General features: G+C 48.3%; 1 protein-coding gene and 1 pseudogene across 2 annotated transcripts; both read right to left on the bottom strand.

Annotated features, from left to right (window-relative positions):
- Positions 1-629: 629 nt before the first annotated feature.
- On the bottom strand, positions 630-31,518 carry LOC113938464 (translation initiation factor IF-2-like). Its single transcript, XM_027623860.2, has 3 exons — positions 31,450-31,518; positions 1,907-2,790; positions 630-1,566 (listed from the first exon to the last, which is right to left on the bottom strand). Exons 1-3 carry the CDS (start codon positions 31,516-31,518, stop codon positions 1,212-1,214), a joined length of 1,308 nt encoding a protein of 435 aa, XP_027479661.1. The 3' UTR covers positions 630-1,211.
- Positions 31,519-45,920: 14,402 nt separating this feature from the next.
- Positions 45,921-48,198, bottom strand: LOC113937731 (annotated as a pseudogene). The gene is made up of 2 exons (XR_004820243.1): positions 47,261-48,198; positions 45,921-47,228 (listed from the first exon to the last, which is right to left on the bottom strand). The product of XR_004820243.1 is annotated as a ras GTPase-activating protein-binding protein 2-like (transcript).
- Positions 48,199-60,948: the final 12,750 nt, after the last annotated feature.

The raw sequence follows: 60,948 nt of genomic DNA, 5'->3' as shown, positions 1-60,948 counted from the left end.
TGGCTTAGGACAGTGCCTGGCATTTGATAAAAATATGTTCCCAGATGAGGTGCAATATACTCAGAAATAGCAGAGTCTTCTTTGCTTTGCCGTATCAGTGAGGTTCTCAGGGATAGCTGTGAGGTTTTCTGGAGCCACGGGGAGGGAGGAGTGGAAAAAAGAAACCCTTGCTCTTAGGTTTACGGTTGTCTATGCAGGCTTCCAGAAACTACATGGTTCTCTGTTTCCTTTGAACCTTTAGCAAAGGCTTGCTAACCTTTTAGCCTTTTCTCAACCCAGCTTCAAGGTTTGGTCCAAGGTGCATTAAGGAGGGAAAGAGCTCTCTTGAGCCACTTGGTAGGGCCTTGGGGACTGGAGTACTCAGCAAGAAGGTGGAAGTGACTGGGAGGTGGGAGGGGGACATTTTTAAAGGAGGAAGGTGCTTGCTCTACCAGGTGCCAGATAATTTCCCATTTTCCTAACATATTCACATAGTTCCCTACCACTTTCTATTTTGGGTGTTGACACCATGTTCTTTCTCAGCCTTAGCTAATCGCCAAGAACCTTGGTTTTTGTTCTCTCAAAACCGCCAGTAACTTCAAAAGCCACCCACAGCACGCACAAATAAAGCCAGAGGCTTAAGATACTTTGGAACAAATAAAATTCTTAGGTGAAAAGGTGACTTAGAGAGTCAATAAATATTTAGCAGTTACAACAACAACAACAAAATGTGATTTTGAATAGCAAGAAGTAGAGGCTCAAGGTGAGAGAAGGGTGTGTAGATTTGCTTGTAGTTCAGTTTAGTTTGAGGATTTTGAAAAGAGGACACACAGGGAACAAAGTCATTGTCTCTGAGAGTGGGGAGTCACCTGTCCATTTCAAATGCAGGTTGTTAACTTGGGGGGGCTATAGACTGATTCCCAATATATATTTATTCCTTTCATGCAAGTAATTTATAAAGCTTTTAACCATCAAAGGGGGCTCTTCAGTGAATAGCTTGTGCCAAATGGATATTTAAAAATTTTAAAGGAAACTTCTCTTTATATGCTCAAGTAAATGGGATCTGTCTTTAGCCCTTTTTCCATGCCTCAGATTCTTCTATTTGGGATTTTGATCCTGCTTAAAGCCAGAGGTGGAGAGAGCCCCTTCCAGGGTTCTACCCTGGCTCTGCTGCAGATAGTTGTGCAGATGTTGGTTTCTCCCTGTCCTCAGTTGTCTGCAGTGAGAAATCATCAGACCCACCGTCCTAGGATGTGGTGCAGATTCTGGGTGGTCCCCACATAACACCGCCAACGTCGCTGATAATTGGACATCGGGTAACCCTCCCTGACATTAGCTTTAATCTCTTCTAGCTGGAGCGTGAAATTTTCTCGCGTGTAAGCTCTGGTGGCCTCTGTCTCTGCAGGGACACAGTTCACGTTCATCTTCCCTCCTTGCGGGAAAAGCTCCCTGCTCTTGGGGCACATGGTCCTGGGCTGTGCAATCAGCCCACCACGGCTTCCCTGCGGGCTCTCCAGTTGATGAGCTGAGCGACCACCCGAGGCCAGTAAGTTTCCTAAGACGGTCTTCTTAAATAGACGAGCCTGTCTTTAAAAGGAAAAAAAAAGGGGGGGGGGAGCCAGCGAGCCTGAGAAGTCATCAGCAGCCTTTCTTCCCACACTTGTGGTATCACAACAATGATTCACCTCAACACAGGGCGGCAGCTTCCCTAATTAGCCTGGAGACGCTCGGACCCACACGGTTATAAACACACACACAAACACAAACACACACACACACACACAAACTTTTACTTTTATTCAAATGCACACTTCCCACCCACTGCGCCTACTCCCTTCGGCCCCCGGCCCGCGGGCCGCCTGCTGTGCTAGGCGGATCCGGAGCGCCCCCGGCCCCGCACCGTCGGACCGCGAAGCCCCCTGGTGACCTGGAAGGTTGAGGTTCGAGTCGGGCCGAATCTCTCTCCTCGAAGGCGCGCAGGGGCGCCGGGGCGTGGACGCCTTGTCCTTCAGGCCCGTCGGGGTCGCTGGTGGACCCCGGCCTCGCCAAGGTAGAGGTGGGCTGCCCAGGAGCCCCGACAGCGCGTCTGAGCTGGCTGGCCGGCCGAAGCGGGGCGGCGGGAGCAGCTTCAGGGTGGCGAGTGGTCCTGGCCGGGCGCACGGGGACAGCGAAGGCCCGTCGGTGTCTTCCCCCACCAGCTGTCGGCCGCGACTCGGCCCGCGGGCCGGCAGGGCGGCGACTGCGGCGGCGGCGGCGGCGGCAGGAGCGGCGAGCCGCGGGGGAGGTGCGCGCCGCGGCCGCAGGCGAGCGGAGCGGAGCGGCGCGGCGTCCGCCCCCGCCGAGCCGAGAGGAGCCGAGCGGAGCCGGCGCGCCAGTATCTGGGAGCGCGCGCCGAAGCAGGCTGAGGGCCGTCCCCGCGAGGGTCGCGCCCGTGCCCCGCTCCCCGGCCCCGGCCCCGGACTGTGGCGAGGCCAACGGCCACCTGCTGCGTCGCGCCGCGGGCCTCAGCGTTCCGGCGGGGGCGGCCGAGCGGTTTCGGGCGGGGGCCGCCGGGCGCGCGCGTCCACGGCAGAAGCCTTCCCCGCACCCAGTGGACGGTGTCCCTCCTGCGCTTCGCCGAGCCGGGGCCACGCTCCTGCGCCAGGTACCGCGGTGGTTCGAAGCGGGTTGGCAGCGCGGGGAGACCCGGGCGGGGGCGGCGCGGACCGAGTCGCGACTCGACGTCGTGCCATGTGGGACGGCCAGGGCAGCGCCGGCCCGGCCAGGTGCCCCTCGGACCAGGGGTTGGGGGCGCGATCCCCGCGGCCGCCTCTTGGGGCAGCGCGGGCGTGGGCGGAGGTGAGGCAGACGCCCTCACCCAGGTGCCCAAAGTTTCCTCTTGCTCACTTTGCTGGACTTAACTTTGAATTGTGAGGTGAAGCCTAGCAATTTCAAGCTTTAAGAAAACACAAGAACAGGGAAGACGGTCTTCCCGGGTTTGGATTGTTAGTGTACGAAGTATTTGTGCCTCCTGTCTCTAAAGGCCATTGCAGGAGAAATCAGTGGACAAATTCACTGTCTTTTTTATGCATTAGTTAATGGTTTATTTGTAAATAGGTTTTAGGCTTCGATTACAAGCCAGCAGTAAGCAATTTGGGGTTTGATCTAAGAAATATTCAAATTGGGGGGTGTGATTTTTTAGTTGACATGCAATGTTATATTAGTTGCCAGTGTACAACATAGTGATTCGACAGTTCTATACGTTATGCAATGCAACGCTCACCAGTGTTCTAATTGTTAATCAACAAAGTAGATCTTGAACAGATGCTTCATATCAGGTAGGGCTTTAATGTGAGGTTAACAAGTGATCAGAGCATAGGAAGTTACTCAAATGAGCTAACATTTATTTGGCTTTTGAAATGCCAGGAAAAAGGAATGCCACCGTTTGTATTGGGCTTGTGTAGGTACAGGCTGACAGTTGGCATCGTGTCACTGCTGAACACTTAATTTTGAGCCAGGAAATTTATCAAATGGGAGACAAGCAGCTGTGTAATCCTTTCAGAGCCCACCCCATACCTTCTCAAGCTGGTATCTTAAAAAATCCTACTCCCTTATTCAAGCCGGCAAGCTTCCTTCATTTACATAACACTCGCTCAGGACCATGGACTAAATCTATTTAGACCTCTGGTATTCAACCTGGAACTCAGCCACCCCCCCACCCCCACCCCTGGAATTATGGTGCATGGTGGTCACTCCTAAGAGCCCTTTGAGGTTGTAAAATGGTGAGGGGAAACATCTGGAGACGGCCCCGCAGTGGTATCTGGGATCCCTGTCTTTGGGGGCTGGTGAAGGGTTGAGGTGGCTGGTTTCCTGGCTTTGCCCCAGTGCCTTGCTGGGCCATGTTGGAGCCTGAGGCAAAAGGGAAAATCACCAATATGAATCCTGTCTTTATTTAAAATTGTGATATTTAGTACAACGTGGATTTTGTGCTCATTTTGCTGTTTTTAAAACACTGCGTTAAATGTTCGTCTCACGGGGTTTTTCGGTATCTCCTGAAATATTGTGCCTGAGGTACATGCCTCACTTCCCTCACTCTAGTTCTAGACTTGCCTGTGAGACCAGTTTCTTAACTTCTGTAAGCATCAGTTTCCTCATTTACAAAATAAAAAAAGTGGATCCTCCATGGATGTTGCCCAGCTAATGCGCAGCATCCGGCTGTTGCACAGGGCTAGGCATGTGGGGACTGTAAGACGATGGCTGTCCTATTTCTATTGCCCCTCAGCCTGGTCATCTTGAGCTAGCCACCGAATCCTGCTGAGTCTCGGTTTGCCATTCCGCAAAATGGGAGTAATAATAGCCAGCTCACAGGGATACTGGCGGGGTTAAAGGAGAGAATGTGTGTGAAGGCAGTGGCCCTCCTGGAGGGTGAGTTTTCTGTGATGGTTTGGGGGGCCTGGATTTGCCTTGCAAGCTTGCAACCACTTGCTTTACCTCTGGTGGTTAGCCTTATGCCTTGTCATACACAGACACTCTTAAATTCTGCTTGTTTTGCATGAAGACCCTTCAGAAGCAGTTGAACCAAAGTAGAGATGTTTCCTATTGAGGGTTTATTTTGGAGTGGTGAAGTTCACCAGCCGCAAGTCATAGTATGCAAAACGTTTTATAAGTGAACTTAATTTTGCTACTTCAAACAAAATGACTTTGGTTCCCTTTTGGTATATTTAGTCCTCACTCATGATTGTGATTTTCTGGAGCCCAAGTCAAGTAGTATTATCTCAGTCACTATCCAGCTTAAAGCAGCTTGGTCCCTTGAGAGTCAGTGTCTCAGTCTCTCTGGGTTACCCTTGGAGGCCCCTTCTCCCCACAGGTAGTCTCTGGGCACCAGGAGAAGGTTGTAGTCACATCAAGGTGTGCAGGAGAGTGGCCTCTTGCTGGCCGTCTGGTCCTCTTGCTGTCCTCTGGTGAGTTTCCCCTCATCACGACTGAGCCTCCTTTCCCTGTTTCCACTGAGTGTGGTCCAGCTGGGTTTCAGTGGGGTAAGCCACAGCTGGGACCTGGCTCCTGCATCTGGCCTTGAGCTCTGCACTCTCTGGGTCTCTTCTAGGTCTCTCCTGGGCACCTGAGAACCTGCCCAGTTTGGGTGGCACTATGCTAGGCTTCCATTTCCGCTGTACCAAGCAGTCCCCAGTGTTCCCAGGAGGAAGCAGGATGAAAACTTCCCATGCTTTCTGTGTCCCCCTAACCTACAAGGGGTTTTTTTCCCTTACCACCCCTTCTCCTCCAGGCAAGGTACACAGGGATGAGGGACTCAGTCTCTCCAGGTTCCTCTTTTCTTAGTACCAGCAGAGTTTTGGGGTTTTTTTAAAGATTTTATTTTCAACTAATCTCTGCATGCAATGTGGGGCTCAAACTTACCACCCTGAGATCAAGAATTACATGCTCCACCACTGACGGAGCCAGCCAGGTGCCCCAAGAGCTTTTTTTTTTTTTTTAACTTGTGGGGCAGGTCTTCCTTAGGTCATACCTTCTGTCCTCTGTACATTATGACTTAGAATAAAGCTTTGGGATCAACCCTTCTAGGCTCTCCTCTTGATATGCAAAGGGAATTCAAACATCTTTTTCTATGATTTCCCCCCACCCTGCCCCCCGCCTCCCACCCCGGGAAAAATCAGATGCATCCTGGTGGTGTGGGAAGGAATTAGGGAGGAACAAACTGGGAAAATAGGGAAGAAGTTCCCTTCCTCTCCCCCTCTCCATCTTTCTGGCAGGCTGACCTGGGTTACGTGCCCTGGACTTCTTAATATGTGAAAGCTGTAGGACCTGCTGGAGATGCCAGTCTGGGAGGAAATGGGAAAAGGGCAACTTTGAAGCTTTGGTGGTGGATGGGAGAAGAGACTAGTTTTCTGCTTACACATTACTGAGTCCAGCCCAGTAAACCAACTTCATGTGGATTAATGTCTTTCAGACTATCACCCCTATTTATGCTGCTGTTTCTTCATCATCAAAATGATCCACTGTGTACTCGGCATTTACTAAAAGCATAGGAGAAATACAGAAAAATCCAAGTCACAATTAGTTGCTTCTTCAGGGTTCCTAGGAATTATTTGGAGAATAATATTAGCCTTTAGGAAGCCTAAAGCTGTAAAGCTAAGCTCTAGGTTTTGTTCACATTCAGTGGAAGATGAAGTTGTCGGGGAAGGCTTCTTGGAGGAGGTGACTTTAAGTAACATTAAGACTTAGCCACACATGGGGTGCCTGGGTGGCTCAGTCAGTTAACCGTCTGCCTTCGGCTCAGGTCATGATCTCGGAGTCCCCAGATCGAGCTCCACATCGGGCTCTGTGCTCAGCGGGGAGTCCACTTCTCCCTTTGCCCCTCACCCCACTCGTGCTCTCTCAAATAAATAAAATCTTAAAAAAAAAAAAAAGACTTAGCCACATGGATGTGAGATGAAAGAGAACTTTCCATGAGAAGGAGTTCTCGAGTGCCTAGAGACAGAAAGCCTGCCCAGGGGTGGCCTTTCAGGACCCACTTGTGGCTTGACCCTTCCTGGTGTCATGCTTCTCCGTTTCGTTGTCTAGGTACCTGTAAACACTGGCACAGTTACTGTCATCTGTAGGTAGGACAACAGGAAAGGGCAGCATTCTAAGTTCCTTGTGCTTTCCCTACACAATGGAAATCAGAGGAGTTTCCTTCTAACCCTGTTTTCTTAGATAGATACTTGTATCTGGAAAATAATTTTAAACTTTTAGATCAGGTCAGTGGTCCTTGAGACCCATTTGTAATTCTCAGGAATTACCTGAGAATTCTTTGTATTGCTTTAATGTGCTATCACCTGGAATTCTGAGCTCAGCGGGTCATGAACCAGAAGATGCCATGGGAATTTAGTGGCTAACTGACAAGACACAGAGACAGGTGCAACCAGGTAGCCAGGGGTCCCTCCTCAGACCCTGACTCCATGTAGACCCTTGCACTGTTCCTGTGCACATTCCTGGGAGGAAGCACTCTCAAATATTTTTCTTATCGTTAAAGTGTATGTGAAAAGAAATTACAAAAGATCCTTTTGAAAGGTGAGGAGTGGAAAGTTATTTGCTTGCTCAGGGCCTCTTCCTGGCCCCCATGGGGTGTGGCTGATTTGTAAAGGTATGAAGTTTGAGAACTTCCAGAATGCTTGGCCTCACCTCTGAGGCCCACACACCAGTTTCTCCATGGTTTCTGCCCCCCAGATTCTCATGTCTGTGGGAGGCAATAGAAGCATTAACTGTGGTGTGTGAGTTTCCCAAGAAACTGCTTGCAGAACAGCCATTGTGAATGAGGGATATGAAAATGTCAGGGGGGTTTTGCTTTCTTAAAGCAGGTGGTCCGGATAAGGGGGGGGCAGTCAGGGCTCTGGTCTCAGCTGTGCCACGTAGAGTCCCTGCAATTTCGGGCACCCCATAGTATGGGGTGGGGGGTGATACACACACACACACACACACACACACACACACAAGCATCACTTTGAGGTACTGTATCAGCAGAAGAAACGCTTTATAAATTATTTATGACTATTATTCTTCCATTGTCTTTTTTAAGAAGGTACAAGGGCACTTATTATAATTCCCAGTTAGGATCCCCTAATAAGTACCCTGAAGCAATAAAGGGTCCTTCTGCATCTGAGATCTGATGGCATTTAAGGAAAATGAGCAGATCTGCTGCAGAGTGCTCCTGAGCAGAGCTAGTGGTGGATAGCATGTGGGAAGCACACAGTGAGGACTAAGGGGAAAGGATGGGGAAGGGAGCACGGGTAGGAGAGGGTGCGAGTAGGTGGGAGACCCTCAGCACCCGGGTCCTGGGGTATACCATGTTCACGTGTTCTGTGTCTCTGTGCAGCCTTAGCTTTCCCTGCTGACATGTGGTTACAAGGAGCAGAGTTCAGGTCCTAACAGAGGAGTCACAAATGGGAGGTGCCCTGGGCCAATCTCTCTCTCTCTGTCTCTCTGTCTCTCTCTCTCACACACACACATTCTCGTGGAGAGACGTAGGGACAATTGTGCCCTGCCACATCTGTGGCTCCCCAGTGAGCCTGATGAATAGCCATGAGTTAGAGGATCAGAATGGGTGTCACCAACGGGTAACCAAATTGCAACCAATATTAGGTTCCTCTTATGTATTTAGTCTCATGTATATGAATATATCATGAATATTTAGTACCTTTACAGCATTTAGTGTATCATGAATATTTACTGCCCAGCTGCCTTAGGTATATTTAGTGTCTCATGAATATTAGGTATCTCTTGTCCTTCCACACCTTTCTCTCTATGTTTAACACACACGTGCTCTCCTTACTGACTTTCATCTATACTAAACATATCTTACAAGTCATCCATCCCTTTGCTGTCTTTTCTTTAGAATTGAATATTCTCAAACAGTATACATTACACTAACTTAGGCTCTTAAAATCAGGGTCCAGGTTGACGATATCTTTGCGAGGCCATTGTCCCATCGAGACGGGTGAGTCTGAGGTGCATGGGGACGTCTGGGACCAGGTGTGGGTCTGTATAGGCTCATACAGCTTGCTCATACCCACTCCAGGTGTGCAAACCGATGCTGAACTGCGTACTCAGGGCTGGTTTCTGCTCTTGGCTCCTCAGGAGAGAAGTGCCCATGGCAGGGTGCCCATCAGTGAGGCTGTACATGCTGCTTTGAGCCTTGGGCAGATTAGCTCTTTTTGGTTGGTTGCAGCTGTGTGGCCAGGCACAACATCTGCACCCAACAGGTGCAGGGACAGGAGCACTGAGCATGGGGTCACTCTTGTCCCAGGGCCTAGGCTCAGAGCTGGGCATCTTGACTTCTCCTTACTGGTCTGCAGCTGATGTGGGCCATGCAGTGAGCTGCTCTGAAGCTCCATCCCCTGTCTGCACCTGCTGTCCCTCCCTGTGTTTAATACCACACTCCTCATCCCGAGGTTCATTCCCTCATCTCGCTTTAATTCCTTAATTACTCGTCTTTTCTTCCTCCCCTCCCCCCAAGAAGTGGTAGCGAGAACTTTTTCGTGGGTCCTTTCTGCGTGGAGGATTTATGACTTGGACGCCACAAGTGCTAACTCTGCTGATGGACGCGAGGAGGAGAAGGACGGGGTTTGTTGGTGGGTCAGACCCGCGCACTTGATGTCCGAATCACTCGGTCAGGCCGCTTCACCTGGTGGTTCACTCTGTGAACTGGGAGTACCTCCACAGGATTAGAAGTGGTCACGTATATTTGGATGGTTGCTGGGTGTCAGCCGCATGCTCCGTTGGAAGTCAGATCTTTGAATCACCATGTAGTAGGATTTCCAGTGTGCTGCCTGGGTCAAACAGGCTCTTAAAGTACAAACACAAAACATTTTGCAGATTTGAGTCATTGTTTTCTGAGGCTCGGCCAGTGTCATCTTGTTTCCCTCACAGCCTTCGTGAGCAAAGATGGTTCTTTCAGTTGAGGTGTTCAGGTAGGCGAGGCTTCCTCGGTACCGTGTTTAGAACTGAAATCACTGGGTGTGTTTAGTGGGTCCTGGGGCATCCCAGGGGCATCTCTAGGTGGTGAGGGAACCACTGCAGACAGGACTTGGCCAGGCCGGCAAGCAGGGAAGGCCCAGAAGGCAGCGAACTCGGCGCGGAGCAGGTGGGCCAGCCGTCTGGAGTGCCGACCGGACTTGTGATTTGGCTCCTCACAGTCAGGCTGCTTTTTGGCTGCTCCCTCAGGTGGCACGAGGCCAGGTGCTGCCCAATGCGCTGTCTCCAGCACCCAGTGAACCGGGGGCGGAACGGGAGTGGGCATCTTGATAGGTTTGGGTGCGTAGCCCTGCAAACTTCTGTCTGTGCTATACTGAATATATGTGTCTGTGTGTGTGTGTGCACAAAAGTATATATGTAATATAAAGATGTAAGGTCGGTGTTTTGTGCTGCCTTTTCAGAATTAGTGGTATGTGTTGAGTCTCCTTCTCACATCATTAAATGTTCTTCCTTCACGTCATCGGTGCGGCTGTGAGGAACTGCCATCGTATGGGGAGGCCCAGCCAGCTTGTCCAAGTCCTCTCTATTGGGTGGATGTTTACTTAGGTTATTTTCGACCTTTTGCCTCTTAGTAACAGCACGACGGTGAACATCCTTGTCCACGCTCTTCTGCACACTTGTGTGGTTGGTTCTTCCAAGTACTAGCTCATAAGTAAATTTCCTGTGTATGTACCTGTCTCCTCCTTTGATATGCCCTGCCTGGAATAATCTTTTTTCACACTAAAGGTTTGTTTGTTTATCTATCTATCTATCTATTTATTTATTTTTGGATGAGATTTCTTGCCTCTTGGTCGACAGTGTCTTCAACATCTGTATTATTCAGGATTTGCTCTAGTTAGTTTAGGCAGAAGAAGATTTAATGCAGGAAATTCAGGGCTGACAGAATTGTTGGAAGCTTGGCCCTTGGCCGGACAAGCAAGAGTGACCCCTAGAGCCACACTGCAGAGCTGGCCAGCTGGGAGCTGCTCTCTCCCATCCCAGACCCGTTCCACAGAGGGTCCCTCCTTCTGCTCAGTGGACATCCATGAAACTGGGGAAGAGGCTCTGGGACTTCCACCACCCGCCCCCACCACGGGAAAGCCTGATGCCTCCATGTTAGCAGAGATGCACAGGAAACTCCTCCACATGGGGAGCCTGGCAGGGAGCGAGGCTAGGAAGTGTGGCCTTTGGTTTTCTAGACTCCAGGAGGCAGTACACAAGCCTGGCCATGTGAATGGCATCTCAGCCTTTACTTATTTTTCTAATGTTGCACTTTTAATGTTGTATTTGATGCAGGCAGAGGTAAGATTCACAGAATGTAGCCACAGGTACGGTAGGCCTGGTCCCTGTCTCACAGAACCAGTCATTCTGCCCTCAGAGAAGGCCCAGGATCTTTCACAGACAAGGTTTTCGTTTCAGTCCCCGTGGACATGAGCCCCAGCCCCCTTCCTGCTCTCTCTCAGAAACCAGATTAGAAGCTTCCCTAGCCTGAGCTTTGTTCAAAATAGGTGGCAAAACAGTGTGAAGCCACATACAAATAGTTCCTGCACACTTGCCTCATCTGTAGACCATGTAGTTGAGAATCGGTTCCCCAGAGACCTGCCTCGGTAGGAAGGGTATGGGCTGTCTGGTTTTTTCTCTCAGCGCTGGAGACCCTTTGCTCTCTCTGCTCCTTTCTTGGCGGTATCACGTTCATACTGAACAGCCCTCAGTTATTAGGCATGGGGAGGAAGCATGAGTTAACATGCTGCTAAGTTAAGAGCCAGATTTTTTTTTTCCCATGAGCCATAATTGATTAGCAGTCAGTTGTTGAACTATATTTCTCCTTGCCTCTTCAAACAGGCTTTTTTGCATAATTACTACAAATTCAGGTGTTTGTATAGTGCCAGGGTCACCCTCTGAGTGGATTACTGTATTTTCAGTTGTTAAGAAAAGCATCGTTGAGGCACGGTTCCAGGAAAGAATGTGTCTTTAGCAACTCCGAGCCCATTAGTGGGCCAGGGTGTTCTGGTGACTGATGGTGCACACCTTTCTGGCCCTAAACGGGCCCTCTCCCACTTAGAGTTAACTGTTACCCCTTCAGAGGGGGACTATTTAAAGCAACCTGGTGGCCCTTAACTCGAAGCTCCAAGGTGGATGCTGGGGGTGAGGAGAGAAGAGCCCACCCTGTAACTCAAGGTAGAGTGTGACAGACCTTGGGACTGGTCAGTGGAGGGCCCAGCAGATCAGGTTTTAGAAACCCATCCAAGAAATCCTTATCTTTTCAAAAGGGGAAAGTAATAGTGATTCACCTCGGCTTTCTACAGCATCTTCCTTCTAGGAATTAAAAATGGGACTTAACTTATATAAAATGCTGTTTCTCTTTCTTTAATTTCAGGGGGTGTACCCTGATTGTATATTATGAAGTAAACTGGAATAATAATTCTACCAGCAACAGATGTTTTTCTTTCAGTCCTTCCAGCCGTATAGAATGAGATTCTGAGGTGTGTGTGTGCGCACGTGTGTGTAGCATATAAACACTGGATGATCCAGGCTGCCTGTCCCTCCACTCCGCCACTGATCTTGTGCTTTAAAGTAATAAAGTGTGAGTATGGGTGCGATTAGAAGAGTCTCTTTCCCTCCCAGAGAGTTAGTGATGTCAGAGCTAGTCACTAGATCTGTTGAAGGCAGGGCGCCATTTGGGTGCCTCACCTTCTCTGACGGAAGCCTTACAGTCACCCTGTGCCTCTCTTTGTAAATAAGGAAACTAGGGCCCCCAGAAGTGAAGTAACATGGCCAAGGTCCCTCAGCTAGTGATTGAAAGAGCTGTGAACCCAGCTTCACTGCTCACCCCGTTTCTCTCAGGAGATGATTTTCCCCTGAAGACAACCCAGGCACTTACCCTCTGCTTGCACAATGCTGTGTGGTTGTTGGCTCTATTGCTGTGAGCTAGATCGAACACCAGTTAGTGAACACACCCAGGTGCTGTCATGGTTGCTTCACCCCTCACTATTCTTAGCCCCATTTTACAGAGGAGCAAACTGAAGCACAGAGAGGTGATGGGACTTACCTAAATCACCAGTACCCAGTGGAGTGGGGATTTGAATCCAGTGTCCTTTGTTGCCTTATTTTTAATCTGTCTTGAACTGTTAACTTGGCAACAGCTGGGAAGTGTCTTTATAACTCCCCCAGGGTTTTACTTATTGAGTGAACACGCTTGTCAAATTATTCCCTTGGGTGTGCACAAGGCCTGGGGCATGGGAGGGGCTCCGTATTCCCTGGTCAGCTTCCCCCTGAGCCCACCTCCCTGACTTCCCACCCACAACTGGAGTTGGCCTGGAGACCCTTCTTTCCTCCTGCCTCTCCTGGCCAGCCTACAGCAGCTTTTGCAGGAGAAGAGGGGAGGGGAAGGTCATGGCTGGGGGCTGGGCTGACCACACCCTGGCAGGTCCCTGGCTATTTGGGTCACCTTGAGGACAGCCTTGGGCTCATTTTCCTCCTGTGCACACTGGGAGGTTGAGATACATGCCTCCCAGGGTTGTTGGGAGAAGCAAAGGCAATAGTTCATGTGGAAATGGCAGATATGCTGTAACCAGTGGATAAGAGTGAGTTAGAAATGACATTTTATTATAATTAAGCCCTTTTTATTAATACATTTCTAGTTAGAATAAGGCCTTGTGACTGGGGGCTCTGGGCCCAAGGGCTGACTCTCCTTTTCTCCAGCCGTGTGGTCTCTCAGTGCTGCCATTCCCCATCTGGAACATGGGGATGGGACTAGTACCCACTTCAGAGGGTTGTTGTGTAGACTGGCTGGAGTGCTACTGTCGGTAATGTGCCTGGCCCAGGGTGTGCACATACTTAGCCCCTTGCTCATCTGAAGGAGTAGAAGCTAAATGGCTGCCATTGATGTGGAGAACAAAGGCCAAAGAAATACAGAAAAAAAATTAAACTTCCTTACTACTTACAGCCCATTGACAAGTCCTTGAAACAAGCAGAGTGACCTCCTCCAGGAACTCAACTGCCTGGATGTTAGTAGTTTGCTAGAGGCAAAAGGCAACCTTAGCTTGACGTTAGCCTGACCTTCAGGATCCTGTAAGTCTACTTTAACATGTGAAAATCCCTTTGGAAAATTTCTTTAACTTGACCCCCCCCCCCACCCCCAAGACAATCATCCTCCAAACATATGGCCCATGATACGCACTGAAGGGTTTTATGACTAAGGGCGTACTGGACAGTAATAAATGACCTTTTCCTAACAACAGCTAGCTCCTCAAGGTCGCTTCCAAATTCCTTAGAGACTTAACACTATCCCTAACCCCCTCCCAACTTGAAAGTATACACAACCCCAGTGCAGCTCTGTCCGTCCACAGGTCCTATTCCTGTGCTTTAATAAAACCACCGTTTTTGCACTGAAGATGTCTCAAGAATTCTCTCTCTGAACTCTGACATTTCACATCATTACCATCTGTGAGAATAAAACCTGAAGCGCTACAGTGAGGGGGAATGGATTGGAGCCACCATGGGCTGAGCACATACTATATTGCAGGCACTGTTAGGCACTTAAGGAATATATTATCCCACTACTTCTGGGAATAACCTTTAAAAGTAGAAATGATTATTCCTGTTTTGAGGTGAGGAAACTAAAGCTCAGGGAGGTGAAAGTGATATGCTTGTCCCCATCTGAGGAGACCTAGGGGGCTGTGACCTGAGGCTTTCTGGCTCCATGGGGCTATCCTAAGTGAACTGTTCACCATGTACCAGCATGATTAGCTGCAGGAACAAATACTTCCCAAACATCATCTGTTCTAGTTTCTCCCCTGTTCCCAAATAAACATTTCTGTTGTGATATCATGTTGAGATTCTACCAGTTCTCTGCTCTTCCAGTGAACATAGAGTCTTTTGTACAAAGTTACAGTTTAAGCCCCTTACTGCCAACCAAACTGGAATTCCCATCTGAACTCACATCAGTGAGCAAGGTCCAGAATGGCCTGTCATGGTGTTTGGTTTCATAAAGGCTGTAGGTTCTCCCCTAAAGCCAGAGTGCCTGGTTTCCGAGAATGAGGGTCCCTTTGTAACATTGAACAATTTGGGAAAACTTTCAGATGACAGTAACTATGTTTTCATGAGCCATCAATGAGGGAAATATATGTAAACAAAAATACACTATGAATTTTGAAGCTCATCTAGATAACTTTTTGTATTTTATTAATCATGTCTACACATATTGAAAAAAAATGACTTGTATATGTATGGGACATAATATTAATGCCCTTTCCAGATAATGCTTGTAGATCAGGGATTCACATGTAAAGAACTAAGGATATATGGTGGAAATTGCGTATCTGTAGCCTTAAAAAAAAAAAAAAGTGGATGTGCCCTTTTGCAGTTTGCTTTTTCCTGGTGGGTACTTTGCTTGCAATTTCAGTATGTTCCACCAGGGGGTGCCTGGGATCAGGATGCTTCTGCAGTGGATGAGGCTTCACCCCAGCCATGAGACCAAGTGTAGTTTTCTCTTCCCAAATGCCTTCTTTTTAGGATAAAAATACTTTAATTGAAAAAATAAATATAAAAAGAGAATATGATCTAAACGAGGTAACCAAACATGAAGACAAATTTAAAAGATGTAGCAGGCTAAATAACACCAAATTTCCAATGATTAATTATTGCTTAGTTTTTTCTAATTCCGGATTTACTTTTTTCTTAGCTCAAAGGCATTAAAAACAATCCCAAGCATTGGCCACTGCACTACTTCCAAAGGGTTTGAGGCGCCACAGCCCAGTATAGCTTTAGTATTAGAAATATACAGATTGTCTTAGCCGCTAAGGGACCATGAGGCACCCCAGACCCCTCTCTTTCACCTGGACTCCAGCAGAAGGCTCTGGGACTCTCGTGGCCAGATCTTTCCCCTAGTAACCCAGTCTTGAAGGGTGCCCTGGCCTCCTCTTCACCTGTGAGAGTTAGCTGGGTGTTGAGCTAGTTTGAATACGAAATACACAGCCACAAGAAACTCAGTTCATCTGGTTAAAGTTCACGTGTTTATTCTATTCAGTGTTCCTTCAGTACACACTTATCAAGGCCCCTGTGGAGCTCACAGCCCATACAGTAGCTCCAGATGGATCCGTATAAGTGCAGTGAATGTGACAGGTGAGGGCAGTGGATTCCACTGGGGCAGTGTGTGGGGTCTGGGTTGTGGAGACACTGGGCAGGCTTGAGCTGGGTCTTCCATGGGGCATTTCCAGGGAACTCCACTGGGCTCATGGTAGGATGGGGCTGACTGGCCCAGTAGATGTGGGAGGCATGATGCTGAGGGTCCATACTAGTTTTAGGGGCCCACAAAAAGGTTTTAATTTCCTTTAAAATCAGACAGGAAACATGAACTTTAGGTTCGGCAAGATGTTTTAATACATAATCATCTTTATGTTGATGCAATTATAACATATACTTTTTAATGTTTCTTTAATAGAGGAGAGGATCTATATAGGCAAAGGTGCCAAGAGCCCAAAAAAGTCTTAATGCGGCCCTGGGTGGCAGAGTAACTGGCCTGGACAGCAAGTGTGACAGAGGGACCTCCTGACCTGGGGAACTGCCTAAGGTGGGGGTGACCCAGGCTAGGAAGGGCCCACTCAGTGGCCTGGCTCAGCAATGCACGGGTGCAGACTGGGGGGCTGGAGGAAAAGCAGCGACCCTGAAAAGACCATTTCCACCTTGGCCACAACCTGTTCATCAAAAGCAAACAGCCCTTGGTTTTGCATCCAAGTGCTTGGGTACCTCAGGCTTAGGTGTCACCGAGAGATAGATGCTAGGGAATTTTAGGACCTTCAGAGTATTAGCTAAACCTGACACAGTTGGATTTCTCAAATGTGGGGTTTGTTTTTTTTGTTTGTTTGTTTGTTTTTTTTTTTGGTTCTAGTCCCAACCTGGTCGCCTGGGGGTGAGACATACACCTTTGAATGTGTTTCCTCATCTATAAGTTGGGACAATAACTCATACAGTTTTGCTGAGGGAATGAGCTAATTCATGTCAAGTGCCTTCCTAGCCTGGTGCCTCGCCTCTGGGCATTGTCAAATGTTGATTTCCTTCTCCTTGGCTTGTCTACTTTGCCTTGTTCAGGGCAGGCCAAGGAGGTGGAGGTGCGCTCCCCTGGGCCGTGCCTTGGCCTGGTACCAGCACCACTTGTGGCTGCCCCAGCCCCACCTACCAGGCTGACTCAGGAGGTCTGGGTGGGACCCTGGTTGTGTTTAACAGGCTTTACAGGTGAATCTTCTGTGTGGCTGGGGTTGAGGCCTTTGGCCTTCACTGGAGCATGTCTGGGCCATGGTTTGGCAGATTTGATTTCCAAGACGGAGCCTCCCACCTTCTTGAGGGAGGGAGGAGCCCAAGACCTTGTCTGGGGAGAGTCCAAGAGTGCAAGGCTGGGCTGGCCTGCGTCCCATCCACTCTGAGAAGGCACAGGCGCTCCTTTGTCCTCAGCCCCATGGGCCTCCCTGTCTTCCTGGAGTACTCCTTCCTTTTGGCTTAAGGAATGAGCAGGGACAGCAGCTTCTGCACACCCACGTTTCCAGTTTCCCTCATCTAGTTTGTCAACACACGTTTGTTGCAGCCATGTGCACGGCACTGTGATTTGAGTCAGGAGAGCTTAGATGTGGGTCGGGCCTTCGTGGCATCACCTGATAGAACACAGACTTGTGAATAACCCTTATAAAGGAGACTGAAATAGGGGTTCCTCCAGAAGATGCACACCTCGCAGGGATAATGGGTTCCGATTACGGAGGCAGCACCAATGGATCTGGAGGAGTGAATCCAACTTGTGCAGTCAGGGAATCACAGGGGGAGGAGGGGTGTGGCATGTGTGGGACGAGCGTGTCTGATAGGATCTGATGGGACAGGATGTGGATGGCACGGAGGGATGAGGCAGGCAGAGGAGTTATAGAAGTAGGCTGCGGCTGAACTGGGAAGGAAGGCGGGCTCCCTGCAGGCAGTGCTGGCCCCCTTCAGTGGTCACGGCCCTGGGAGTCAGGGGTGACCCCTCAGTAAGGGCTTGGGGGAGTTTGCAGAGACGGTGCCCCCATGCGGAAGTGTGCGCAGTTCAGCCTCTATGCCTATCAGCAGGTCAGGAGACATAATGCGGAAGCTGTCCCACTCATGACAGAATCAAAGATGGAATACTTAGGAAGGGCACTTAGTAGGAAACGTGTAGAACCTGTATGCAGAACATGATAAGGTGCCGCTGGGGACACAAAAGGGCAATGGTATAAATAAAAATGTTTGGTGTGCTTCTGGAAGGGAGGGGGGAATAGTTTACATTTTTAAGTTGTTCCCAAATGATGGCTTTAACAGCATCTCCCAGCCGGAATCTGGGTGGGTAACCCACCAGATGTTAAAGCAGTATAAACTTGTCATAATTTAAACATTTTGATATAGAGATAGTAATAGAAAACATATCCATGGAACAGTCTAGAAAGTCTGGAAAATAGAAGTTAACAGATTTAGTTGATACTTAACCACATGGGAAACTATCAGGTCCCTCACTCATCAAACCTCAAAATATATTAAATTTATAAATGAAATTATTAAATTCACTTTAAGTATTTGAGAAATTATCAGCTGAGAAACATCTTTCTATCCATGACGCCAGAGGCAGAAGCCACAATGCCACAATTGTTTTGTTTGTTCATCGGGGGAATAAAAACTTCAGTATGCCAAGAGAAGAAACCCAAAAACAAAATCAAAAGTCAGTTGACAAACTAAGAAAAAACTCCTGCAATGTGTATGACACATACTCTCTTATGGAAAAAAAATCTAATAATTGATAATGAAGAAGTATTATGAATGAACTTGCCAGTAGGAAAGTGGGTGAAGGATATGAATTGATTGGGTTTATTTATTTATTTATTTTTAAAAGATTTTTATTTATTTATTTGACAGAGAGAGACACAGCGAGAGAGGGAACAGAAGCAGGGGGAGTGGGAGAGGGAGAAGCAGGCTTCCTGTGGAGCAGGGAGCCCGATGTGGGGCTCGATCCCAGGACCCTCGGACCCTGACCTGACCTGAAGGCAGACTCTTAATGACCGAGCCACCCAGGTGCCTATTTGAGAAAGAGAGAGAGAGAGAGAGAGAGAGAGAGAGAGCGCGCGCGCGCACAAAGGAGTGAGGGGGAGGGGCAAAGGAAGAAGGAGAGAAGCCGACTCCCTGCTGAGCAGGGCTCCATCTCAGGACCTTGAGAACATGACCTGAGCTGAAATCAAGAGTCGGACGCTCAACCAACTGAGCCACCCAGGTACCGCAGTGGCAGTAAATGTGAGAAAGGTCAGTCTTATGGTAATCAAATAGGTGCATATTAAAATTAGATACTAATTTTTGCTATCAAATTAGCAAGTTTTCGGTGTGAATTGTTTTGGTTTGTTTGTGTGAATGGTGGTGCTCAGCACAAGTGGACATGTGTGGCAAGGACTCCCCTGTGCCTTTAGGAGGGGAAGGTACAAGCTCTCTGTCAAGCAGCTTTGGCAGAATGTCCCAAAACCCTTAAAAGAATTCATCCCTTTATCCTGGTGATTCTGCTTTTAGGAATTTTTCTCAAGGAAACAATGAGATCTGCAGTCAAAAAGTTGCTAAACAAGGATGTTCCTCACAATGTTATTTATAAAGATGAAAATCTGGAAGCAACTTAAACATCCAGTAACAGGGAATGAGTCATTCTCATGCCGGAGCGCGGTCGAGCCCTTGAGAGCGTTTGTCAGGATGCTTAGTGAAGGGAACGTCATGGTCTAAGGCTAAATGAAGAAGGCAAGAAGGCGGATGGCAGCCAGAGCTGGAAGGGAGATGAAGGGAGAGCAGGACCAGAGGGAAGGAGCCGGGAGCTAGAGTGAGGATGGCAGAGGTGTTGGGTGAATAGGCCGGTCAACACATTTTTTTAGATTCCCTTGGACAGATTTTGATGGAACAGGTAGTGGGTACATGGCACTGTCATTTCGGCTCAATCTACAGCACAAGGGGGTTTGGGTGGACTGACCCCAAGGAAGGGGTGCAGACACTCCCAGAGGCTCAGGCAGTCTGTCACTGAGGGTCAGCAACCCATGCCGTGCTGCGTGTCCCGTGTCTGCCCGGCCTCTCTGGACAGGCTGGCTGTGGGGGCTCCACCGCTCTCCTCACTGCTCTCCCCTCCCTGGAGCTGCTGGTCCCCACCTCCTCTTAGAGTGCCTGAGAGACTGGCATCTAAAACCAAACAAAAAACATTTGGGAAGCACCATTTTAAAATTAAAAAATATAATTCAGAACATAAAACTTTCTAAAAAAGAGATTGCCTTCTACATAAAAACAAATTTGTATATTATTTATGTTTGTGTATAGAGAAAATACCGGAAGGAAAACATTATCACGATGTTGTTTCTGGTCAGCTCTGATAGCATTATGGGAGATTTGATATTTTTCTGTATTTTTTCTTCTAATCGCTATGGATGACTTTTTTAAAAACAGCTTTATTGAGATATAACTGACGCATAATCTGCACATGTTTAAGTACACATCTGATTAAGTTTTGACACATGTACACATCCATGAAACCGACACCCACCTCAGGTTAATGAACATATCCATCATGCCCTTCGTAATCCCCTCCCTCCATCCTTACAAGGCGACTACCGATCCATTCTCTGTCACTGTTATTCAGTATACCTTCCCTAGAATTTTATGTCAGTGGAATCTTGCAATATGTACTCTCTTTGTCTGGCTTCTTTGAGCCTCTTATTATTTTGTAGTTCATCCATGTAGTTGTGGGTATTAGTGATTTTGTCCTTTTTATTGCCAAGTAGTGTTCCATTGTGTGGATACTGCGGGTTTTTTACAGCCCTGTGAATTACTTTCATAATTAGGAAAATCCACATTTTTCTAAGTGTACACTGAGATTGGACAGTGTCATGGGAGTTGGGGTTCCTACTGTCCATCCCTCTCTAGAAGTTTGGGGCAGTTTCCCAAGCCTGACACAGTGACTTTAAGGGCAGTAATCTGGTAAGCCCAGAGGGACCACATGCTAGCATTTGCCAAACAAAGGCTTGGCCAAGCCTTTGAACCCTTGTGCTGTATATGGTCGGAGTTTGGTTTTGGTTCTAAGGAGACGAAGTGCTGGTTAGCAGACATTTGGAAGACCTGCCTTTGTGTTTCACCTCAGTCCTTGAGTCAGAGAAAGCTTTGTTGAAGGAGCTTGACCTCTTGGCACAAATTGGCACTGAGTGTGTAACTTTCACCTATCACATGGACCCTGGCTGTGCTGCCCATGGATAACCGGCCTGCCTGCCCGGCCCCCCTCAGCTGACACCGCTCTCCCCCTGCCCCAGAAGCCCCCTCTTCACCTGCCCAGTGCTTCCCCCGCCCCATCTCCCTGCAGCTCCTGCCCTTCCCTTGGACAAAACTGAGGCCATCCTCCCCCTGCTCTCAGGTGATTTTCACGAGGTCTCCCCATCTCCTGGTTTAGCACAGACCTACACAGCTCCTGCAGGACTCCAGACTCCCGAGGTCTCAGGAGAGTCATATTCTCAGGCATTGCTGGTCCCTGTGGGCATAGGGACAGGCGTTGACATGTTCTTGCCCCCATTTTTGTTGCCTTCGTCACTGGGGGGTCCCAGAAGTTGCCTCTAGTGTGTGCTCAGAAGCCAGTCCACTGTGACATTCTGCTCTGGTCTTCTTTAGATACTCCTAGGCCAAAAGGAAGGACTTAGCTACCCTTGCAGAAAGGGGCAGCCCCTCTCCCACACTTGGTATACCTCCTTGTCCCTGGGCCCCAAATCTCCTAAGGTCTGTCATGTGATGTCCTTTTCTTTCTTTATCATTCTGAGTAAGGGTTAGACTGAGTCCCTGGGCCAGGCCAGGAAATGGACACTCCCATCCTTCTGCCCTCCCTCCCTCCATTATATCTCTACCCTGAGGGCCCCATGCCAACTCCTTCACCAAAACCACCCATCCTGGAAGAGACCCATGACTGACCAGGGAGCTGATGCCCAGGTGCCTGGGTCTCCTGCTCTGGACTGCACTCCTTTGCCCACTGAGCACCTGCTGACTGCCAGACATTGTCTCAAGGGGCTGGGGCCCTGCTCTGGGAACAGCATGGGGGGTGGCTGAGAGTCATGTCACCCTTCCCTTCCTTCTTTCTCAGGGGTCTTAGATTCCAGGGATGAGACTGTCAAAAACAGAAGCAGGAGAACGGGTGGCTGGCTCTCCCTGGAGGGGTGCTGGCTGATGGGTCCCTGCCCCCAGGGCCACCCCTGCTTGGGGCCCTCCTGTTTGGAGACAATAGGGGCCCATTGGTGGTGAGGGCCCAGGTCCCCTGCCAGTGAACAGTCACCTTTGTAAGCTAGGCCCTGCTCCCCAGAAGGTGGAGAAGGGGACGGGAGCAGGGCTCCTCTCTCCCCAGCCGGACTCTATTTTTTTTTTTTTTTTAAGTCTTCTTCAAAGAGGATGAAAACAAACAGTAGGTTTGCCTGGACAATGTCCAGCTCGTGTAATCTTAGAGCCACTGTGGGCGGTGGTGACAGGAGCCAGCCTCTGTAACCCAAGCCTGGAACAGCGTAGAGGCAGTTTTTCAGGGAAGCTCCGGCGGGCTCCCATGGATATGTGTGTCACTGTAGCCTGCACCAAGTGGGGGTGCCGCCTGCCCACCTGCACACGCAGGAGCTCTGTGGGGCAGGACCTTCAGGGAGCCCGTGCGTGAGCATGCAAGCCCAGCGGGGTGGGGGCCGCCCGGAGCATCAGGGTGGGCAGGAGCCTGCGAGGTTTCTCAGGGGGCCCTCCCTTGTGTCTGAAGCTGCCTGAGTGTGCCTTTTCTGCATGTTTATAGCAGCGGGGCCGTGCCCTGCGTGGAGAGTGGGACCTTCCCCCTGGGCACCCGGCTCCGTGGCGCTTCCCGCCTAGGGTGGAGGTTCAGAGGCCACCTTGAGTCAGTTTCCATGCTGCTTTGAGCTGGCTGGGTTGCCATGTGGTGCTGGAGGAGGCAGGAGGAGGTGACCAACTTCTGAAGTGGAAGGTTCTGTAGAGGAATTCCAGGAACACAGTTACCCCGGCTTTTTAGCTCATGCGTGCTCCCTCTGGCCTGGGCTTGACTTTGAGTCCTGGCTCCTGACAATGAGTGGGGCATGTGTGCCAGCCTGCCCGCCCCACACTGGCCGGTGGGTCATGGGGAAACAACAGCATGATAATAAATCCTGCAATACAGAGATAATTTCTAAGCCTGGTAACAGGGCACATATTATTCCCATTCTTGTTGATGAGGCTGGGGCTTGGAGGTATGACATAATCTTCCCCAGGTTGTACCAGTTCTTAATGGTGGAGCTGGGGTTTGACTGCCAGCCTATCTGGCTCTAAACTGTGTACTCTCCCCATCATGTCTTACTGGGTCCCTGCAGGATCGCTGGCCACGGGCCAGAGGCTTTGCCAGGGGCTTCTCCATAGCTTATTTAATCCTCAGAACAGCCCTGCAAGGTAGGTTTTGTTCTGATTGTTTATTCTGATCATTGTGAGTCTCAGAGCATGTGAATTACTTGCCCTGCTGCATGCATTGGGAGGGTCTTTCTGCTCCTGAAGTCCCCATTTTCCCTGACACTTGGATGCCCAGACCTGCCTTTTGCTGGCTTGGTGTCTGGCCGTGTAACCACTTCTGATACCTGCCCCTCCCCTCACTGCCTGAAACTTGCAACCTTTATTAAACTCCCTGTCCTCCAGACGTCAGACCTGTGTCCTTGCTGCCCACCAGTTGCCCACTCGGTCCGCCCAGCGGCCTGGCTACAGGTCACTCTTTCTCCTCCCTTACTTCCTGGGCAGAAGTGACTGTCCCCTGTCACTTCCCTTCTGTCACTCTATATGTACCTCCATTACGTATAGAAACGACTGTCTGCTTCCCCCACAAACTGAGATTCCTTGAGGGTGGACACTGTGCCTTAGGTTCTGGAAACATGGAAGAATAACACAGAATAGGTGTTCAGTAAATGGTTTTTGAATTGGGTAGAATTGAGCTGCTAGATGTAAATACTCTCCTTTTCTGATCTCATGCTTTTTATGTTTGAGCGCTTTAACGGGGTGAGAATTTTCTATGTGCCAACATGGGTTCTGGAGGTAAGAGTAGCACAGGTTTAATTTTTAACTCCAGATTTTAACTCCATGCTATGTGAACTATGAATCTATGGCTATGAGTATATGAATCTGAAGATATTCATGGAGTTTAAAATTTGGCCTTGACTCCTACCGGTGTGACGTGGTTGAGGTGGTTAGAGGTCCCAAATCCGCCTCTGGGTTCCACTGCCAGGCCTTGAAGACCCTGGCCCTGGACTGACGGGGTGCCTGGTGGTACCTTGCAGCCTTTCTCCTGGCCCCTGCTTCTGGGAGCCTCAGAAATGAGTCAGAACATGTGCAGCGTGGGCTTGTGCGGGTGGCAGGGAGCCCAGAATTAGCTCAGCTGTGCTGCAGCAGGGTTGCAGCAGGGAGGAGGTGGCTGTGCCGGGCGGGGGGCCCAGAGGCAGCACGGGGGTCAGCTGCCTGAGCTGTGTGGGGGTGGGCTCTCAGGAGGCAGCCCTGGCACCAGGGCGTTGGGGGGAAGCCTGCTCTGTGCCTGGCATGCACGCCAGTATAGACGAGCAGGGGGGTCCGAGCTGCGGGCCTGTGCAACCACAGCTGGTGTGGCCCTAGCACAGCTGAGACAGATGTAGGTGCTGGGAGGGCACTGGTGTTCTGCCCAGGATGCCGTGTTGTCGCGGGCGGCTACCTGCTGCTCGGGCGGGGAGGGGCCTGGCACTTGTGTTGCCCCCAAATGAGTCAGCTAGGTGGGACGGTGAAATGTTTAGTCGTGTGTGTGTCAGCGTTCTAGAGAAAACAGTTTCAAAGATTCCGGCATGCACTCTGGGTACCTGATGTTACTGCCGTGGTTTCCCCGTTGCCATGTGAAACGCACGCAAGCTGAGTGATTGGTGTGCTTGGGGTTGCCATGGGTTTAGTCGTGTGAGTAGAACAACTTGGGGAAGAAAACAACGCATCCGAAGGTTTTCAGGGTGGCCCAGCTTTGAAGCTCAGCAGGTGATTTCTGCCTTAGAGCCTGGGCCTACCCTCGATCACCTGCATTTGTGCTCAGGAGGCCACAGCGGGCTGAGCCTGCCACCATGCCCTTCCTGCAGAGGATCTGCACTCCCTGTCCTGTAGGTGCCTTTCCTTCTTGTCCTGGCAAGTGGTGATCCGGCCATCCTCGTCAGGGCTGGATATAGGATCTCAGAAGGGGTGTGTTGGGCCACACCTAGACCTAGCAAAGGAAGGGAGAAATCCCCCTCTGTGACAGTCTGAGAGCAGGGACCACGCTTCCGTCAGCTTTGTCCCTTTAGTGCCTGATCTAGTGCTCTCCACCCAGAGGTCCAGGACCCTCACGACGTCCCTGTGGGCTCCCTCTGCTGGTACCTGGGGCCAGTCCCTGGGGACATTTGTGCAAAGGGTCCCACAAGTCTGAAGAAACTTTCCTGTTGTTAGAACCAACTGGTTTTTTCAGGGCATACCGTGTACCCAATAGTCTTGTTTGGGTCCCACGTCAACTGTGAGGTGGGCAGGGCCAGAAGTAATGTGCCTCTTTGAAGGACAAGGTAGGTGAGGCCCAGACAGTAGAAAGGATGTGCCTGCGTTGGGGGCAGAATGACAGGCATAGGGGCTCTCTGGCCTCTCACTTCATCACCTTGCCCAGGGGCCTGCCGTTGGCCTGCTGCCTGGCGCTCTCCCACCAGGCTGTCCCACCAGGCCGCACCCAGAACCCTGGGTGTCATGACTCCATTGGTGAGCCTCAAACTGGGGAATCTTGGAGCAAGAGTAGATCCAGAGATTGGACAACTTCTCTATTTTCCAAGTATGAACACTGAAGCCAAGAAGAGTCAAGTAATTTGCAGTAGGCTGAGTGTTGGAAAGAATTCTTTGGGGAAGAATTAAAAAAGAAAATCCCAGTCAGGGTTTATGTTCTTGGCCAGCAACATTGGTATGATACTTGCGTAACAGCTACTCTCAACATTGAGATGCCTCAGGCCTGGAAGCTTCACTGGGTACTCCACTTCTTGACAGCCACCTGGGTTTGAGGACAACTTCTCAACCTTTCTTGAAAAATAGAAGGTTTCTTAGATTGTTCTGATTTTCTGTGCCAAGCTCGTTGGAACCTGAGTCCTGAACTGTCCCTTTCACTAAGAGGTAGTTGTGTACAAACTTGAGCTAATCAGTTGATCTGTATCACCCTATTGAATCCCCCCGTTAACCCCCGTGAGTTAGGTGCAGTTACTAGCCCCACTTTGCAGAAAAGGAAACATGCCCTTGCCGGGCTCACCCACGTAAACAGACCCAGGCCTGGTGGGCTCTGAAGCCCACACCCTAGCACAGGGTGGATGTAGGACACACGCAGCTTTGAGGCTCCTTGTTGGAGGGGAACGGTTTTCATCGTGAGCCAGAGCTGATTCCAGTTCTGAGGGGGTCCTCAGAGCAACAGTTTGGGAAATAAGGAACTTCTCAGAGTAATTTTCAGAGATGTGCTGACTGCTTTTCTCAAAAGGCATGTGGGGTTTCCTGCCTGAGCTTGGGTCTGGCCCCCGGCCCCTTTGGTGAGAGGTCCCTGAAATCTGCCGCCTGCAGGTAGGAGCAGTCAGAGGAGGGGATGGAGCCCAGGTGGGAGGCCGTGCCAGGCAGGGGGGCAGGGAATAGAATTCCCCCAAGTGGGGTGTCGGGGAGAAAGGACGCGATGAGGACTACTGCTCGGTGTTTTACGAAGCTGGAGGGTTGAGGTGTGTACAACACTCAGCAGTCTCCCCTTCAGGATGAAATCACCCTGTTACGAAAGCTGCCAGGGCCCTGCTACCCTATTCCTTTTGTTGTGGTTTCCCCTCAGCCCTTTTGCTGGCCCTTTGCCAGGCCCACTGGTGGGCTTCGGACTGGGGACAGGCTCCTTGAGATCACAGGTGGCACAGGAGAAGGATTCCTTCGGCCGAAAGGGAACGAGGGAAAAGGAGCAGCTAGTCAGGTGGCTTGGGGTGTGCGACCGGATGGAGGGTTCCTTGCCAGGGCCCTGCTCCCCTGGGAGGCCGGTGAGCCTCAGCCTGGGCATCAGATTTCACTGGACCTGAGCAGGTCCACAGCAGGAATGTGTGGGAGGGAGGAAATGCCATTTTGCATGGCCAGTGTTTTCTCCTTTCGCGCAGCCTGACAGCTCGTTTCGTTTGCATTTGCAGTTTTCATGAACTTGAGTTTGATGACAGTTGCTTGGGTCTAGATTACATGGAAACATTCTGAACGGCCTCCGGCTTCCTTTATCCAATAATCAGGACTGTTTTTCGCAGACATATCTTAGGGACTTTCCCAGACCTGTCCATGTCTTCTTATAAGTTGCAGCAATTACATGGCACACCTGTTACATGTGAATCAGAAGAAAATTGAACCAAATAAAGAAAATAATTTTATGAACAAATAAGTATCCCTTGAGAAGCACAGGGAATCTAATGCAAATATCATCAGGGAAATTTAAGAATTTGCTACTGCTGTCTAGGGCTCTGGAAAATATGAATTTCATGGTGTGCTCAGAAGCCTTCCACAGAAACTGCCTGACAGTTCTCTTCCAGTCTCTCCTTAATCTTCATTGGAGGGTCCTCCCAGGCCTCTGTGAGGGACTGGGGTTTTGCAAATGCTGATTCACTGTGTGAGGCTGAAAATCAGGACACATTTATACAGCCTCTACATAAGCCTTTAAACATAGGGTCAGGGAAGACAAGTTTCGGGTTGTGGGCTTTTACTGTGTTGACCTCTGAACCTTTAAGACTGTTCTGGCTAGTTGTACAAAAGAGAATAGGGACTCAGATCCTGCTGAGAGAAAATAGACGAGGTGTAAATGAATTTCTGTATAAAGGGGCATTTAGTGGAAATGGTGAGGCGTGCTCAACTTCTCAAGGACAGACCTTGGCCTTTTGTAGATTGCGAAGGCTTCAGAATTCTGTTCCTTCTCTGTTGGATGCAGTGCCACAGGGGGGGATGGTCCCTGGCTCCGTAAGCCACCTTGGAAACCCGAGCCTTGGTCTGTTGTCCAGGGCAAGTGGCAGCTTGTACCAGGGAAGGGAGGGGACGGCTCTTTCAGCTATTTACCTGCCTGATAGACATCCACAGTGATAGGGCGAGTTTGAGTTTGAGTTTTTATTTGGGCTGATAAAATCTTTCTGTTCACATTTAAACTGTGTGGTTGACAAACCATGCACAGGCTTTGGACGGGAGAAGCAGTGGAATCCTCTAGCCGGGTGGTCAGGAAGGACTACTGGCCTCTCCCCTACCTGTACCCCTATTTGCAGGGCCATAGCCAGGCATTTACTAGGAAGATAACTTTTATTGGAGGATTGACGTGGTCTTGCACCTGTAAGAGAGAGAGCACATGACCCATTCCTGCTCCACAGCTGAGGATTTGGAATTATCTAGAAGAGACCTGATAGTCGAGGGTGATGTCAGAGCTCTCCAGGCCATACGTTTGGGTTCCTCCGCCCTCGTGGCTGGTCGTCCAGATGAGATGGCCAGTCTAGTGGGCCGCGGCCAGTCAGCTCTGAACTGGGAAGGAGCTTGTGCAGAAGACAATAGGACATGGTCCTTAGCATTCTGGAAAAAAATATCCTTCAAAAATAAATGTGAAACGACAACATTTTCAGATTGACAGAAGTTGAGAGAAGCTGTTCTCTACAGACTCGCAGAATAAGGACCATTAAAGGAAAGTCTTCAGCCTGAAGGGAAATGCCACTAGATAGAATATGGATCCATATGTAGGAACAAAAAGTGCCAGAAAAGGGAAATGTGTTGTAAATATAAAAGAACTCATTTTCTCATTTTAAAAGTTCTATAAAAGACAATTGATGGTTTAAAGCAGAATAGTAGCAATTTATTTAGGAGTTTATAATATATGTAATAGTAAGATGTGTGACAAAGGATGAGAGTACGGTAAATGAAAAAACACAGACATGGGATAGGGAATAATCAATAAAAACAAAAGTTGGCTCTTAAAAAGATTAATAAAATTGATAACCCCCCAAGAAGACTTAATGAAGGAAAAAGGAGAGGAAACCAAATTGCCAATATTAGCGAGGAAACATTTTCCAAATAATTAGAGAAAAACATTTTCCAGGTAATTTCATGAGGCCAGCCTAACCATGGATTAAAAAATGAAAAAGAAGTTACGACCAATATTTCTCCCCAAAATAACAAAACACTAGCATATTGAATACAGCAATAATGATACCTCATGACCAAGTGGGGTTCTCCAGGAATGCAAGGTTGGTTTAACATACAAAAATTCAATGACTGTAATACACCACATTAATTGAATAAAAAAGGAAAATTATATGATCTGTGCAATAGATGCAGAGAAAAGCACGTGACAAAACTCACAGCCTATTTATGATCAGAAATTCTCGGCAAACTCAGAATAAAAGGGAAATTCCACCATGTGTTAGAGGACAGTTTTCAAAAACCCACAGCTGAAATCATTCTAAACTGTGAAACATTGAATGCTCTCCCCCTTCGATTGGGAGTAAGGCAAGGAAGTCTGTGTGCGCCACTCTGTACAGCACAGGACTGGAAGTCCCAGTCCGTGTAATCAGGCAACAGAAAGAAATGAAAGCCTTAAGGGTTGGAAAGGAAGAAAAATTATCTTTGTTTGCAGAAGGCAGAATTCTAAATAACCTTAGTGAATTTAGCTTGATTTATTTCACTTAGCATAATACCTTCCAGTTCCACCCATGTTGGCTAATTGAACTTAATAAAAAAAAATAAGTGAGTTTAGCAAAGTCATAGGATATACGGGCAACATGCAAAAATTGATTGTGTTCCTGTACACTAGCAAGAGTAATTGGAAAATGAAATTGCTTTGTGTCACAGTGGTACCAGCACTCCACTTGGAAGCTACTGATGGCATCTTCCTTCACTCAGAATGAAATCCAACGTCTTGCCCGTGAGCTACAGGGCTTGTTTGCCGGGTAGGCTCCTCTCCCCGGGCACCCACCGTGTCTCTGATCTGTCCCTGTTGCCCCTCTGGCTCCCTCTGCTGTGTCCAGAGGGACTTGGCTCTCCCCTGTGCCTGCACACCGGTCCCCCACATACGGCCCATGGCTCACTGCCTTACTCCAGTCAAGTCTCTGCTCAACTGTCCCCTTCTCAGAGAAGGCCTTCCTGATCACCTTATTTAAAATAGCACCTCCTGGGGCACCTGGGTGGCTCAGTTGGTTAAGCATCTGCCTTTTGCTCAGGTCATGATCTTAGGGTCCTGAGATCAAGCCCCAAGTCGGGCTCCCTGTGCGGTAGGGAGCTTGCATCTTTCTCCCTCTCCTTCTTCAGCTCCCCCTGCTTGTGCTCTTTCTCTCTCTGAAATAAATAAAATCTTAAAGTAAGATAAAATAGCACCTCCCAACCTCGCTTTGTTTTTTAAAACACTTAAAGGTGAGTCTTTCCCTCATCACCACCTGGCATATTGGATATGTTTGTTCCTTGTTTCATCCCCTTGGAACATTAGGACAAAAATTTTGTCTTTTGTGGTTGTTTGTTGCCCAATCTATAGTGCCCAGCACAGTGCCTGGACCTTAACAGTAGTCAATAAATATTTGTTTCATGGGTGATTGAGAACAAAATGTTGTGCTGGTAAGGATGGGGCCTGGGGGGTAAACCCTAACAGGAAAGTCCTTGGTGTGGTAGGCCCTTGAATCTGCCTTTTTCTTTTTTGAAAAATCTCTGTATTTTAGTGTGAAAGCAAGTTTTCAGTTAAAAATTGTGATGTCAAGTCCTGAATCGGGACAGGGCACATCTGCAGGGCACCTGTTGTTTGCATGGCACTCCATCATTTGCAAAGTGTTTTCCTAGACATTGCCACACTGGATCCACACAGTGCCCAGTGATGCAGTGGGTTGGATGGTGAGTCAGAGAGATTCGGTTACCTGCTCAGGGCTGTACAGAGCTGCTAAAGCCAGGAGTCCTGGATTTCCATCCCATGTTCCTCTCTGTGGCATCCTGTGCTGGGAAACAGTCCCTGGAACCAAGTTCTGGCATGGTCACCTGTGGGTAGGGCAGCCCCCAGGTCCGATCTTCCTGAGGTTAAATGTTCTGGTATCTCTGTTTTGTGTACCTGTGCTGAAGGTGAGGCAGCAGGTGGGAGGAGGAGAATGTTGCCGATTTTTGAGGTCTGTTTTGAAGACGGGATCTGTGGGAATGGAGGCTGGGTCAGCTCAGCAGATGTTTTTATTGTGTAAAGAGGCACAGGAAGGGCCCTGCTAGCCCTGGGGTTGAGTGAGGGCCCCCTAGATCCAAGTCCTAAGAGCTCCGGAATGTGGACTGTCTTCACCTCTAAGGAGGAGAGCCCCGGGAGGCTCTGGGAGGGTCTGTGGGTGTGAGCAGTTCCGTTAGGGCCTGGCTTTTGTAATATATACTCCCTTGAGCTCTGTGGGAACCCATGGGGAGAAATAAAAGTGGCCTTTTTCTTCTCTGATTGACATTTGTGTCAATAAACACTCATGGGTCCATTGCCAAATGAAAGGGGATTGAGCATTTGTGTGCATGTTATCTCATTGGATCCTCAGTATAGACAAGAAAAATGCCTTCTCTGTCTCAGATGAAGAAATAGGCAGGGAGCAATCATATGGATTTCCCAGGAGTATTTCCATATTAGGTAGCACATTTGGGACAAGGACCAGGTCTTAGAACTCCAAGGCAAGTGCTCCCTAGGAGGGCTCCACCCGAGATGCCCCATACATCGGACAGATCACCAAGAGTGATGGGGACAAAGAGTATCATATCATGACTATAAAACCATGATAACCACTGTGCACGGGGAGGCTTCACAAAGATTGTTCTGGAGGAAAGGATGAGAGAGTGTGCACCCAAAGTAAGGAAAGGGATTAAAATGTGGGTACCTTGATGCCTACTTAAATATTTGGTGTCGGTTTTTCTCAGTAGCCTCTCACTTTTTATAACTCTGTTGGGATCATTTTACCTAGTCCTCACCGGTTTGAGGCTCTGGTCTGCACAGAGCTGACGGGAGCTCGGAGTATCGCTGACAGCCCTGATGAGCATGGCTGGGGCTCTTATACATGCGCTGTCCTTTGCAGATGTCACTCTGGGGGCGAGGCCGGGCCAGAGAGTGCCACCCCGACTGAGGGCCACAAAAGCAGCACTTCTAACTGCAGCAGCGTTTCTTTTCTTTCTTTCTTTTTTTTTTTTTTAAGATTTTATTTATTTGACAGAGACAGAGAGTGTGCGCACAAGGAGGGGGAGAGGGAGAGGAAGAAGCAGGCTTCCTGCCGAGCAGGGAGCCCAATGCAGGGCTCGATCCCAGGACCCTGGGACCATGACCTGAGCCGAAGGCAGACGCTTAACGACTGGGGCACCTGCACACCTCTGTGTGTGTGTGTGTGTGTGTGTGTGTGTGTGTGTGTGTGTGTGTGTGTATAATGCTGGAAAGAATAGTTTCTCACTCATAACGTGATACATAAGAAATACAAATTACTTCTAGGATAAACTTGCTGAACAATTGTCAAGTGAGGCATGTTAAGAATGATTAGCTCACAGAGTTTGGGTATAATCAAAGCACAAATGTGCTTTTATCATTGCTATATCATTGCTAAATTGTTGTTTTAGGAAGAAAAAGAAATCTATTCCTTGACTTAAGTGTTTGTAGTAGTTTAAAACTCCTCCTGCCTCCCGGTGCCCACTGAGCCGTGGCTGCTTCCCACAGACGGGATTATATGACACAGTGAAGCGTGACGTCCTCACTTATCCTTCACTGAGAAATCCTAAAAGGACTCCATGATTTTTTTCTTAGGTGAGATTTTTGGTCAGTAGGGGGAAAATAAAGTGTGTTTTCAAATCAGGGAATTCTGGAAAGTAATGTGTCTCAGAGGCGTGTGCGTGGTGGGTTGAGGAAAGCCCGTCCCTCTGCCTGGTTGTTGCCAGGCGCTCGCTGGCATGCTTGTCCTTGTGTTGATGTGCATAGTTCAGGGACACGGGTGGGCGTGAGCTGCTCCTGCTTCAGGCTGTTTGGATTCAGGGTGCTGGCTCTGCTGGCTTGCAGGAAGCCTCAGGGAGCTCTTGCCTGCCTCTGTGCTGTCCTGGAGAGTAGGTTTCCAAAGGGAGGGAGGCTGAGCCCGCCGCACAGCAGATGGGAGTGAACGCCTGGTCTGTAAGTACAGTCCCCCTTCCCCGATGTGCATGAGGCAGGTGAGTGTGCCAGTGTGCCCAGAGGGGAGGGGTTTTGTCATCTCAGGATGCGAGCTCCCCAGAGGAGACAGTGGTAAAGCTGGTTGTGGACACTGGGACAGTTAGTACATTTTCCTTAATAGGTCTGGTAAACTTGGGGCTTCTTGGCTTGTCCTAGAGAGATGACCTGTAGACCAGGATGTGTCCTCTGAATGAAGAGGTGACAGTTGACCCAGGAACACTGAATCCATAGGTCAGGCGGTGACTCAGGGTTGCAGAGTTTAGGGAGGCAGGCCGTGCTGAGTCCTTTAGAGTTGGTGCTTCTGCCCAGCGGGGAGACCCCTATCTAGTGTGGGACCCTAGGTCCTCCCGAACTTTCCCTCCAACTTGAGGGGTGATCAGGCCCTGTCAGTAACCAGGGATCTCTTCCCCCACCAAGTGCATTCAGAACTGCTTTGAAAGCTGACAGCCTGGTGTGCAGGTTTAGGATGGCGGAGACGTCTGCTCCAAAGACCAGCACATCTGCTCCTGCTGTTCTTATTAGACACCTTCCTGGCCCCCACACGCTCGCGGAGCACACTTGCTATTCAGGAGATAAGCTGTGCACGGAGTTCTCCAGCGAGAGCTGTTCACGGTCTTAGGGAAGGAAGGTTTGTTGTTTTTTTTTTTCTGGCTGTGAGACAGGGGGCCTCCTTTGCCTCCTCCCTGGGCCTGACCCTGGGTCTTGCAGGCCAGAGCGTGTGTGAAGGCTTCCAGGGACGCCCTCACCATGGGTCTGGTGACACTCTGAGAGAGGCGAGCCTGCTCCCATGTCTGTGACTACATCTGTCCTGACTCCTTTCAGTGGTTCTGGGGGCTGGGGGGGGCTGACATCTAAATCTCATTTGCATGTATTTCCAAGTCACGTTTTAGGATTGGTGAGCCTCCCCATAGCCAACTCCATCATTCCGTTTGCAGACCTTCGTAACATTCTCTGTTGCTGTCCAGTCATGAAACGTTTTGCTGGGATTTGTTCCTCTACTGTTCGTGTCTTACTACTTCAACTCGTTCTTGGGTTCCTTGCGAGGAGAGGCTGTATTTGATTCTGCCTTGTGCTGCCAGGCACAGCGTGTTCTCAGCCAACTGTCGTTCCCACTTGCTGCCACTGGATTACACTTGCTGATGATGCACACCCGGACGAGGTTCACCAGTTTTGCCCATCCTGGACTCTAGTGAAGATCTAGCCCCTAAGTCTGGATCAGAATCTCTAGACTCTGTCACTCTTGTGATTCAGGACTTTAAGAGAAGACGGAAGGATTCCTTGTGCTGTGTGGGCTCTGTGGTCTGATGTGATGACTTTATGTATGGTTGCATCATATACAGGGAAGCATCTGGAATCAGATGCTCAGTGGATGTGACATCAGCCTGCGGCCCCCTGATTGAGGCGCCGCTGCTGTGTCAGGACCCCCAGGCCACCTGGGATGTCCACTCCATCCCCCAGGGCCCTGAGCTCTGAAGAAAGGGAGCCCTGGGACGATGCTTTTGTCGATGCCCGTTGTACCAGAGACGGGCAGACCCTTGGCGGGGAGACTGCTTTCTCTGCCACGTGGGAACCAAAGCCAGAAAACCACTTGTGTGATGCTGGCAACTTTCCTGCTGCGGCAGAGGCTCCAAGGCCTCCTGATGGTTGAAATGGTTACCGTTTATTGAGCTCTTTCTATGACCAGGCCTTACGCCAACGCATCGTCATTGAATTCTCAGCAACCCTGCCAGGAGGCATGGTCCCATTTCACAGATGAGAAAGCAAAGAGAGGCCACCTTGCTCTAAGTGGCAGAGCCAAGATTGAAACTCAGGGCCTGCAAAACCCTGTGTTTTTAAAGCCCTAACCCCAGCGCCCCCCACCCCCCAACCCCTTTCTTTGTTGAACCACTTCCTTCCCTAAGTGAGGAGAGGGGTGTGGGTCTTCTTCCTGTGGTTCTTCTTCTTCCTTCACCCAGCCACTGCTCTGGTCACAGAAGGTGGAGCTGGATGCCAGGCTCCTTCTGAGACAGGGCTCCGTCCTGGCAGCCACCACCAGAGGGGAACTGAAACCATCTCTGATTGTTTCCTGTGGCTGATAAGCAATGCCCAGCAAGGCTTTGGGGGGAGGTGCGGATTCTTCTTGGTTGGGTTGGGGCCCTTGTGTCATTTTTGGGGGGCCAGTCAGGATGGGCCAAGTGTGCGTGGTTCTCCCGGGAGGCCTGCCCTCCTCTGCCCCTCCCCACAGGGGCACAGTTGACAGGCCCTGAGTCCCACCTCTGCTCTTTTTTGGCCCTGGCCCCCCACAACCCCTGGAAGAGCTGTTGCTGCGTGGGTTTTGTGGCCTGGCTCTGGCGGCACGGGAGAGCAGGGCACGCCGCAGTCCACACGCTGAGCCACCAGCCCAGCCCTTGCCTTCCTGCTGGGCCAAGATTTCCCAAACACACAGTGGGGGTCCCAGCCTCAGGCATTCCATCATTGGGCCCATACCGGTTTTCCAGCCTTTTTTCTTTCATGTCCTCCCGAGCCACACTTTTTTCTCCCCTCTGATGGGGCCAGTCTGTCTGCCCACCGCATCTTACCCTTGGCTCTCAGTTGCTTCCCCTGGGGCTGCACTGCCATCCCCACGCTGTTTCTTCACCTGGACCTACACTTACCTGTCCTTCGGAGTGTGGCTGCAGTCCCCGTCAGAACGCCATCCCCGGTGTTCCAGACCTAGAGCCATCTCAGCCACGTGCCCATCCATTTGGCACTTGCGCACGTGCTGCCTTCAGGACATTGTTTCTTTCTCCCGGAGACTCATTTCACTTTTTATGTCTGTCCTCTCCACAGAACTACAAGGTTGTACGTGGACTCATGTTTTGTAATTTTTGTCATCCTTGAGCGTGTACTAAATAGTTTTCACTTTGAGACAAAGGGTTAACGTCCTGAGGTTAAGAGAGCTTGTCGTACCCCTTGGCGTTGCCAAGCGGCCGGTGCCGTGCCGGGCCCAAGGCCGTTCCTTGGCAGTGGGCAGACGGGCTGTGGGAGGAAGAGTGGCTGCGTGGAGTTTTGCTAGGATTGGAGCCTGGGCTGAAGGGCCTGGCTCCCGCGGCAGCACGTGCGTTTAACGTCCTCTGCCACCACTCTGCCCGGAGCGCGGGTGACCCCTTCTGTACTCCCGGCCCCTCTGACGTTCCATGAGGCAGAGGGTGTGTTTGTGGTGTCCTGGCTGTGGGGGGACCGGTGGCCATGGGCTGGCCCTGGGTTTGTCCAGTCACCACACAGGCCTGGATTGTGACTCCTCTCTGGATTTCAGCCTCTGTCTTCCTCCTTTTGGGAAAAAAACACCCTTTCTGGCAGAAATTAGTGCATTCTTCTACTTAAGAAGAAAAAGAAAGGTGTGTGAGTAGACTTCTGCTGTCCTATGTAGGAAAACAGTCTGCCCTCATGCTGTTTGAGCATAGCAGGGGCATTTCTGTAGCCTTTGGCCATTACGGTTCGCTGTGATGGGATACAGGGCCTCCCTTCCGCACATCCGTGGAGGCTCCATGCTGTGCTGCTGGGGTGGAAGAGGCAGCAGGAGGGTGTTTGGGGTCTGGAGGACCCTGATGAGCTTTGGACAGTGTGGTAGCCACGAGCAGGTGCTGTGTCTGTCTGGGCAGACAAGGCCTGGCCCCAGGAGGTCAGGGCTCTCAGCAAGCCCGTTTGAGCCACGTGCATGTGCCCTGGGCCCAGAGCATGCTCAGGGTGGCTCAGTAAGAGGACTCCAGCTATGTCCCACCTGACCGAGATCCTGGAAGAGCTGATTCTGGCCCTCCCTTTTGTAAACTTCAGGACATTTATCATCTGAGCCTCCCATTGACACTCATCATGGGATGCCGTGCTTTGATGCTTTTCTTGTGGGCACATCTTCTTTCCCCCATAGTCTTTGGGAAGTAAGGACTCAATCCTCAAATCTCTTCAAGACCCTCATATTGCCTACCAAGTTGACTTACACATGGCTCTTTTAATGAATATTGATTGTTGACTGTTTTTTCTTCTTTTTTGTGTGAAAAAACACAGTAAACCCCCAACAGCTAGCAATAAAACTCTACATTCCAGACAATTGACAGTAGAGAATTTTCCTTCAGCTGATCCCATAATCTTTGTATCTTGCTCTTTAGAGTAGTTAAACCCTAATACAATCAGTTCTTCATTGCTATGTGTGAATTCACCATTTGGGGATTATATATGACAAACTCTAAGTGCCATATTAGCTTCCTCCATTGCTCAGCAAGCTTTGGGGCTCTGTGACCCACGTCATTGATAGTGAAAGCATTGATAGTGAAAGCTTGAGGAGCACTGTGATTGATTTATTTATTTTTAGAGATTTTATTTATTTGTCAGAGAGTGAGACAGCGCGTGCACACAAGCAGGGAGAGCAGCAGATGGGCAGAGGGAGAAGCAGGATCCCCACTGAGCGGGGAGCTGGATGCGGGACTTGATCCCAGGACCCTGGGATCATGACCTGAGCCGAAGGCAGACGCTTAACCGACTGAGCCACCTAGGCGTCCTAGCACTGTGATTTAAATTGAACTAAGCAAGCTGCAGTGAGGAAAGTCCACTGGCTGCAGGAAACCTCACAGTGGGCTCTAGGGTTTCGGGACTATCTGGAACCCTGTCCCTTGAGGGCAGAAGGATGCACCACCTCTCTGTTCCCAGCACTGTGCTGTGCATACACAGGCACTCAGTAATGTCTGTGGAAGAAACTGTCAAACAAGTGAGCATGCCGTCCAGAGTTGCCTTGTAGCTCAGACTTCTATCTGTCACTGAATACATGAATGCTCTGTGCTCCTTCTCCTATTTTGTAAGAATGGTAAGGAAAACCAGAACTAAGGCTTAATTGTATCTCCCAAGTTAGGTTTGTAACGAATTAAAATAAAGGTTAATTTTTCTTTCTTTCATTGGGTTACATGGAGCATCCCTAAATTTAGGAGTTAAAAATGATCAAAAAAGTTATACCAGCTAGAGCCTTCCGGGCTTTAGTGTTTTACTAATCTGTTGCAGCTGAAGTTGCTGATTTTCCGTGTACTCGTTAGTAGGGATCTGGTTTGCAGCTATCAGGGCACCTGTGGCAGAGAGACGATTTCTTTGGCAGCCGTGAAGGAGACAATGTAGGTGATAAAAGGAGCAAAACAAATATACATTTGCAGTGCTTTTGCGTTTAATTCCAGAAGGGTAAAAGGAACCGCTATTGATTTCTGCATTGGCTTGGACGAATCTCAAAAGCATCATGCTTAGTGAAAGAAACCAGTTACACACTGGTTACGTACACACTGTATGATTCCATTTTTGTGACATTCTCGAAAAGGCAGGACTGCAGTGATGGAGAACAGATTAGTGGTTGCCAGGGATCGGGGGAGGGAGAGCGTGTGAGTGTAAAGGAGCAACCTGGGGGAGCTTTCTGGGGGGTGATGGAACTGTTTTGTGTCCTGGTGTGGTGGTGGCTACGTGAATCTATACATGTATCAGTACTCTCGGAACTGTACGCCACAGACAAGTCGGATGGACTCTATGATCATTTACAAATACTAGCTGAAGAGCAAGCAGTGCCTGAATTGTATGGTCACTGACAACAGGTTCGGGCCCCCAGGCCTCTCCCAGAAGTAACTACCTCTGTGCTGAGAGGTTTAGAAAAGCCTCCAACCCCGGGCTCAGGTCCAGGTCCTGGGTGTCATTCGGCAGACGGTTGTCGGGATGCACCTATGGTTGCGATCTGGTTTTCTCTGCTGTGTGAAAGATTGTGGCATTGGCACCTCTGCTCCAGACTTGCCCCCCCTCCAGATGGATGTGGGGTGCAGGTTTGAGTGAATTTTTTGGCTACTCCCAGGGTGTCCTTTTGTAAGTGTTCCTATGAATGTTTACAGGAATGTGTTCATATGAAATTGATAGATTTAGAACAGTTACTCCTTTTCGGCTGTTAATTTCTCTCTTCTCATGCTAATGAGAATCATTCTAATTGCTCTCTTCTCAAAACATGCATGTGTGCAGATCTCCATGCATCTTCATTTCCCTCTGGCCAGCACTGCTGAGGCCCCTGTCTCAGGGAGGGATCCACCATCCACTCACGTGCCTGATTTTGAAACCCAGAGTTGATCCTTATTATTCTTGACCAGCCCTACTTTACACACCATGTCTTGTATATTCTGTCTTCCAAATAGCCCTCAGATCGGCCCGTTCCTCTCCATCCCATGCTACCACCCTTGTCCCCACATGCTCCTGACTCAACCCTTCAGCCAAGGGGATCTTTCTGAGACTCAGATATCATTCTCCTGCTGAAAATCTTGTCAAAATAGAGCCCAAATCCCTTAACATGGCTTAATATTCTAGAGTCATCTAGCTTTCCCCTGCTTATTTCTCTAGCTCAGTGTCTTTACCCTCCTCCAGTCCAGTGCTCACACTTCTTCTAGTGGCTCGAACAGGTTTTGTTCACTTAGTATTTGTCCAACAAATTTTCTGTTCATTTACCCATCCTCAGCCTAGGTCCCACTTTCTTCCGTGCTGAGCACCCCTCCTTCCTGGCCTCAGAGTTGCCTGTTCTTCTGTCCAGGCATCTGCCACGCTGTATCATAATTGCTCCCACATCTTTGGGTCCTCCCTGTGTTGTCACTCTCGTGTCCCGGGTGCCTAGCCCAGTGCCGAGCTAGAAGGTGCTGAGGAAAAATTTTACAATGATGGACAGAGTCCTCTGTAAAATCCCGGAACCAGTGGACCAGCAGGAATCTAATGACCTCGAGGAGCCGGTGCCTGCCTTCTGAATTGCTTATGGTGTGGTCAGGGAAACAGTAACTGTTAATCCACATGACACGGACTCCAGGTGTCCCTGCGGGAGAGCCTGGGAGCTGAAGTGGCATCTGGAGTTGAGGCTGCTGGGAACCTTCCCAGAGCTCCTTTCCCCACATCTCTCTGCCTGTTGTGTCTGCCTCTCACCGTGGACTGATCCCCCCTTCTCACACCAGCGCTGAGCCAAGCGGGCCTGTGCCTCGCTCCCTATGGGTGGCTTCAGGGGGCTTCCTGTCACATGGCAGGGGGAATCAGTTATGTGGCCACTATACCCAGCATCTCTCTCTCTCCTTCACACTGTGTTTACATGGTGTGCTGGTGTGGTTGCTTCTCTGCACTAGTCAGCCTGGAAACACTTCCCAAATTGGCCTCTGGTGTGCTCTCCCCCTCCTGCAGAGTGGTCCTCAGCCAAATATCTGTAGATGTGTGGGAGTGGGGCTTTCTCTCCCTTCTTCCCTCTTCCTGCTCCTCTGGACTCCTCCTACACCTTAAAAGATGGCTTTCTGCTTTCAATCAAAGTTTGAGCACATGTATTGCTGATTGGAACCCACGAGGGGTTCCAAAAGCAGTCTCTATCTTGTGGTCTGCCCGGGAGCTGTTCCCGGGAGTGCCTGTGTTCAGCTCTGTTTGTTGGGGATTTCTAGACGCTCTGGGGTTGAGTCTCTGGCTCATGTGCTTGGGCCCACAACCCAGGTGATTGCAGGCGCTAGGCTGGGTGAGCACCCTGCTCAAACAGTCCCCACTGCTGGACCCCTGGCCAAGGAGGGGGGTGTGCTTTGTGCAGAGGCCTGGCTCAGCCATCTCTGAAGCTGGGTCCAGTGCTAAGGTGAGCCAGCCTGCCTTCCTGGTCTTAGCATTCCTTTGGGAGAATTTTGCTTTGCATCTCCCAGCCATCAAGATTGCCAGAGAGAGCTAAGAAGAGCTGCGGGCTTCACTGTTCTGCCAGGGCCAGGGGCATATAGCTGTCCTTGTTTGAGGCCTTGTCTGATTTCCTGATTAGAAACACACCTCCAGGAACTCTCATGGTCTTGGCTTCCAAGCACTGCCTGTGTGGCAGGACCCTTGATTTGTCCTGGCTTCCCACTGACCAGCTGATGGGGCACATGGGTAAGTCACTGGCCTTTCTGGGTCTCTGTTTCCTTGCCTCTCCAATGAGGGATTCAGATGAGGTGTGGTCAGTGTGATTCTCTTCAGAAGTTTGATTTAATAAAGCTGTTCTGGGAGTTCTAAGTTTGGGGTGGTAGACTAGGCACATCCACTTTCTTCCCTCCCGGGTCCCCATGAAAGGGTAAATGAGAGGCAAAAAGAAGTGAAGTCCTAATACCCTCAGCAAACTGGGAATGCACAGGAATTTCTAGAAGGTAAAACCAGATTGGATTGACAAGGAAACCAGAGCAGAAGACACTACAGCCCAACACCTAGACATGAGTCTTTCATGGGAGCCCTGGAGATGCTCCAAGCACCATGCAGTTAAACAGAATTAGAATAGTCCTCCACCGGAGCACCTGGCTGGCTCAGTCAGTTAAGTGTCTGCCTTTGGCTTAGGTCATGATCCCGGGGTCCTGGGATCCAGCCCTGCATCTGGCTCCCTGCTCAGCGGGGAGCCCATTTTTCCCTCTCCCTCTGCCCCCCACTGTGCTTGCTCTCTCTCTGTGGTGCATTCTGTCTCTCAAATAAATAAAATCTTAAAAAAAAAAAAAAAAAAAGAGTCCAGCTTGCCCCCAGGACAGAACCCTGAGAGCATTCTCTTCAGGATGCTGAAGAGACTGGGTATGTCCTGGTGGTGGTGTGGGGTCTGAGAAAGAATTGCACAGTCTGGGGTGACTTCAGACCTTCAGGAGCATAAAAAAGGGAAAGATGATGCTGCCCAGGAGTAAAAGACATCACATACTTTCCACCCAGAATGAAGCTGTCTTCTTTTTGGCAGTTGTGAGAGAGAGTCCCACCAACCCAGCCAGAGGCCCGGCCAGCCTCCCATTCAAAGGAGAGCCCTGAAGGAAATACATTCCAGCAAAACTTCAAGATTGTAAGGATGAAGAAATACTGTTAAAACTTCTGGAGAGAAAAAGCAGGTTGCCAACAAGAGCAGACTCAAACTAGCAGCAGACTTCTCGTCAGCACCATTGGAAGCCACGGTGGTATGACATCTGCCAGGGTCTGGGGGAGATAGTCTCCAGCCTAGCACACTGGTCCCTACTAAACTGTTAATCAGGTGCGAGGACCGGAAAAGACATTTTTGTGCCTGGAGGAGCTCAAAAATTCACCTTTACATCCCATTTTGTGTGTGGGTGGGGACAGGGGAATCAGTCAAAGAGACCCTCCAGACAAGGAAAAAAGCAAAACAAAACAAAAACACCAAAAAAACAAATACAAAGATTGCATGATGTACATGAAACAGTGGTAGCTAATGATCCAGAATAAGTGAAGAAAGCTGGAGAAAAATGGAAATGCTTTAACAGACCCTGACTCTTGAAGGTTCTGAGGTCCAGTTGAAAGGGTCTCTTTTCCAGTGGACTGGCCACACTATTTGGTGGAGAGTGAGTGACACTGGGGCATAATGTCAGCCCTCCCACGCCTGGCTGTGGGTTCCCATGGCTTGATCTCCTCACCAAATGCTGCTTCTACCTCTGCAGTGTCTCTCCAGCTCCACTGTATTAGGAGGAGGTGGTGCTGACCCAGGAAGGGGAGCGGGAGGTGGGTACAGGGATGGCTGGGAGTGGTTTGGGCCCTGTTGAAAGGAGCAAGCCCATGGCTCCTGAACCCTGGCTGCACATTAGAGTCCCCTGGGGAGCTTCTAACCCATCCTAATGCCCAAACCCCTTCCCCACCAATTACATCAGAATCTCTGGGGATGGTACCCAAGTGACTCTGAGAGCTCAGGTGGATTTGGGTGGACATGAGGATTCAGAGCCTTGGCCAGGCTCCTGCTGATGGCATGGGTGTCGTCAGCAAAAGACAGTCTGCCTAGGCTGAGAAGGTCAGAAAATAGACTCAGGAAACATTTTTTTTTTTTTGGTCTTTAATTATCTTTTAATTACATGAGTAATTAAAAAGAAAATCAAACACTACAGAAGCATATAGAGTAAAAAGCTATAATCCCTTTTCCAGAGATAAGCCACCATGTATCTTTTCAGATTTTTTCTGTACTTTGACACAACAGAATGTGAAGCAGCATTTCCTTCTGCATTCTTGACTGAGGACAGTCGTGTGGTACTGCACAGCCCTTATTATTTCTACAGTGTGGTGAGGTTAGGGGGCACATTGGCCCCAGCTATCTCCAGCCTGCCAAAGACCTAGAATCTCAGGTGGAGAGAAATTCTTTGGAGACATTATCAGTGAGCGCATTTCCTTCCCTGAACCTTCCCACTGGAAGGGGGAAGGGGCCTTCCTGGCACTTTGTGCCCAGAGGTTGAGGAAAGCACTTGGGAAAGTCTCTGGACTGATGGCAGTCCTGCCAGAGGTGTGACCAGGGTGAGGGCTTCCCAAGAGGGACTTGGCCAAAGGGATTCCTGGAGAGTTTGGGAACCAGCAGAGGGGAGGTAGGGCCAGGTCAGGGGCAATACTCCTGGAGGAAGGTGGAAGTAGGGATGGAGAGGAGGGTTTCAGTCCACCTGGAGGGCCCTGGCCCTGGACTGGGCCTGTCCTTGGGGACCCTTTGTCCAAGTCTAAGCCAGGTGGTGGGCCAGGCGGGGAGGTGCCCACACTTTCCCCCATCAGCCTCTGGGCCTCCATTAGCCAGGGAGTAAAGATACTTTCTCGTGGAAAGGACTCTACCTTCCAGTCGACTGGAACTGGAAGTGCTTGATGCCAAAAATAGATGGTCTATTCATCTATTTCAGAAAGCCTGGAAAAGCTCTGGCTGAGATGTGTGGAGGTGGCAGGAAGAGGTCCACAGAGTGGGTTTAGTAAGAGTGTGAGGGAGGACGCCGTAGGTTTCTGCTTTTACTCTGAGGAGTCCAGCCTGGTCTATAACTGGTTATATTTACACAGACACACATACATGTTGGGGTGCACATTTTTTGCAAAAATGAAATACTATGTTTGCATACTTTCCTGCAGATCCTTAAACTTCATAACCTATTTTATAAGTACTTCCATGTCAGTAAATAGATCTACTTCATTTCTTTTAACACTCCTTAGTATTCTAAATAATTCAGTTAACCATTCCCATATCAAGGAATATTTATGATATGTCAAAATTTTAATACAAATCTGGCTGTGGGGAACATATTTGCTCATTTATCTATGTGTGCTTCTGAATATCTCTATAGAAAAAATTTCCAGAAGTGGAATTGCTATGCTACATTTAATATTTTGATAAAAACTGCCAAATGGCTGTCCAAAAAATGTATATCATTTTTTAACTCCTACCAGGAGCATATATGGGAGTACCATTTCTCACACTCTACCAATGGTGAATAGCATCTACCTTTTTTTTTTTTGCAGACATCAGTAGTTTATTGTTTGTTTAGTCCAAACACATTCAAAATGGAAACTCAAAGAATACTTTTCCGCCTGAAACAATTAAACTAAGTTCTACTAGCATGTAATGCTTAACACATTACAGCAATAAAGATGGTAATCCATTGTCTTCTATACCTACTAAAGCCAAGATGGTAAAGCCAATTTGGTTGCAATAGTGTCATAAGGATAGAATATTACCATCAAAAAAAAAATCAGCAAATGACAGTAATGGTCAATGAATATTTTTACTCTGGTTCACTGAAAAGGGGACAAAATGTTAAAAGTCCACAGTACTGCAGGTGAACAATCACCATGTAAACTTCTCCATGTGATGTTTTAATGTTTTATTCATGGTATGTAAAGACTGAAGCTGAATGGCTCTTTAATTTTCTATTACACTTAACATTTGTCATTACTTTTGGTGCCAGAACAGAGTTTTCATGGGTGGCAGGGCAATATCCTAGATTGGAAATTATATATATATTTAAAATGGGAAGGAAAGAAATAAAAGAATAGAGGAAAAATATGCTATAAAAAACAACAAAACAAAACATTGACAATAAACCACTTATTTAAAAGTAGTTTGAATAAAGGCTTCAAAACTCAAAAGTAATTTTCTGGTAAGAACTTCAAGTACTATACATCAGAAAGTGTAAAAGTGTTCAAACAGGAAAAAAATCTTTAAGCCCCCCCAGATGGAAACTATGAGAAATCTGTGTCCCCAAAATATATGCAGATAGTGCAAGACTTTTCCCCAAACATGGAAGACCTCATTCAAGGGGGAAAAAAGGACAGATTTAATTTCACGTATATTGCCCAGTACATGAAAAACAAAATATGTGCATCATTTGCTAGTTTACTAAATAGCAAACAGTTTCATAATTCAGATCCAGTTTGCTACTATGTCAAGTGCATTTTTTTGTTTTTACTAAGAATAGAGAAGTCTTCCATGCTAACAAGCAGCTTTCAGTGGTCACACTTAATTTACCTCACTCCTAGCCTGAAACATCAGAAACTGTTATGTACCGAATGCTCCAAGCATAAAATTGGATATCCTTTGCCATACTTGCGGTTTACTGGAACTTGCTATAAAGACAGACAGTAATCCAGCAGCTACAAACTTTGCTCACAGAATTGTTTAGAGATTTATGTAAAAATAAAAGATGTCGTCCCAGACTTAAATTCAGAGCCACTCGGGTGCTGACATCAGTTCAAGAATTGTGCAAAATGAATGACAGTTCCCTGTTCCCCCAAATAGAAAATGCAAACACTTAGGAGCTGCTGTTCTTTTCTCTGAAAATTGCAGTATCCTCACTTCAGGTTTACTTGCCGTTTATGGAATCTTACTGCTTTAAAAAGGTCATAAAAAATGTACATCAAGTTGATTGACTTTTCCAAGCACCTCTCGAGTGATACGCTTCAACGTTCACATTCATGCTAAGAGAAAAGTCAACAAGAGACTTACTCAAATAACTGACTTCCTCCTCCTCCCCTTTTCCTCCTGAACACACAAGACTCCCTCCCACAGAGAACACAAAGTTGTTAACTGAAGAACAAATAATATGCTAGTCAATTTTACTGATTTTAAAGATACTGCAATTTTTATACACTTCAATGATTTTTCAACATTTTGCAGCTGTTTGGCTTTGCAGCACAGCAATTCATACACTATACTGTACAGAATTACCAGCAAGACTGGAATGATGTATTAATAGAAGGCACCATCATGCTTATTACATTACAAGAGAACAAAAATACAGTAAAGACAATTTTCACTGTACACAGCTTAAAGAAAGGAAAAAGGGAGGAGGAGTGTGTTGAGCAGCCAGCCATCCCTGTACTGAAGAGGGGCAGGTAGAAAAATCTTAGATATGGAGCTACTAAATCTGGTCTAATATTCAAGACCATAGCATTTGAAGTTCTGATTTTTGTTATTTAGTTCATAACTAAATGATTCCCTTCTGGAATATACTTGTAGTCTTGTTAAGGTTTATGTGTACACACGCTGGTCACAGCAAACAGATAAAGTTCCCTCATCATTTCACAAATTATTCTCTACTGGAAAAAAAAGATGAAAGATTTTTTTTTTCCCCTGTTGCCTCCTGTTGCAGATGTCAATGTTAATGAGTTCAGAGTACCCATTAGTGCATTTTGATGAGTGCATAACCAGTTTCTGTTGGGTTGTATTTTGGGGGGGAGCCAAGAAAAAAGGCAAGATTCTCCAGTTGCACAAATTGCACTATTTGTGTTTCCAACATTAATAGGCAGAAACAGTAACACTTAAACAAAATGTGCAGCAGAGGATTTTTTTTTGACTCAAAGGACCCGAATTCAGTTGGGCATGTCCTTTTAAGTTCATTTTGTTGTAGATAGTTTAAGATATGGTCATTTCTCAGTCCTTAATTCTCCAAGTCTAGATTTATAAATTAACAACGTGAATCCTGTTGTGAAATTGGGGAAATAATGTCCACCTCAATTTAACTGATAACCAAAAGATGCTTTTCACATCAAAGAAATGATCAAAAAGGCTGTGTCACATTCCAAAGCCAAAAAAATTAACAAGAATGCAAACACGATGAATAATGAACCACTGCCAAGACTTTGCCAACAGTGGAGCTTCAGCGACACTGTCCTGTGAAGTGGCCTTCCCTCTGCCCGGTTCCTCTTCCAGAGCCCAGTTTCTGTGCCATGCCACCTCTCGGAGGAGGTCCTCTTCCATCCCGGTCATGCATCATTCCACCACCCACAATGCCATGTGGACCACCAGGACCTCGATCATTGCGCCTAATATCCCTGCGATCATCGCCACCACCTCTGGTTTCTCGCTCTCTTGCAGCTCTTGTTTTTTTCTCTTCCACATTTAAACATACTTCACCTCGGAACATAATTGGTTTTGCAATTAAGATTCTCTGAACTGGCTCAGAGTCATCAAAAACCACAAAACCAAAGTTTGGAAGCTTTCCCCCAACACCCTTGGTATTGATGTGAAGTTCCACAACGTTTCCAAAACTCATGAAGAACTCTTTCAGTTCATTTTCATCAATATCATGTGGCAAGTTACCAACAAAAAGCTGATGACTGTCTGGATAGCGAATTATTCTACGGTTGTCAGATTCGTTCTGTTCAGTATCTCCTCAGCCTGGTCTTGGTCCTCTAGGAGGGAAACGAGGTCGTTCTCCAGGTCATTGTTCACGCACACGAGGTGGCTGAGACTGAACTTCTGGTTTAGCTTCAACTCTTGGCTGTGAGACTGGTGCTTTAACATGGGGTGGAATTCCAGAGGAAGAAACAGTACCACTAGGAGGCAGGTTTTTACTGGTCACTGAAGACCCACTGAAGGTGGGTCACTCCCACCAAAGGAGAAAGACTTTGGTGGTTCCTGTGGCAGAGAAACAGGTTCAGCGGGAGGAGGAGAAGTAGACTTCTCCTCTAACTCTTCTAAGTTCTTCTCCTCCACTTGCGGCTTTAGTTCTTCAGTCTTTGTTTCAAATTCTGGCTCAGGTTCAGGTTCATGAGAGGATTCTTCCAAAGGCTCCTCTATGCCATTAGCCACAGGGTGAACTTCATAGTAACCACTATCAGCATTTTCTTGCACAGGTTCTGGAGATGGTTGCCTTTCTTCTTGTTCCTCTTCTACCTCATCTTCTGATTCTTCATCAAGTTCTGGTTCAGAATCACCAAATACTTCATCTTCATAACGAAACATATCATTGTGAACATAAAACTTATTTGGAACAGATCCTTCAGGAGCCAGAACAAAGGTTTGCATAAACTTCCTCTCTGGCTGACCACTATTAGATAGCAAACCCATAACCTGCACAACTACTCCATCACTCAAGGTTGCATGAGCATCCACATGACGAATTTTAGTATGACATTCACTGAAGTTCAGAGATAATACTTTGTGGTGTATATCATTTTGGCCATAAACAGCTTCCTGGGGCTTTCCACCAGCATCTACTCCACCATGAACGTAGGAAGAATTCCTGCCATAAAATCTGTGTAAATATTCTGGAACTTTATTCAGCAAAGTATAATATTGCCTCACAAACTCCCACCCTACAAGCAGCGGACTGGGCTTCTCCATAACCATTTCTTTGCTGCACAATGTCAAATGCTCCAACCAACAGCGGTGGCGGGTATGTCGCGCAGAGGTCAGCAGGAGAGTCGCCGAGGACCGGCTGCAGCGGATTCTTCTCCCTTGCTGCCCCCTCCCTCTGACAAACCTCAAGCCTCGGAAGCCGGAGAGCCGCGAGCTTGTTTCCCTTACAACCACCTCTTCCCGGGCGCCAGGTGCTCTAGCATCTACCTTTTAAAATTTCTAATAGTCTTGTTACATTTGGTTAGTGGAGTTGGCCATTTTTTATACACTTACTGGCTATTCCCTATCATGTGAATACTTTTACATATTCTTTGCCCACTTTTCAATGGAATTGTTTGCATTTTCCGTATTGCTTTATAAGAGCTCTTTATAAATCAGGAATATATATTCCCTTTCTCATAGATATTGCATATATTTCCTCCTCACCTGACTCACGTCATTCAACTTTATCAAAAGCTTTCACAGTGTAGAAAAGGTTTGGAGGAGATGAAATAGAAAGTCACCTGCTTTTAAGATTAAAAAAAAGGATGGGGGTGTGTAATTCACATACAACCATCCAAATAATGTTCGACTTTATCAAATAAGAAAAAAAAGATCCAGGAATTATATTGTTACAACTGTACTAGATTGCTTTTGTTTCCCCCCTTTCTAAATAATTGAGATATAATTCACATATCCCACCAGAGTCCAGAACATTTTCATCATCTCCCAGAAGAAAGTACATTAGTAGTCTTCTTTAAACATTTGGTGGAATTCACCAGTAAAGTCTGAGCCTGGGATTTTCCTTGTGGAAGGTTTCAAAACTCCCAGTTGTCTCTTCAGTTGTAATAGGTCAAGTCTGAATTTCTTCTTGAGTCAGTTTTGGTAGTTTGTGTCTTTCTCAGATTGTGTCCATCTGGGTTATCTAGTTTGTTGGCATATAGTTGTTCATAGTATTTCCTTATAGTCATTTTTATTTCTGTAAGGTCAGTAGTGATGGTCCCTTTTTCATTCTTGATTTTAGTAAGTTGAGTCTTTTTTCCTTTTTTCTTGGTCAGTCTAGCTAAAGGTTTGTCCATTTTGTTGATCTTTTCAAAGAACCAACTTTTGTTTTTGTTGATTTTCTGTATTGTTTTTCTCTTCTCAATTTCATGAATTTCTTCTCTCATCTTTATTATATTTTTTCCTCTTTCAGTTTAGTTTGTTCCTTTTTAAATTTCTTAAGGTGAGTTATTAGGCTATTGATTGAGATCTTTCTTCTTCTTAAATATAGGCATTTACAGCTGTAAATTTCCTTTTAAGCACTGTTTTAGCTGTATTCCATAAGTTTTTGTTTTTATTAATCTCAAAGTATTTTCTAATGTCTCATGATTTTTTTCTTTAACCTATTGTTGCTTAGGAGTATGTTATTTAATTTATTCCAGATATTGTGAATTTCCCCAACTCCCTTCAGTTATTAATTTCTAATTCTGTTGTGGTTGGAGAACATACTTTGTATGATTTTAATCTTTTAAAATATATTGAGACTTGTTTTATGGCCTAAAAAATGTCCTATCTTGGAGAATGTTGCATGTGCCCATGAGAAGAATGTGCTTACTATTGTTACTGAGTGAGTGTTCTGATCTGTTAGATCTAGTTGGTTTATCATGTATTCAAGTTTTCTGTTTCCTTGTTGATGTCTAGTTGTTCCATAATTATTGAATTGGGACACTGAAGACTCCAACTATCCCTGCCTAATCGTCTGTTTCTTCCTTCAATTCTGTCAGTTTTGTGTATTTTGGAGCTGTGTTATTAGGTGCATATATGTATATAATTGTTAAATCTTGATTAATTGACCCTATTATTGTAGGGTCAAATTTCCCACATTGTTTCTAGTAATTTTGTCTTGGAGTCTGTTTTGTCTGATACTAGTATAGCTACCCCCTGTCTGTTTAGTTATTGTTTGCATTGTATATCTTTTTCCATCCTTTCACTTTCAGCTTATTTGTGTCTTTGAATTTCTTTACTTATTTTTAAAGATTTTATTTATTTGACAGAGAGAGAGATAGTGTGAGCAGGAACATAAGCAGGGGGAGTGGGAGAGGGAGAAGCAGGCTTCCCACCGAGCAGGGAGACCAATGCGGAACTCAGTCCCAGGACCCTGGGATCATGACCTGAGCTGAAGGCAGATGCTTAACAACTGAGCCACCCAGGCGCCCCTGTGTCTTTGAATTTAAAGTGTGTCTCTTAAAGACAGCATATATTTAGATCATTTAAAAATCCATCGTGTCAGTCAGTCTCTGTCTTTTATTTGAAGTATTTAACCCATTTTCATTTAATGTAAACATTTGCCTTTCATTGTTTTCAACAAATACCTCAGTGGAGGGAAAAGGCTTTTCATACTGAGGGAGCTCTGACTCAGGTCAGATTAGGGTTTTCCAGGGAACCACCAGAGAGGTAGAATGATAGTTCTCTGGGAATGGAGCTTTGAAGAAGTTCTAGCTTGGTTCTTCCCCCTGTAGTGGCTGCCAGACTGCTGATTTACAGAGTAATTGCGAAGCTGTTGGCTTTCAAGGCTACCATGGAGTTAAAAGAGCAGGGGGTTGGAATAAGGCAAGTTAAAATGCTACAAAGCTCACTTCGTACTAAGATTCAGCCATGTCTCTTGATTAATGCTCCATGGAGTGCTGCAAGCTTTTGGTTAATTTCCAGAGTTGTGACAGAGTTGATCCTAACATTTTCCCGTTTTCTCGTTGCTTGTATGGAGGAGAGATTTTTTTGGAGGTCCTTATTCCACCATTTTTATTGATATCACCTGCTTACGGTTTTATTATTAAAAGTATTTTGAGGGGCGCCTGGGTGGTTCAGTTGGTTAAGCGTCTGCCTTTGGTTCAGGTCATAATCCCCAGGGCCTTGGGATCGAGCGAGCCTTGCATCCCTCTGCCCTTCCCCCTGCTTGTGCTCTCTCTTTCTCAAATAAAAAAATAAATAGGAGCGCCTGGGTGGCTCAGTTGGTTAAGCGTCTGCCTTTAGCTCAGGTCATGATCCCAGGGTCCTGGGATCGAGCCCCACATCGGGCTCCCTGCTCTGTGGGAAGCTGGCTTTTCCCTCTCCCACTCCCCCTGCTTGTGTTCCCTCTCTCGCTGTGTCTCTCTGTGTCAAATAAATAAATAAATAAATCTTAAAAAAAAGATAAAAAAATAAATAAAAGTATTTTGAATCACATTGAATCATCGTATTTGATTAGCTAAGAGGACTGTTTTGTTACTAATTCATTGTGTCCCTGGGCAAGTTATAGTGTAGAACCTCTCAGCTTCAATTCCATTGCTTGAAAAATGGTTAGTTGTCAAGTGAAGACTGCAGTGTTTACCACCTCTGAAATTCTAAGCTTCTAAAGGCCATAGCTTCATTTGCATTTTCGGTTCTTCCTGACCCTTTACTGAGTTAACTTTTTTTTAACCTCTTATCACACTCTGTCAATCATATTTTTTAATAATTATTTTATTCTGAACCGTAAATATTCTTCCAATAGCATCACTATGGCTTTTGGCTTTTATTCTTCTGAGAAACTAAAAATGCAGCTGCTGTGTGTTTTAGCATAATAAAAAATGCAGTTTTTCTTTCCACCAACATCGTGGGTTAGCAGTTCCTTCCCGTGAAGGTGAAGGAGAGGCCTTTAACTCAGCCCTGGTGTGCAGGGGGTGATGTCCTAGTCTGGAGGTAAGATGCCATGTTCCCTGAGCCCTTTCTTGCAGTTGCTGGAGAACTCAATCACTGAATTCACTGTCCAGCCGCGGATTTCAGTCTCCGTCTTGACAGAATCGTCTCCATGAAGTGCAGCCCCTAATCTTGGGCTTCAGCTTCCTTCCCATGGTCCTGTGGTACAGATGCCTAATGGACACGGACCCCCTCCCCATACTCTCGCGCCTGTCTGTGCCAGGCGCCCTCTCACTCCCCTTCTTGTGAGTTGAAGCCAACTCTTTGTTCTCTTGTTTCTGGGATTTGAGGTCAGGGCACCACTCTCTGGAAAGCTCAGGTTCACCCTCCCATTTTTCAGGTGCCTACAGGTGGGGGGCTCAGAGCATCATCCCTGCTTTTCTCTCTCCAATGAGGGGCTGGCTGGCAGGGATGAGGCAGAGGGATGTCCTGGTGGTGTGGCCAGGCAAGCTGGCTGTCAGTCATTGTGGGAGAGGGTGGCCTTCCAGTCAGCTCTCCCCACCCCATCTTACACTCCTTTTCACCTGCTTCCAGCCCCTGCACATTTCTTTGCTTAGGGCCGGCACGTGAGGTTGTGATGGGTCCGTGGTTCCACGTGGCCACCTCCGTGTTGTGTCCAGTCTCCACTCCTAGCTCTGTGAGCTCTGCGGGCCCCTGAGTCATCTGGCCCGTGCAGGGCATTTACTGCTGATCCCCGCTCGCCCTCCTCAGTGCCGCTCAGACCCTGGCAGGCAGCGGCAGGCAGGGTTTTGCTGCCGGGCACCAGCTTCTAACCCACGGGGCCCCTCACACCCTCTGCTGGCCGGGGTCTCCAGGTGGCTCCTGCCCCGTGGGTCCGCCACCCGTCCCTCCCTCCCTGCACAGGCCGCTCCCCAGCCACAGAGCATCTCCTGTGGGCGGCACGAGTTAGGGACGGGACAGCCAGAGCAGGCCTTGTGTGGAGGTGGTGTGGGTGGGCGCCCATGTGCTGCATTCTGAGAGATGCCAAAAATAACAGTGAGCAATGATCCCTCCCATTAGCTCCATCCTTCCTTTATGCATTACATCACCTCATTCTGTCCTCCACAGCAGCCTGTGTGACAGGTCTGGTGAGAAGTGGTAAACTGAGGCCAGGCTGGAAAGTGACAGCCAGGGCTCCAGTGCAGACCCAGCTTTTCCCCTCTATTTCTTTGTGGGTTTTTTAAATTTTTATGTAAATTCCTGTTAGCACGCAGTGTGATATTAGTTTCAGGTGTACAATATAGTGATTTGCTGCTTCCATTCATCACCCGGTGCTCATCACAAGTGCTCCCCTCTATTTCAGCGGAGAATTTTATCACTTCTGGTTCTTTGTGCAAGTTGCACTTTGCGTTAGCCTTGTACAAACGCATTCTCCCCAAGGTGGAATGGGGCCACCGGGAGGAAGGTGCGATCGCTTCTGCCCCAGGCAGAGCCCCCAAGGTGCAGGTCTTGAGACACGCCACCAGGGTAGGCGCTGAGAAACAGCTTGGTTTTCCTACAACTCAGTTTCTTTTGTGCTTTGAGCTCCCAGAGGTGTATGGTCACCAGTCTTAATCTCAGCCAGTGTAGTGTTTCTTCCAGCCCTCAGCTGGAAGTAGCACCTGTGTTCTGGGAGGTGGCCTGTGGTGCTTGGTATCTGGATGGGAGAAATGCTGCTGGTGCTTGGTGCCCTGACCCGTCAAGACCTCTGTCCTCCCTCTTCTGTGCCAGTCACTGCGGGTGGCATTGAGGCCTCCCTCGTCATAGTCCCTTTGAGTTCGGTGACCTGCCTTACCCCAGGCCAACCCTGAGGCATGGAAGTTCTTCTCCTGCCCTGCTCCTCCAGGGGCTCAGGACACCCCTGGACACAGGAAGCCTCGCTTTCCTCAACACCCCTCGTGCCTCTTTCCACCCAAGAATCTTGTTGCCACTGCCTGTGTCCACCTGAGTTTGTGTCACTGTAAGGCCCTTGCCCTTCATCCTTTGCCAGGCTGTTTTCCACCAGAGGGAAGAGGTGAGGCCCTCATGACACCATGGGCACAGGCGGGGAATGGCACAGAGCTTAGAGTTTGCTTATTCTGCTGGCCGCTGGGCTGTTCGGTGGTGACTCTTGACACAGAGGGATCACGCCTTTGCCCCTATGCAAATCTACAATGAACCTGGTCTTCACTCACTGATACCTGCTTTATCCTATGTCCCAGCCTGTCCTGGATGCAGCTGTCCTGAAAGTATACCAAACCGCCTTGTCCTACAGATCTCAAAGTAGAGCCAAACAACGCATGTCTGTGCCTTCAGAGGGTTCAGATAGTTTGACACCACTCACCCAGTCCCTGTTTGTGCAGAAAACTAGTTGGGACTCTTTCTTTTGTACATAAGGTTTGCAAAAGGCTGGTCTGGCATTTAAAAAGCCAGAGAGACAGACTTTGTGGCTCATGTAAGTGGAACATCATGGATAGCTGGCTTTAGGAATAGCTGGATCCAGGACTCTAAAGAGAGTGGGTGCATTTGCTTTTCTCTCTTCGTGTCTTGGTGCTGCTTTCCTCTCTAGACTCACATCCTCCCAGACCCAACAGAAAAGAAATATTTTCAACAGTTCCATAAACTCTCTGACTCTCTCAGGCCTGAAATAAGTTGTGTGCCTGTCCCTGCAGCAGTCACTCTTGTCAGGGGCTCAGCTACATTGACCTGGGCCATCGCTGTAGCTCCTGGATGGGGTCACAGCATGGACTGAGAGGCACACCTTGGCAGGTTCTTACTAAGTCCGTGAGCGCACACGGTTTCCACCCCTGCTGCGCCCTCCCTGTTCAGTGGTGCCCAGGAATGGAGTTGCTGCCTCTGCCAACCATTTGAAGTAGCATGCAGCCTGAACGGTCTTCACCTTCCCCTGCTGCACGGGTTTCTGTTCCTAAGAGGCTGCAGTCCTCAGTTTTCCTTTGTTCGAACTTCAGTAACTTAAAGGAAAACCCTTTGTTAGTGGAGTCTGTAGCATTGGATGCAGAGCCATGTGCTCCCCACTCCACCCCCAGTTTGTGCTTTAGCTGCATCACCCTTACTGTTCCCTGGCCCTCCCCTGGGGGCTGGAAAGCTTTCTGTCCCTTCCTCCAGAAGTCCAGTTTTCCAGCCCTTCTGAGTGTAGCCTAGCCACAAGTAGGGCATAGATCTTTCTGGGCTACCCTAAGCATGTATTGTAAGAGGCACCTCAGAAGGGGGCTGGATCAATGTGAAGAGCCCTCTTCCCCCAACCAGTGATGCTGTGTGCTCAGCTCCCACCGCGAGGTCACGGACCAGGATACACTGGAGGCCACAAACACTTCCTTGCCTGGACGGCGCAGGCACCAGGCTTGCGACAGCTCCTTGTCCTTGTGGGCGAGCACCGTGTCCTCACACGTGGGTCGTGTGACTCACCTGCAGGCTCACCTAATGATGTGAGGGCCGTACTCACAGGTCTTGACACACCTGCGGAATAGTGGTTCTCTACCCTGGCTACGTTTGAAATCACTAAGAAAATACACCTGGGTCCCATGGCCAGAAATTGGGCTGGGGCATGACCTGAGTATCAGGAGTTTTAAAACCTCCCCAGGTGATTCTGACATGCAGCCAGGGTCGGGAACAACTGCTCTAAAGCAGTGGTTCTCAAACTTTGGCATGCAGAGGAATCACCTGGGGGGTCTTGTTGCAGTGGGGATTTTGAGCCCATAGGCCTGGGCAGAGCTTGAGAGTCTGCACCACTCACCAGCTCCCGGGCGATGCTGAGGTTGCTGGTCCCCAGGGGCAGTCAGTAGGGACAGGTGGGTCCCTCCCTTGCATGGCAATGGGGGTGTCAGATTTGGCCACAAGGTTAGCTGATGCAGCTCCCAGAGAGAGCTCTGGGGAGGGGGCTCCCCAGCACCTCTGTCCTCCCTGGAAGCCCAGTGTGACTATCAGGCATTCAGGGTCGCTTCTTGCTGCAACGCCCTAGTCCATGGGGAGAAACTAGAAATAGCAGTCCAGTGGTCTGTGGGCTCATGGGGGGGGGGGGGGGGCAGAGACTTCGGGACTCCGCCCCGTGCTGTGCTCCTGCTTCTTGCTTTTGCCCACTGCCACCTGGTGATTCTTCCCTTGATTAACGACTCAGAGTTGCCCGGCATGGACGAGACACTCGTAGTACTCAATTCAGCCAATATTTAAAGAGTAAACGTATATGAAGTATTTACAGCAATTCTTGGCACATGGTGAGCTGCCATCATCATCAGGCTTTGGCTCACTAGAAGGTGGAATTTGAGAAATCCCCAAGGTTCTCAACGTGTTCACGAGGTCTTGCCAGGTCAGCACACCTGCCTTTCTGTGGTCACTTTCCTGTGCATCAGCCAAGTAAAGAATGTGTGCCGTTCTCCCTTCATGACTCGAGTCCTGTGTCTGCAAATGACCCTGGCCAATAGGAGGAGTACATGGTTTATATGTTGCACTGTGTTCATCACTGGGCATTTATTAAGCAGCTGCTGCACACTTGGCACCTTGGGATATACAGAAATAACCAGATTTATTGGCATTGTCCTCAAAGAATTCACAGTCTAATTGAGGAAGCCAGCTATGACCCATGAGACTGCAAAAGTCATTAATTGCTAAATGTTGTGGGGCATTTATGTACTATACCCAAGTCCCATGGAAATATTTCAGAAAATGGGGATTCTGCTGCTTTTTAAAGGTCTTCAAAATACAGAGAGGCTGGAATAATTTGGAATATTAGATATCTTCACATAACCAGCCAAATGTAAGTTCATATTGCTCCATGTCCTTACTCTCCAAGCGTGATGTCTCTAGATTACAGCATAGGAAGATATTTATGTCAAACCCAGCCAGCCCCCACATCTGAATCACACAGGAGCACTTTGTCAGACAATCTTACCAAATGGCTGAAATAAAATCAACTATTTGAGAATATTTTTTTTCTTAGACATTCCAAAGAAAGTTAAGAAAGTGAAAGACCTTCTTAAAAGTGTTTATGGGTTTGTTACCTAACGCATGCCGCCCTTGGATTTTAGGTGCATCATTGGTGAGCCTCACGCATTGAGCACACATTTACAAAACACCTACTGTGTGTAGGTGTGAAGGCTACAGAGATGAAAAGAGCTTGTGTCTGCCCTTAAGAAGCACAAGGTCCAGGAGTAGAGATGTGTAAGAAAGAATGTGATGACCGGCCAGGGGCTCCCAGGAAGGATGCAGGGTGCCCGACAAGCACAGAGATTTCCCAGGGCCTGGGGTGGTGGTGGAAATTGCTGACAAGTGTGGGAGGTGGAGAGCAGGAATTCCTTGCAGGTGTGCTGAGTTTTGGGCATGGCTGCCCGTGGCTTCGTGGGGGAGCAGGGGGGAGGTAAGGGGGATGGGCCAGACAGGAGGGTGGCATTACCACTGAACTTCCATTTCTGGATCACAAACAAGCAGTACTTTGAGAACTCGAAGGCGCCTGGTGGCTTAGTCGGTTAAGTGTCTGCCTTTGCCTCAGGTCGTGATCTCAGGGTCCTGGGATCGAGTCCTGCATCGGGCTCCCTGCTCAGCAGAGAGTCTGCTTCTCCCTCTGCCCCTCCCCACCTGCTCATGCAGTGTCTCTTTCTCTGACAAATAAATAAAATCTTTTTTCTAAAAAAAGAAAGAAAAGAAAACGTATCTTCACTATACATTGTCCTCAGCTCAAACGGGTTTTATATGTTGGCCGAATCACACATCTTCACAGAAAAAGAAATTTGTGTCAATTTTACAGACCTTTATTTTTCAGAAGTAACTTTAATGGTCCCTTCGAGATCACATATGAGTCCAAACCACTGCTATCATAATGAAGATTGAGGCCCAGAGTGGGAAATGATTCACTCCAGGTCATTCAGCCGGTTAGTAGCTAGTTACTGGTCGAGCCAAGGCTAGACGCATTCTAGAGATGCATCACCATTTCTGCCAGTGGTGTGGCCGCCCCAAGCAACCAGCAGTAGCTCCCTGGAGTCCTGTGTGGGGAGCCCTTCTGAGAGTGATGCTGTGTTTGATTATTGACGTGTGCCAAGAGCAAGCCATGGGAGAGTGGCCATGGGTGTAGCCCAGGTTGCCGTACCACCTTATCTCTCCTTGTGATGATAAAAACGAAGTAGTTCAGAAAAGCAGAAGCTATGGTTTGTGGTCACTTTAAGAATGAAGCTTCCAAGACATTCATGTAAGTTGGTAACCACATATTGGGCCCTGGCACAGCCCTCGGTGCTGAGGACACAAAGCCGCATCCCACGCAGCCTGGCCCTTACTAAGCTCAGTCTCAGGGCCAGCGCCGTGTTCAGTAGAGAACGTCAGCAGCTTGTAACAGAATGGGAAAACTGTGAAAAGTAACTTAACAGATTTCTGCTCTGCGGTGCATTTGTACTGGTCGTCTAAATCAACTATTTTCTAAGTTAACTTAAAAACGAAGTGAATACTGTTTTAACAGCTAAGCTAGCAAGGCGATTTTAGACTTATAAAGGCATTAAAATAAGATTACCTGTATTCTTACACAATTCAAAAGAAACAAAGGCAAACAAGTGCAGACCCAGAATTTGTGTTCAGTAATTTTACACTCTCCTCAAATCTTCGCATCTAACCCCAAACCTGAATGTTCTCCAACTCGGAGAGCTCACTGGAGCATTCTGGCTTTTGCTCTCAAAAACAGGAATCCGCTAGTTTGGGGGCTCGTGGCTGAACCCGGGATCAAGCTGGCTGATGAAAGATCTGAGAGAGAACTGACCAGAGGCAAGTGAACAGGCCAGCAGGCCACATTTGTGTGGTGACGAAAGGTGTCATGCATGCGCATGAGGGCAAATCCTTGGCGGCTGCAGATGTCCAAAGTGCAAGCCTACCATGGGCAGATGTGTCATTTCCATTGGCTTCCTGGTTCCTGTTATGTTTATTTTTTAATTTTTTTTTTTTATAAATGCGGATACTTGCACCTCTTTACTTCCATCAGCACAGCAGAAGCCCGTTCTCTTAACCTGTTACAGTGTGTCTGTGTCTTTGTGTTACTTCTTAGGCCGCAGGGACCTTCAGCGGGGTTGGCCCAGTGCCTTCCGGCTGATAGCACAAGTGGGATAATGCTCACTCTTCTGGGCTCGCCCTCTTCTTTCCTGCGCTGTCCCTCTTGGCTGGGGCCTTCCCCTCTGCCCTCTGTCAGAGATAGCCCCGACCTTCCTCAGCAGAGTGCAGGGACTTTGCATCTCTGGGAGTTGGGAGGATGGGCCGGGACATGCCGAGGGTGACCAGCCCCCTGTGGCCCAAGGCGGAGTGACTTCTGCCTGCAGCCTGTGCAGGATGCCTCCTGATTCTTAGCCTGGGTCCTATCCTTGGGTGTCATTTTGCGGTTTCCAGAGAGTTGTGTTCAAGTGGAAGGAATGGTGAAAAAACGTTCAGTGTGGCAGCATGATCCACAGCTACTCTTTCTGGGGGGGTGGTGGTGGTTTTTGGTTTTTGGTTTTGGTTTTGGTTACAATCCATGTAATTCATGATGGCTCTTGGGTTCTTTATAATGTCACTCTGGGATAGGAAGCAAGTAGCAGATACAGATGTCACACTTACCACTTTGTAAAGGCTAACTCTGAACAACACATAGCAAGGGGAGATTTTAGAGTTACCTAACTCATTTCTGACCCTTGTAAGTAGCTGCTCTATTTACTACTCTAAATAGTAGTAAATTTATTTTACTAATAAATCGTAGAAATAGAAATATATATTATAAATCACTACTCTTAAGTAATTTAAATGCTCCATGGAGCTTTGAGGCCATTAATTGTTTGGTTTGACCGCCTTTGGGGCTGAAAAGAATTTATTGATAATGAACCCATCTTTTCTCTTTGTGTTTAAACAGACCGAATGTTCAAAATAGTACTTGAGGAAAACCACACTGTGATATCTTTAAAATCCCAAGAGGGACTTTGTGCGGGCTGCTCTAGAGGAGAGGCTAAGTGGCCTATGTACCGGGGGGTCTTCCCCAGCTGGCTTCCTGGCAGGCCCTCAGGGTCCCCGGTTCTGCATCGCTGTTCCAGGGCAGTTCAGGGGGGCCAGAGTACAGTGGGAGGGGCCCGCCAGAGGGACAGGAGGCGCAGTGGAACCAGAAGGGAAGCTGCATCCTGTGACAGAAGCTCGCTGTGGGCCAGCCTGCATGGACGTGCCTGGCAGCCTTGGCCAAGAGGCTTGCCTTCCTTGCTGTGCTGGGCTCTGTAGGCTCCACAGTGGTACTTTTCCCTCCAGCTCGGACACAGAAACGATATGGAGACACGGGGAACAAGGGTGAAAGTACCTTGGAAATGGCAGGAACAGCTTCTCATAAACGAGCTCCTGGTTCTAGCGGATGAGATCCTGCCATGTGCCCGGCCCTGGGCAGGAACTTGCACTCCGGAGCTGCCCCAGCTCTAGCCGCTCCTCGGGCTGCCAGGTCAGGAGACCCAGACTCAGGGAGAGAAGGCCCTGAGTCCTGGTCTTACAGCCCCTGCCTTGTCTTCCAAAGAAACTATTGGAGAAAAAAAAAAAGAAACTATCGGAGCTTCTCCTAATTATGGACAAAATACAGGTTCAATCGGAAAAATTGCAAAACCTAGAAAAGCACAAAAGGAAAGCTTAAAATATATACGATTACATGACCCAGAAATAACTGCAGGTCACATCTCTTTGTGGTCCTGCCTGTATTCCTCTTATGCAACCAGAGGCTTTAAAAAAATAAGGGGTTTTACCGCACGCACTATTTTATAACACGGTGCTCGTCCAAGGAGAGTCCGTGGACCGCATCAGTGGCATCACCCAGGGACTTGGTAGAAATACAAGACTCTCAGGCCCCACCCCAGACTGACTCAAGCCACATCTGTGCTGGGAGGCCTGCAGGTGGCGGGCCTGCAGAGCCACCTGTGGAAGCACGGCTCTTCGCCACTCTTAGCATAGAGAATGTGCCTGTTCTCCTGTGTCAATCAGTATTTTTGTGTAATGCGATTTTGGAGGACTACCTAGCATTCCCTCATATGGCAGTGTCCCAACACCATAACCATTCTCCTGCTGATGAGCTTTTGGAACGTTCCTGGGGTACTGCTGTGCCCTGTTCCAGGGTACTTGATGATCTCCTGAGGGCAGATTCCCAGAAGTGCAGTTACTGGGTCAGAAAAGATGTCAAGGGCTGTTGATACACGCTGCCAGATTGTCAGCCCAGAGAGGAGATAGCTTGACCATCACTCCAACTCTTGGCCTGCACTTCTTAGGAGGCAGCTACTCTCATGGGAAAGAGCTCACACTTGGGTGAGGTACAGGCTTTGATTTGAGG

The sequence above is a fragment of the Zalophus californianus genome, chromosome 8 (assembly GCF_009762305.2).
Source record: "Zalophus californianus isolate mZalCal1 chromosome 8, mZalCal1.pri.v2, whole genome shotgun sequence".
NCBI lineage: Eukaryota > Metazoa > Chordata > Mammalia > Carnivora > Otariidae > Zalophus > Zalophus californianus.
Note: the sequence above shows the minus strand (reverse complement) of the source record. Positions and strands in the feature narration are given on the sequence as shown.

Bases quoted from the DNA above. Each gene is read 5' to 3' on its own strand.
- LOC113938464 (XM_027623860.2), bottom strand. From the start codon at position 31,518: ATGCTCATCAGGGCTGTCAGCGATACTCCGAGCTCCCGTCAGCTCTGT. The intron at 2,791-31,449 runs GTGAGGACTAGG...CGCTGCCCCAAG, and splicing joins CAGACCAGAGCCTCAAACCG to AGGCGGCCGCGGGGATCGCG. The intron at 1,567-1,906 runs GTCACCAGGGGG...TTCCTTTTAAAG, and splicing joins CTCGAACCTCAACCTTCCAG to ACAGGCTCGTCTATTTAAGA.